A 55875-nucleotide genomic window follows, 5' to 3' on the forward strand; every position below is an offset into this window, starting at 1 on the left:
CTTCTTCTTCTTCCGTTAGCATTGTCCTTTTTCGAGCGGCTGCTTTCAGCAGTCAGCATTCTTATCCTTGTTCTGCTCGGTGTCAAACCGCATGGGCCAAAAACAGAAGTCAGGACCAGGCTGTGGATTGCGGATTCCCAACACTCTGGCGCTGATGCTGCTGATGCTAAGCGAAAAGTTTATGAACCAAATTGTTTTCACCTGCTGTCCCAAATTTATAACACCTCTCGCCTGGCCTTTATTTTTATTTGTATAATCCTTTCGCTTATGGCATGCCCAGCCAAGCCAAGCTATCCCAGGCCAACCCAAGCCAAACCACGCCCACCTCCCTTCACTTCACCGACACCAGCAACTCTTGCACATGACAGAAACCAGGCATTGGTATTTGCGAGCCCCCACTTCGGATTAGTGAAAAGACAAAAACTCAAGCCAACGAATTCTCGGCTGAACCTATGCAAAAATAAACCCAGCACAGTGGTCGAAAAGCTATTTCGGGTACATTTTTATGGCCACTTCTTGTACTTTGCATAATGTTTGTTCGGCCAATTTTTACAGCCAGTCCAGGGTTTCCGGCCATAATGACCACAACACTTGTTGACCCTCCCACAACTGCCCGGCCAGTCCTTCCACCTCCTCTATGCCTGCCATCGGGTATCGCTCTTGAAACGCACGTTTCTGATGAGTCGGGAACATTTTTCAATGGTCTCATTAAACGACCAGAAATTATATTATATTAAATTTGCCAAAAATTCAGCTGCATAAAAAAAGTTGTAAATATTTTTATGCCTGCATTAATATGCAACCGTCAACCACTGTGGCCCCAGGTGGGGGCGTTGCTTGGTCGCTGTTGAGGGGTGGTGGCAATGGTGGTGGTGGTGGTGGTGGTGCGCTATGTGGCTGTCGCTGCTAATACCACCGCTAATAAAATCTTACTGCCGCAGCGTCGCAGAGCCATGAAGCACAGCTGTGTGCAGTCATTTTTACTGCTGCAGTAGGAGAAATGGCAATGCCAAAGGCAAAAGACGATGAAAACGACGGGCCGGCCAAACAGAAAAAGAGCCAAAGAGCCAAAAGATCCACACAGCCAAAAGGCCAAAAAGGAATCGCGCGAAGCTACTCTACCATCGCTTCAGTTCCTGTTGTTGTTCGGAACTAACTGGAAGATTGCGATGAATGGAACAGAAACTCTATTAAAAATGATATTTTATGCTTATAGTTCGATTTATGATTGGCTCGCACTAGCTTCCAGGGACATTCAAGTATTGTGACTACTTGATAAAGATGTGACCTTTATCCTAGTCAATATTTGATGATCTCTACAAAGGGATCTTTAGATATTGTAGGATCTAGTTTTAGTACGATTTATAGCTAAATTATAGCGACATCAAAAATCGCTATAAATTGAAGAAACTTCTATCCCACTGCAAGAAATTCGTACTCAATAATTCTCGATAATTTGAATTTCATTGCTAATGGTAAAAAAAACTGATTCCTTGCCTTTTGGAAGCATCGGTTTTTTACTGTATAATAATTAATTCTGTCTTTAGTCAAAACAAAATTGTAAAATATTTAATATCTACCTACCTATCTAACTAATCTTTCAAATATTTATTCTTATGATTCATTTATCTACTTTTAGTTAAAAGATATAAAAAAAATCTCTGACTATCAATCTATTTTATCTATACAACCAAATATATGTGTATTAGTATTATAGTATTATTTTGGCTACTCTTAAGAACCTAGACCAATGACTTCCCATTTTTATAGAATTTCTACACATTTCTAAATTATATTACCAATTGCCTTAAATCATTCAAAATTTAGTACTCTTCTAGACAAATTTCGATTACTTACATATTCCACCTTCAAGTAGTAAGTCTTCCAAATAATTTGAGAACCTTCAAGTTGTTAGCGTCTCAGCAATAGGTGCGTGGGTTTGTGCATACGTAAATATATATAGATATATACCCGAGGCAAGGAATTAGCCGATTATGACCATCTGGATAATAACATTTTGAGCACACCCAGAACATGTCCTTTTCACTGCGTGTCCTCGTCGTTGTCGTTGTCGTTCTTTGTTGATCTACCGTTTCATTTAAATACAAATTAAAAGATGACAACGTTGTCTTTGTAGCTTCTGTTGTTGCTGCCGTTGTTGTTGTTGTTGTTGTTATCGTCGTTGTTGTGGCTGCGGTTGCCGTTTAACGTTTACATCTAATGAAACTTTATGACGACCACTTGGCCGGAGGGGCACAGGTCATTGAGCAATGCAAGCGACTTGAGCCACACCTTTAAGTGGCTGCCAGGCTGCCGGGCTGCCTGGCAGCCGGCTGTCCCGCTCTAGCTGCTTGCCTTCCAAACCTGTCCCGCGGTTTTCACTAATTTGCCGGCCAATTTACATAAAGGCCGCGCTGCCAAAGTTGTTAGCCAACGTAATTTCTCCATATACATAATTCCAACTGAGAGAAAGAAAAAAAACTAAAAATGGAAAAAAAGTAGAGAAAATATGATGAACAAAACATGTAAGAGAGTGCTCCAAGTTAAAAGTGAACGACTAGCATGTTACCCTGCTATAAAGTTCTATATTTATCCAATCTACTTTTTCCATAAGCTGCTAACCATAAAGATATCTGCTAAAACTGAATCGAGTTTCGTTATCAATACCATTTTCATTATGGTTTGTCTGCAGCTGTATTCTATTCATTCCGCAAATGAAACGACATATATATTTGTTTTAATTATACCATCTCTGAAATACAAATCCTGCGAGTCCGTCCACAAGAAAAGTTTAGAGCAGGAAAGAAATATAAAAATGCAGGGAATTTTAGCAGCCACATAGCTGGATTAAATTAGAGGTGATATCTGGGATAAAAACGGGTTTGGGGATGGGGAGTTTTCACTAATGACAGGCAGCTGCATTTTAGTGCTTACTCTGCTGGCTCGTACTGTCTGAAGATGTCCATGAAGAGGCGCCATACTCGATGCCCTGACAGCTGTAGAATTTTGCATTTCGAGTTTTGAGCTGTCGTAATTTGAAGAATTATTTATGCAGAAAATGCAAACAAAATCTGAATAATTACCAACAATAGCCAAAACTAACTGACTGACAGCCAACAAAAGCCATTGCAATAGACAAAAGAGCGAGCGAATGAGTGAGGATGAGAGCGAGCGAGAGAGAGAGAGAGAGAAAGAGGGAGAAAGAGAATGGAACAGGTAGTCTAAATGGAATCGCAGCTATTCGCATGTCAGAGCACTCACACATACATATAAGGTAAAAATAATATTTTACGAATATGAATACAATTCTGGCATTTAACAAACAATTGTTCTCTACTCTGATATGTCAGAAAGCAAAAGATGATGGAGCAACTGCCTGACAGCACAAAATAAACATGGGGGCATGGCTATAAACAAAATTGAAAATTTGTATTTCATATTAAAATTTAAAATTTCTACAAAATTATCTGCAAAAGAGCGAAATATTAAGTGTAAGCTATGTACAGTCAGTATTTTATTTACTAGAGATTAGAATTAATAATTAAGATAAAAAATAAAGATAGAAACCTAAAAATGTATTGCTATACATAATTTATAAACTAATTTAAAGTAATAATCAAAACCAAATTCTTGAATTGCTCTTGTATTTATTTGAAAGTCTACTTCAATTGAAATGGTTATGAGTGCTAAGCCAAGTTGTTTTCCTTCGTTTGTGTCTTACTTAGAATATTATCCACCACAAAGGACTCGGTCTTAATCCACGAACCACAAAAGACCTAAGGACCTAACTGAAAGTGCATTAGGAGCCACACAATAAAGTTACTGAAAATAATGCTTTGAATCTAAAATGTGATATTGTTTGATTGCGCTTAAACGTGGCATGGCTTACAGGCTTAAGGATCTGAAGCTCTAATCCCAGACAGAAACCATTCGTACGCAGCGTTTCGCTTGTTGGCCATTAAACACGTCAATAATCTTGCTTGCTCGCTCGCTTTGGGAACGGAAAGTTGTCATCAACTTCAACCGTGGGCCCCAGCTAACAATTAACAATTAAAACCCCAAAGAGCACAACTCAATTTTAGACAACACCAACCATCGCACACACACACAAACACACAAACAGAGAGAGATAGAGAAAGACAATTTCATGTATATGTATATGTATATAGGGAAGATAGCTGATGTCGATAGCAACCGCAACAAGGACAAAACAAGAAGAAACAGACCAAGGAGCAACAACAATGGCCACTGCGAAAACTCTGATGCGAGGCGAAGTTCTGCGCACTTACAACTAAAAACTTGTTACGTATTTAATTGCAATTAAAAAGTTGTTTGTAGTTGCGAATGTTGCGTTTTGTGTGCTCGATGCCATTGCTGTTGCTTTCATTGTTGTTGCTATTACAATACTCTGTATACATTGATGAGTGGATAAACAGGGCTTTTGCAAGTGAATAAAGGAGTACCAAGTAATGGAAGATAATTAAATAGAATAATAAGAATTCAATATATTCTTGAGATATATTATTAAGATTTAGAATAGTAAAAGAGTAGCAGGTAATAGATACAGAGGGTATCTCATAGCCGCAACTAAATTACTTTTATTTTTCCTAACTGTTGTTGTTGTTGCTGACAGACGCCAGGGCAATGGCTATGAGAGCGCTGCCAAATTGTCCTCACAGTGAGAGAAAGAACCACAAAGATGAAGTCATTACAAGCTGAACCGAAATTGGCGCAGAGCAGCCAAATGGTTTTTGCTTAATGAGTTTGATGGTGCATGGCCAGAGGATATGGGGTAAGACACTTAGAGCTAAAGCGCCACAGAACAGAGCATTAGTTCGATATAGCTGCGACTCAGATTTTCGGGCGATAATACTCATTAGAGTTTGGCGAATTCGGCTTAGGCACACCACCCAGCAAAACTTTGGCCATAACAATTGGCCATGAACACAATTGGCCAACATCGAGAGCGGGGTCACAGTAAAGTCTTTCTAATAAATCGAATAAACTTATACAAATATGTATTTGAGAAGAACTAATTTGAAGTCTTTAACTGAATTACAAATTTTTCATATTGAAATTATCGTATCATGTGTCGAAGCGCAAATCATGCAAGCATGAGACCCGTGTTGGCTCACCTTCTGACTGAGCCAGCCAGCCCCCTTGCCTACAAGCGAACATACCGACGAAAGAGAGTGCAGACGGAGCAGAGCAAGAATCAGTCAAAAAGCCAACGGAACTTAATACTGGTTCATGACTCACGCGAACGTCACTAATTCGTACACACATCAACATACAATACATACATATGTACGTATGTATAAATATACATATGTGCTGTGTACATTCGTTCATTTAACTTGCAGTGGGCAACATGATTTTATGAATATATTACCTCTTAAATAGGTATATATTAAATATTCAATTATTAAGAACATTTTGATATTTATACCAATTATTTGAATTTAATTTGAAAAGAAAATAAGTTATGCGCGCCATCTACGATCAATTCGAAGCAGCCAAATGAAGAGTGAGCAGCAAAGGAGAACAATCGCTTGTCTGCTCGCACTGCAGTGCAATAGTGTAGATATTAATGGTAGACTTGCATAGCTGTGGAGAGTATAAAAGTTGTAAGCATTCCTCATTATCGCTGTTCTCTTTTATGCGTGCGAGTGAGTCGGCAGGGCAGCGTCTGCATAAAGCGCTTGGAGAGTTGAACAAAACTCAATTATTCAGAGTCGCCATTTACACTCTAGCTTTCAATGCAGGTTTATGCATTATGTATGCATGTGAGTGCGAATGGGTTGGCTGCTAATATTTTTGATCTCACTTCGACATGTACATGTGTGGGAAAAAGAAGTGTAGCTTACATAAAGAGTAGACAATTGTTGAGAGCGTGAGCGAGAAAGGTAGCTCACGTACACTTGATAATTGCAATGGATGTGTTTTGGTGTTAAATAAAAAATGTAATATCTTCTTTAAGACACCTCACAAATTAATAATTTAAAAGTGTCTTGCAAATATATTCATTGCAATCAATTGAAATTTCATGACACTATACATGTTTACGTATAGTCGCAAAAAAAGAAAAAAAAATCAATTGAATTAGTTAAAAGATACTTTTGAGAGTTACCTGACAAGAGCAGAGCAAACGAAATTCCGTCAGCCATGGTGGAGCAGACACTATTGAGGGAAATTGGGGGTTCGTTATAAAAGAATCACCTGCAGCTGGTAGCGGGTAAAGTGTGACCTGTGTGACTCTCGACTGACGCCTTGGCAATTGTTGTTGTTTTCCTTTCGCTGGTTTCTGCATGTTGTTGTTATTGTTGTCGTCTTGGCAGCTTGGATTCCCCAAAGTGCAGACTGCACTTGGCTTTGCTCCCCAATGCGCTGGGGTAGCCGCCGGCAATTGAGTTTAGTGGATACGTGTTTGTATGGAGAAGGGGAGCTAGAAATATATACCGAGAGAGAATAACAGAAAGAGAGAGAGTAGGAGACAGAGAGCTGAATGAGGGACCGGAGAAAGCTGTGGATTGCAGCACTAGTGACGCGTGTAAGCGGTAAATGAATTTATTTGGCTCATTTAGTTGCAGTTAATTTATTTTTATATTTATTGAGTTTATTTTGCAATCGACCCTTCACATTGTAGCTGCAAAACAAGGGAAACAGTACTTGAATATATGTATGTATGTATATATGCTTAAATACTTGTATCGAAATACATATTTATATATGTAAGATAATATCATGGCAAATGAGAGGAAGCTTGTTCATTTGTAAAGTTTTTCGAATTACAGATTTACAAATGTTTGATCTGGATTTATGGAATTAAAGAAACTGTTTAACGAACCAAATCTAATGAGAGCTTTAAATATACAAAGCAGGATATAAGTTGGCTAGAATAGTATAGTAGGTAAAAGTATTTAAAAATATATAAGAAAAGCAAATTTACCTGCTTATATATTTCAAGTTGTCATTTCAATTTGTTACTTTTTCATATTCTCACTGTCCGTTCACATATCCTCCACCTTAGCGTATTCTAAAATCCACAACAGTGCACCTAATCATAGAGAAGGTCACCATAATTTCCACAGCTTGAGTAAAATGTCTAATAGCTGGCTTTGGCTTCCTTCCACCCAGTCCAAATTGCAGTCCTTTCGCCACTTGCAGCCTTTCCTGCAGTTAATGTCGCGTGCCATTGACTTGACTTGAGTTGAGTTGAATCGCCTGGTTTGAACACTTTTCGGCATTTTGATGGTTGCCCAACACGACACTTGGCCATGCATTCAAATTTGTTCAAATTCATTTCAATTACCGTCAATTTTCAATAATTTTGCTCAAATTATATTCTATTAGGCTAAAACATAATTAGACACAGCACGCGGCGCTTGGCTGAAAGTTGGCAAGGCCAAGAAATGCGAAACTTCTGATATGAAGTTAAAGAGAATTATTAGTTATGATAGCAGATGGTGACGAAGATCGAGATTTGATATAAAATACGATTGTCATATTTAAAACTAAAAAAAACTAATAGTTCCCTTAAGGCCCTGCTATATTCTTTGAATTATTTTCAACTATATCAAAATAGTTAATTAACATCGATATGCTAAGAATGATATATCTTTGAATAATAATTAAATAATTATTTTTAAAGCATTCATGTTTGCTTGAAGCTCTTCCACAGCTCTCACACGAACCCCTTTCACAGTTAATTTTCCCCTTTATTTTTGGCTCATCTATAGCATATGTGAAAGGGGTTTGTGGAATGAAAGGAATTCAGCTAGAAAATCCAGCTACATTTAATTTTAAACTTTTCATGTGGCAACTTTTTGACTAGCTGCCTGGTTGCCTGCCTGGCTGGCTGGTTGCCTGGCTGGCTCCCAGGTTGCGTGTGGGTTGTACGTTGGGGTTATTTAGAAGGTGGCTGGCAAATGCATTAGCTAGTGCTGTATTTTATGTGGATACAGGTGAAAGCGCGAGCCAAGCGGCAAGGGTTAAGAGTTCGCCTGTGGATGTGCGGGAAGTTATTAGGGGCTGGGGGCGGGCGATGTGTGGCAGTTCGTTTTGCTGCCATCCGGCTGTGCTCTTATGAATTCACATGCTTAAGCCGCAAACTTATGTGCGCGCACAGCTTGAAATCCACGCGCACGTAAACTAAACTTCAACTAAACCAAAACTCACATTCCTGCCTCGTATCTATTGCCCTGAACTTTGTTTTCCACCATACGTGGCCCCCTTTCCACACCCATTCCCATTCCCGTTCCCACTCCCATTCCCATTTCCATTCTCATCCTTCCATTCTTGTCCTTGTTGTCGCCGCTGCCACAGCTGCATCTCGGATTTGGCATCTTACCAAGGCTTACGGCCCAGCTAGTCAACTAGTCAGCTAGTCTAAGCACTCGCTAGCCGGCCAAGTCGTGTGCCAAGTCAATGAGCAATTGACTGCCATCGCGCAGACATTTCGCATTGCGATAAACCCGACTAACTCATATTCATATCTCAGCTGCTCTGCTCTGCTCACAGTGTGAGCGCAAAGTTTTTGCACTGCATTTCACTCACCGGGCGGCAAAAGTGCTTTCAACTACACTTTCGACAAATATGCGTGTGTAAAAAATTGAATTTACTTTTGATAAATGGGTAACGGGTTACATTTTGCACGCATCATAGGAAGTTTATGGAAAAAAAAAATTTAAAAGTAATGCAAAAATTCAATAAATTCAAGCAACATTAAAGAGAAATTATTGAGTGATGAGCTACTAGCGGATTGTATCTGTATCTGTATCTGTATCTGTATCTGTATCTGTATCTGTATCTGTATCTGTATCTGTATCTGTATCTGTATCTGTATCTGTATCTGTATCTGTATCTGTATCTGTATCTGTATCTGTATCTGTATCTGTATCTGTATCTGTATCTGTATCTGTATCTGTATCTGTATCTGTATCTGTATCTGTATCTGTATCTGTATCTGTATCTGTATCTGTATCTGTATCTGTATCTGTATCTGTATCTGTATCTGTATCTGTATCTGTATCTGTATCTGTATCTGTATCTGTATCTGTATCTGTATCTGTATCTGTATCTGTATCTGTATCTGTATCTGTATCTGTATCTGTATCTGTATCTGTATCTGTATCTGTATCTGTATCTGTATCTGTATCTGTATCTGTATCTGTATCTGTATCTGTATCTGTATCTGTATCTGTATCTGTATCTGTATCTGTATCTGTATCTGTATCTGTATCTGTATCTGTATCTGTATCTGTATCTGTATCTGTATCTGTATCTGTATCTGTATCTGTATCTGTATCTGTATCTGTATCTGTATCTGTATCTGTATCTGTATCTGTATCTGTATCTGTATCTGTATCTGTATCTGTATCTGTATCTGTATCTGTATCTGTATCTGTATCTGTATCTGTATCTGTATCTGTATCTGTATCTGTATCTGTATCTGTATCTGTATCTGTATCTGTATCTGTATCTCTATTCTGTATTCTCTATTCTCTATTCTCTATCTCTATTCTGTATTCTCTATCTCTATTCTGGGTTCTCTATTCCCTAGCAAAAGTAACTGAAATCATATAAAATTGAATGTACTGCCTCTTATGAAATTTTATAATTCTTTCGAAGATCCACATTGCAATTGTAATACAGTGCGATATAAAATAAATAAATGGTTTTGGATGTTGTTGATGAGGTCCTAAGTCTTGGAGCCCTAATCTGAAAGCTGTTGCACCTCATCGCTCTCCGCCAGGTCGCTCTCCGAGAATCGCTGAGAATTGTAATTCGAGATCAGATCGTGTGCATGCTTCACTAGAATTGCCAGCTCGCAAATTATTGGCTCCCCGTTGAACAGAAATTTGGTTATACACTTGCTCTTTTCGAGGGACGTTTCATCCCTGACAGCCTCCTCAAAGTGCATTTTGTAATTGTTGAAGAACTCAAACATGACTTCGTGCTGCATTAGAATCTCCGATATTTGAAGGCGTGCTCCAGGCTCGCCATTGATTTCGCCGTCTGCGTCGCTCAAGGACAGATTGCTATCGAATTTGCGGAACGAGCTGGTGGCATCTGAGTTCTGGCTTGACTTGAACCCAGCGAAGTTGCCGCGCTCATCATTGACCTCTGTCTCGAATTCATCCGACTCGGTGTCTGTCTCGGTGCCTGTCTCGGTGCCAGACTCCTGCCCCGGCTTGCTGTCCTCGTTGGCTGAGCTTGTTTCGTCATTCTTGCTTGGCTGCTCGCTGTCCGTTTCCACCAAATCATCGTCCTTGGCCACCAATTCCTTGACACGATCCGCATAGCGTAGGGTGTTCAGTGTGTTCTCCACCGAACTGAGGCCCGGCGATATCATGGCTATCATGCACGTCTTGTTCTGCTCGCCCCCAATAAAGGAGTCGCGCAACACCTGCGTCAGCTTGGAGCCCCGGAAGGGCAGATGACTCGAATGGCGACTCAAGGCGCGAATGCACTCCTTCAGCGCCAGCAGAGACTTGTTGATTTCGGCGCCCTCGCGACGGGTCTGCAGATTGGCCGACTGTGTGTCGGCGCCGCGCTCATTGCCAGCCAGATCCACAAAGGAGCACTTGCCGCACGGCTCCGTATCGTCGGGCAACACCAAACCCATCTGGAAGACGGCATGCGAGCGTGACGACTTGATGTTCACCGACGTCTGGCCAGAGGTGCGCTCCCGATTGCCCTGCTCGATGATTGCCAGCACATCCTCCACCTTCTGCACTGGCATTCGGGTCAGGCCAACGATCACCACCTGCTGGCGACCGTCCTCGAGCACGCGCAACATCGGCTTCTCCGGCAGCAGCAAATCGAAGACCTGTTTAAAAAGATCTCAATTAGAGCTCAGTTGATCAGAAGAGTCTCCATTATCCATTGTGTAAATGAGAATCCTGCAAGGTGATCAAAACTTCCTCTACTTATCCATCGGCTATCGATTATATAAATGAGAATCTAGCTAGATAATCTAAACTTCCTATCCTTATTGATTCGACTATCGACTATATAAATGAGAATCTAGCAGAGTGATCGAAACTTCCTCTACTTATCAATCGACTATCGATTATATAAATGAGAATCCTCTACTTATCGATAGACTATCGATTATATACATGAGAATCCTCTACTTATTGATCGACTATCGATTATATAAATGAGCAATGTGTTCGAAACTTCCTCTGATTATCCTTCGACTATCGATTATATAAATGAAAATATAGTAAGGTGATCGTAATTTCCCCTACTATCGATCGACTCTTGACTATCGACTATACTTGCAGACTGTACTCTTACCTTGCTGCCGTAGATCTCAAAGTAGCTGCACGTAACACTGGCGCCCATTTCGCGATATTTGGGCTTTTCCAGCTCAGCGAACACATCCTGAGCGGCCAGAGCATAAATGCCGGTGGTGCAGTCCTGCACCTTGCCGCAGAATTCGCCGCCCATAGTGTGGGTCTTGCCGCTGCCCGTCTGGCCGTAGGCAAAGCACGTGGCATTGCCGCCCTCGAACATGGTGCGGATCAGGGGGCGAGCGGTGTGCTCGTAGACCAGCGCATTGCTGCACTGCTCGTCGAAGGTGTAGTCGAAGCGGAACTTGTGGTGCTCCAGGAACTTGGTCAGATCCACCTTGTTGCGCAGCTCGTGCACGATAAGCGAACTGCGACTGGGCACTGATATGATGTCCACGGCCTTCGACTGCAGCTCGCGCCGGCTCATCGGGCGCTTGCGCACGCACACGGTTATCTGCTGGGTGCGGGCGCCACGCGAGCTCAGGCAGCGCAGCGGATTCATGTGGAGCTGCCCACGATAATTGCGCACCATTAGCGCCACCTCCCAGTTGGGATTGCCCGGATCTTTGCTCATCAGGACACTCTGCTCCCGTCGCTGCTCGGCCTGCCAGGCACGGCGACGCTCCCGCTGCTCCTTCAGGCGCTCCACCTCGCGCACAACGCTCGAGCGCTTAATGCTGGCCGTGCTCGATGCGCCTCTGACACCCTGCGGCTCCACACTGACAGGATTGGCATGATGTACAGCACGAATAGCCGGTGACTTGACGGGCTTGACGGGCTTCGCAGGCTTCGCGGTCTTGATGGAAGCCGGCACATTGACGGTGCTATCGCAACGACTGCGCATACGCTTCTTGTAGGGACTGCTGCTCGCGGACTTCTTCCGGTACATGCTGTAGCCGGAGAGATTGTGCGGCTTCGATTCGGCCTTGGGTGGCTCCATTTTGTCGGGCGGCGACTGCTGCTTCTGCCTGAACTTCGCCAGAAACGGATTTAGCTCCAGTATGGTGCCCCAGGGTATTTCCTTGCCTTTCACCTTGCTGCCCTGTGTCCACTCAACGGTCACCACCTGTCGGTCGGGACTCTTCAATCCGACCGATGCAGCCTGGATGCATCCGTCGGATCGCCTGATGTTGATCTTATCGCCAATCGCTAGCACTTCCATATAGCAGCAATTTACTTACGTTTGTGAAAAAAATGTATAAGCAAATATTTCTGCAATCGCAAACCGAAAACGGAAATTAGAAAATTATATAAAAACAGTAAGTGGAAAATGCTCACCCGGTTGGGCCTGTTAACGGAGTATTGTGCTCAGATAATATGTTCGAAATGATATCGTTGCGTATGTCAATGAATGCAATGATATATTGATCAGATTCGAATAATGGCTGCACAATGGATGTACCCAAACTCCCAAAAAAAAAAAAAATATAAATATGTCTGTGACAAAATATCTGCTTTATTTCGATTCTAGCTTGCAACTGGATTGGATCAGAGTGTTGATTGTGTCTATGAGACCGTTTTCATAGCAGTTCCAAAAAGTTTGATTTATTTCTTGTTTACAAAATGCCTGAATCTCAAGTGTTGTATAAAATGTAGTACGTAAAATGATTTCAAATGATTAAAACGATTTTTAATTTTCACAGCCTACTAAAAAATAGAAAATCCAATAATATGGGCACACCTGATGCAAGCGAATGTTTTTCATAGCTTGCTTATATTAAAAATATGTGTATTCTATTTTTGGATCAAAGATTAGACGCCCAGTAATATATCAAAATTGTTTCCAACTGAAATCCCGTTGACGTCTGTAATTACTGTTCAGGGTAAGATACTTAGGTGGCTAAAGAGTACTTTGCTAAAAGTATTCCAGAAAGAGCACTATTTCTTGAAGACTTCTCAAGAAATAATACACTCTATTGCGTTGAATAAAAGTTTTCATGCTCAACAAACCACACACACCGACACACACTCTCACACACACACATGAACACCCACATTGAAGCTCATAGACACCTTGAGCTGGCATCATTATTTTTGGACTTTAGTCTAAGAAAGGCTCTTGGTAAAAGTTGGCGTCAAGTCGAGTGGCAACAAATACAACTGTTAGATGACATCGCCTAACCCAAAGTTCCCGTGAGTTGAAGCCAAGCAATTTTCCGGTGCTTACCAAATGCAGATGCAAATGCAGATGCGGATGCGGATGCAGATGCAGATGCAGATGCAGATCTGATAAGGAGCACTGCGCTGGGAGAAGCCTTAGGCAAAACTCTGAAAAGTTTAGTTTTAATTAAAGGAAATTTGCGTGCGTGGCACTTGATTTGTAGTGTTTCCGTGTGCTCAGAGTGGGGGCTAACTGTGGGGGGGTTGGGTGAGGCAGCCCTCATAAAAATATAAATATAATTGAAATTCTAAATTGCGATTGCCACAAGCGTCTGCTGCTGCTGCTGCTGCTTCGGCAACTGCTGCTAATGCGGGCTGCAGGGCGTGGCAGCCAGCATCTATAGTTTTTCTTTCGGCTTTTCCCATTTTTCGCTTTCGTTTTTTTGCTCGTGCTGCTCCTCGTAATTAGAAGCAAATGCAAATTTACACGTCGAGTGTGTCGGCGATGACGGAAGTCATTGAAAGCGCCGATGCGTTGCACAGGCATTGTGGCGGGCAGCGAGCAGGCGGGGCAGAGGGGATGTGTAGCTGAAGCTGCTCCAGCTGCCTGTCGGGACTCTGGCAGGAAGCTCGCAGCCGGCAACTTCTATGCCATGTGCGTGTGGATACACATAATGAGAAAAGTTTCGGAGGTGTCTGAGCGGTAGCAGGATGTGTGTGTGTGTGTTGATAGGATAGCTTGCCTAACCACTTGCCAGGTAAAACAGCATCCGCTCCTAAAGGCTCAGCATTTGCACAGCCGAAGCTGCTTTATTAACTGATTTCGGAATGCAATTGAATTATACGTATTATATATAGTTGAGTCTACTCTTTGTTTATGATGTTTTGCGAAATTGATTCAGTTAGGCTATGGGAAAACTTGGAGGATATTTATTGTTAAATATTATAATAAATTACTGTTTAGGAAATTGATCTAGTTTTACTATGGATATCCTTAGAAAATAGAATTTATAAAATATATATATAAATAGAATACAAAATATATTTCTTCTATCTAACTTTGTTTAATTAATTAGATATTCGACATGTGAAATTTTCAAATATTTTAAATTAGTTAATTCTAATTCATTGAATTTTAAAATTAAGTTTTTATATTGTAATTGCAGCTCTATTATTATTTTATATGTATATATATATATATATTTTTTTTTTTTTTAATATTTATCTTCATTTAGATTAAGCTCACCCCAAAAATTGTCTTCAATACGTTCCCTATTGATAAGTATAAGTATATAATTTATTCATGCACATATATGTGTTAGAATAGCTTTTTATTTTTATATGCTTGCCTAACACTATGCTCTCTAGTTAATTTTTATTTTATTTCCTGTGCTTCATTCACGCCAAATTAATTACCACAAAGCCATTTATCAACACTAGCGAGATAAACGGCAGATAAAGTCCGCGTCGTCTGCGGATTGGTGACAAATCGTGGCGCTTGTTGTGTGGCCATGGTCCATGGGACGTGGTGGGGAATGGGGAATGGGGGAATGGGCGCGAAGACCCAAAAAGTTAATTTAGTGTATTAAAAGTAGCCACAGCAATAAGTTGTAATGGGCATTGTGATAGACATCAGTGTGACCAGGCGGCAGCGGGACGCGGGTGTTTTAGGGCTTGGAGAGCTTTCAAGTGGAAAATGTGCCAAAATGAAAATGGTTAGGAAGTGGTGAATGAAAATGGAGTTGTCATTTCAATTCGAGTGCGAGTTCGACGGAAACTTGGGTTTTAACTGATGGGCAACAAGTGTAAGTAAATGGGACTGAAAAAGTAATTAAAATTAGTCGCCTGTCTTTTGAGCAATAGACTTCACTACTGGGGAATCGGATAACGGATGTGCTTGAACAAAAGTTTCATATTTGCCCAGCGCAGTGCCGGCGCTCGTCTTGTTAACGCGGCCTATAACGGTAATACACTTGAGCGATTCGCAATGATTAGAAAGCCACACGCAAATCTATCTCTCTGGCAACCCGCACACCCCCTCTTTACCCGGCTCTCCATCACCATCTCCATCTCCCTCTCGCCAGCAGTCGCCCCATTGATGTCGCTGGCATTTAGATGAATTTTCTTTCGCAACGCGTCGCTAAAAACAACCGCAAGTAAATGAGTTCTGATATTGACATGAATTATTCGCCTCAGTGACCTTACAAATACGGGGCGCAAGTCTCTGCCTATATATGTCTAAGGAGTGTCCTTATTACAGGGATAAACTTAAGTGCGTATGCGTTTCGATGTCTGTGCATCTGTATGTGCGTGCGTGCGTGTGTGTGTGAGTGGGTGTGTGTGTGTGTGTGTGTGTGTGTGTGTGTGTGTGTGTGTGTGTGTGTGTGTGTGTGAGTGGGTGTGCGAATTATATGCTTGTTAAATTAAGTTCTCAATTTTAATGGGCACTTTTGCTTGTTTGGGCTTATTTGATGCCGCCTTGAGCAATCAGATCAAAAATCGCAATTATAATTTAGCGAATTTCAATTACTTAAGGCTTAAAGCTACTGTTTAATAGTATTTGTTAATACTTGCCTTGCCTCTAAAATCAAATCTATAGCTTACTTTGTAATGAACTTAATTAAGTCTTTCTGTTCTTTTTTATACTTATATGAACAATAAGTTAGCCCTCTGTCGGCAACCAGCTAAAACTGCAGGAAATCTTAAACAGCTTGTATAAGAGTGGTAGCCATCTATCAGCAGAAAGCGACAGCTGTCAAGCAGTTTAAAACCTGCCGTGCGAGGCAACAAGCAGTTCGAATACGGACTGCGCTGAGCTTCGAAATAAGTTGGATTGTGGATGAAAGTAGGCTAAAAGAGGCTCAAATGTACTAATCTAAATTCTGGAAAAATTAAAGAAAACAATAACAACTATGAATTATTTGCATAGTTTTTGCTCATTATAATAATAAAATAAAAATTTCAACAAAATATGTAGACAATACCAACAAGTAGCCTAAGTATATCCTCCTAGAATTTCTTTTCCGTGTTTCCTCTTTGTGTATCCTCCAGGAATTTCTGCTAAGTGTTTCTTCTAAGGACATGCTATAATAATATCCTATAATTAATTTTAAGCATTACATCAAAGAATTTCCTCTAAGTATTTTCCCTAATAATTTCTTCCAGATATTTCTTCCAAGTATTTCTTCGAAGTATTTCTTCCAAGTAATTCCTTCCAGTATTTTCTCCAAGTCCCTAATGTTTCGCTAAGCAATGATTAAATATTTACACACACTTCACTTCACTTAACACTTGCACGACTGACCCCCACCGGGCCTGGGCGACTGAGGAAATGCTGCAGGTGCTGCCCTTTATATAGGGCGACTTTCAATCAATCACTAAATCGTGCTCAAGTAGAGGTCGTTACAGTCGAGCATTAATTGACCAATGGGAACAATCTCTGCTGCTGCAAGCATTCTAGCTTCGCTCTCCCTAAATATAAATACGAAATAAATACTGCTGCATACATTTAGACAACTTAAATGATCTTCTGTAGCTCTTCGTCCCTTGTCCCTTGCTTTTGATAGGCAGTCAGACAGAGAGTCAAACGGAGAGACAGAATGTGAGATAGACAGCGAGACGGACAGAGGACATCTGTCTTAAACTCTATAGCGCATTTATAATATTAATAATTAGTAGGTGGCATAGACAACAGTTTCTTCTGCTATATAAATCTCTCTAGAGTTTCTGCATATTCCGCCTCAATTTCTGGCTTTCCATCCCATACTCACTTTCAATGGATTTAATATCAATAGGCTAGACCACTTTGAAAAAGGCTGGTCTAGCGTGAAATAAGCTAAACTGGCAACACTGAAACACAGTTTTTATACTGCTTAGTCATCTCGCCAATAGAGGGCTAACAAAAGATTTCAGTTATATTAAAAGCAGCTCAGAATTCGATTTTACTGAATGAGAATTGTAGCTGAATTTGTTAATAATAAGAGAATAATATAAATTGTAACATCATAATAACAATACAAATATATTAAAATATGTACTCTTTTATTTTATAAAATATTTATAAAACTTTTCTTGCAGCTTTCCTAACGCTACTCTTTTCATATGAATTGCTTTGTCTATAATATAGATAAGAGACCTTCTCCTACAGCTCTGTCGTTGCCACGCCCCAGTACTTGCGCATGCGACTCTCATGCTCCGTAAAGCCATCCTCGTCCAGCTCCTCCTCGTCCAGAATATTGTGATCCCTCTCCTGCGTCACTGGGAAGTCATATTCCAGATTGCAGGGCATACGTCGCTGCAGGGAACCGAAGTAGGCGGCATGAGGCCCGCCGCCCAGCTTCGCGTAGGCATCCCGTGACTTGCCGTCGAATAGATTGTAGCCATAGTTGGGCGACTGCTGGAAGGAGCGCATGCTGCCAAAGTACTCGGTGGGTAGCTGCTTCATGATAGGCTGATAGGCACTCAGTGGGACGTGCGCCTGGGTCAGCTGGGGCGTGCTGCTCGAGATGAACTTGTTGGCCACGTTGCGTATGAGATTCGACTTCAGATCGTTGCCATCGGCCGCTGCCAGTTTGGCTGTGGGCAGTCGCTGCTTGGAGAATGACTTCGAGATGGTGTTCAGCTCCTTGTCGAACAGCAGCTGGGTGTTCTGCTCGAGCATGTATTCCCAGCACTTGAATTGCTCCTCGGACAGAACGGACTCCGTTTCGTCGAGCATCTCCAGCTGCTGCTCCTCCTGCAGGACGCGCGCATGCGCCAATATGAACTCGTCCTTGGCCACCGTCGCATCTTTGCTCAGCAAATCCGGATTGCTCTGGCCACTGGGCGAGGAGCGGCCGGCCAGCAGCTCCTGCTCCAAGGTGCGATGCCGGCACGCATTACTCCGATCACAGCAGGTGCGCTTGCTCACGGCCAGGCTGGCCGTCTGCTGCGGCGGCACGAGAGCCGGCTTTTTGCGCACGCTCTGCTTCAGCTCACGTATCAGATGATCCACGTCGGTGCTCAGGTGACTGAAGCGCACCACAATTACGCTCAGATTCGCCGTCGCGCCAAAGCTCTGCGCTATTTCCAGCAGTCGCTTGGCCGCCAACAGAGCATTCTCCTCCTTGCGTATCTCCCGTGCCGCACGCGCAATGTCCATCACGGCCCACAGCTGCTCATTGCCCAGCACCAGGTACTCATCGTCGTTGCTCAGCGTTATCTGCATCAGATTGACAGTTTAATGAGCGCCCCAACAGGAGTTGTATATGTATTATAGCGTAAAGACTTCGAATAGGTGTAATACGAAGAGTTTACAAAATGTAAAATGTAAAAGTGAATGTGAATGTGAATCAGAATGAGCCTCAGCAAATAACTCGAAGAGTCAATGCAAGCCTTTTTGAGTTATTAGCTGAGTCTCATTAGGCGAACTTCTTTCGTATGATACGATACGACTCGTAGCTCTCCCGAAACGATGATCCTTAAAAGAGCGTCACACGAATCAACTCAAGATGCTCGAGAAGCGGAAAAGAAAACGAAAGGAACCGAAGAGGATTGCTCGGAGCGAATTCGAATGGATATGAATCTGAACATGTAAGGAAGAGGAAGAGTGTAAGAAATCAAGCGGTCAACTATGTTCCCTATTCATTTCCTTTCACCTATGCATACTGTTATTTCTCTTATATAACTATTTCTTATATACAGGGAGAAGTATTAATATTCGGATTTTTTATTCTTCAACTAACAAACGCCTATGAAACATATAAAATTAATTGAAATTAAAAAAGTGTAAATACTAGATTGAACCATAACTAACAAAGATAATACATAAACCGGAAAAAATTTGAAAAATTAAATAACCAAATATTAATGTTACTCACTGTATATAAATATATCTCTTCTTGCAAATTCTAAAAATAAACTTAAGGTATCTTTTTACTCCCACCCAGCTAGCTTACATCTCCAACTAGAACTCACCTCGAGTAGCTCGGGATCGGGCAGCGTGTGGGATGCCTGGTTGCATTTATGGCTATCGCAGTCGGCCTGCGACTCAGTGAGCCGCAGGTGGGTTGTGCGTCGCACCAGGTACGCATCAAAGTGCCCCAGATGGGCCAAGCGCAGGACATACCGCTTGGACTTGAGCGCGCGCACCTTTGAGGGCTGCCGCAGGAGGTGGAGGAGCGTGACATTGCGCAGGCATCCACCACACTGCCGTTGCGCCGTCAGCAGCGTGTACTTCATGTAGTCGTTGAGCGGGGAGTCCTTGAGGGACTGCTCCTGCTTGAGCAGGACGGGCACCAGTTGAGCCATTTGCTGTGCCTGTCGCGCATCCGTCTGCGACTCGAACATGCCAAGCAGCGCCTCCTCGCTGCCATTGAACTGGCTCGCGCGCAGCTGAGTGACGAGCAGCTTGCGTGCATCGCCTGGCGTTTCGGCAAAGCCCAAGGACCAGGGCAGGGACTTGGTCTTCTGTGCTGACGCTTTGCTATACTCCACGGGCAGGCGGCGTGTGCTGGTGGGCAAGGCGGCGCGATTGTTGCCAGAGACATCGACCAGGCTCCAGACACGTTGACTCTGCGTCTGGCAGACCTTCAGCTGCTGCTCATCCACCTGCAGCTGAAGGTTGCCCGACAAGTCCAGATATTTGAGATTGCGCGACGGCACCAGCGACAGCAGATTGATGCGATCCAAGTGATTGTGCGCCAGGTCGAGGATCTTCAGCTTGCTCAGCTTCGACAGCTGCGGCGTGCTGAGCAGCAGATTGTTGCAGCAGCGCAGCACCTTGAGCTGACTCAAGCCGGACACCTGATCCGGCAGCTGCTGCAGCATGTTGCCCGATAGCACCAACACCTCCAGCTCCGGCCAGCTGCGCACGCACTCCGCTGGCAGCACGCCCAGGCGATTGTGGGCCAGTCGCAGCACCTTCAGCCTGCCCGCGTGCAGCAGCGGCTCGAATATGCTGTCGTTCAGCTGGTTGCCCGTCAGGCAGAGCTCCTCCAGTGCCGCATTGTTGTTCTGCTCGTAGCGCGGCAGCTGCGCCAGTCGATTGCAGGCAACGTTCAGCGAGCTCAGCTGGCCATGGGTGACGGCAAAGAAGTTGTCCGGCAGCCGCTGTAGCTCGTTGCTCTGCAGCTGCAGCTGCGTCACGCTGCAGAAGGCCTCCGGCAAATAATCCAGTTGCTGCAGCGCATTGTAGGCGAGATTCAGCGAGCGCAGGCAGCTGATGCGGTAATTCCTCAGCAGTTCCCTGATGTGGCTCAAGTGATTGTGCGTGGCGCTGAGCGTCTCCAAGGCCACGCAGCCACCGATCCACTGGGGCAGCGCGCTCAGGTAGTTGTGAGAGATGTCCAGCTGCAGCAGCTTCTCTGGCACCGACTTCGATATGCAGATGCTCTGCAGACCTACAGAGGACAGAAAATCAATGAGTCATTAAATAATCCAAAGCGTTCAATGCATCTAAATTTGTTTTACCTAACTCCTTTTCAACATTTATTAGAGCTACGAATATATTGTTAAACTCCAACATTATTATTATTATTATTTTTTTTTTTTTTTGCTACCCATAATTTTTTTTTTTTAAGATTTAAGTATGGTTACAATTTACACAAAATAATTTTAATTATAAAACACAAAATGGCAACAAAAAAAAAAAAAAAAAAAAAAAAAGAAAGAAAAAAAAATTAGTAAAATCATAAAAGACGATAAAAGCTAACTAAAATTTAAATAAAAATAATAAAATAATAAGATTTACGGCATTATAAAAATTAATAAAAGTACGAAAAAAATAATTTTAGATAAGAAGAGAAATAAGAAAAATAAAATAACAACAACTTTGAGCTGAATTTCAAACGCATAAAAATCGAAATACCAAATTTTAGATATATAAATATTATTATAAATATGTATTAATAACTATGCTTCAAACACTTTCAAAATTGTAAAAAATAATAAGCAATACATGTGCCTTAAAAATAAAAATTAAAAAAAAAAAAAAATAATAATAATAATAATAATAATAATAATAATTATAATAATAAAATAAATTAAGTAAAATAAATAATATACAATCTATGACATAAGAATATATTTATTTATGTATGCCAAAAATTGTACAAGGAAAAACTAGTTTTAGCTAGACGTATTCAATATTTTACAAAAAAAAAAAAATAATAATTTAATAAGTATTTTAACCAAACTTCAAATGCATTACGCTCCCATTCAGAGCAACCCCAATACCTACAGTTATGATCCGCTATAAGGGTCTGCAGACTGGTGCCATTTATGATGAGCTCAATCAGCTTGTTGCGGCTGCACTTCAGCGTCTCCAACTGTGCCAAGGTGCTCAGATCCAAGACTTCCATTTCGTTCTCGCACACCTCCAATTGGGTCAGGTACTGCCCAGAAAAAGAGAAGATATTGTCGAATTCTGTATTATTCCAGCTATACGACTTCTAGACTCTTACGTTGTAATTGCCTATTAAAATGCTGCCGCACAGTTGGTTGCCCTTCAGGCTCAGCTTCTTCAATGGGGGACTCTCATTTGGTGCGACTTCTGCTTTTTGGCCAGAGATGGAGCCGTGCTTTATGGTCAGCTCTGAGGCGCTGTTGCTCTCGTTGTTGTTGCTGTTGTTGCTGCTGTTGCTGTTGTTGTTGCTGTTGGTCTCGTCGCCATTACTAGCCGTAACTTTTAATTTCGATTTGTTTACCTCCGTCGTTTTCTTTACGGCCTTAAGCATTGTTTTCGTTTTCGTTTACTTTATTGGTATTTTCCTTTAGTTTTTCCGTTAGCACTCGACGAGGTGGGTGGAGTTGAGGTCCGAATAGCAACAACTTACCACACTGCATGCATGAGCAAACACCAAACAAAAAAGCCAAGCCAAAACGGCCGAAAATCTGACGAAGTCTGCCCAAAACACCGCGAATATTCCAAAATATTATTATGCAAAAATTTGAAATTAATGGGGCTAGAACTAGATTTGAAGTACACCCCAATTACATTCATATAATTGACTTTAGACTTGACAATTATTTAGTCTTCTATTTGGCTTAGTCTTAGTCTCTTAGCTCTTCTTCTGGCGGCACAACAATCCACACCGGATCCAGGTCTATGCACAACTGAAGACGACTTGCCGTTACGACAAGCCAAAACTGTAACGCTTGAGAGAACGCCACGGTTGCCTCTACCCCTCTCGACCGACACCCCGCCCGCTCTCATCCTCCCTTCGGCCACTGCTCCATTCTCATATATGTCTTTTCCATGGGTTCGTTGCAATACGATGATACGATGTCTGAGCAACATTTTGGATTGTGCTTGTGCCATACGAGAGCTCTGGCGCAACAATTATTTCGTATATCCGTACAAACAGTGAACTCGCGATAGAATGAACTCAGCCTATGTTAATATGGGTGTTCCGATATATGTATGTCTTAATGAAATTAAGCTAATATTAAAAAAATATTTGTAACCATCATATCTACTTAATAAATATAACTAATACAGAAATATGTAAAAAAAAAAAAAAAAAAAAAAAAAACAATAAAATAGCAATACCATTATCCCTAGAGATCACATTTAGGTTCAGGATACACAAATAAAATACCTATCATAAAAATCATAAAATATTATTTCTATACTTTTTTACTAAACTAAAACAAATATTACAAAACAAAAAAAACAAAACCTATTCAAATCATATATATAATATTATATGCATTATATATTTATGAATATTTCAAAATCTAGTATTATATTTACAGCGAGTATTTGATGTCTGATTTGCAAACGGCATATAGATAATCCCACATTAAACGCAATAATTGAATTTCATTTTAGGCAATGTTCACTGTACTTAAAGAGTGGACGCCTGCTCAGTTCGACAAGTATGTATATTTAACGTGCACTCTAAATGGAGTTTAGTTTATGCTAAGCTCAAACAAGAGAGTGGGAGGGAGACAGACAGAGAGCGGCCCTCAAGATCCATACTCACCATGCACTGTTTGCCCCAAAGTATCCACATACATACAGCTATACCTACGCATATATCTATGTATGCACATAAGCTGGGTGTTCGTTTACATAGAGCGCCATTCGGAATTGACACACAATTTAATAACAATGAATGGAGCGAATGTTTTATAGATAGACTACGTATAGTATCTATATCTGCATATTCAAGGTATCTTAGAGTCGAGTGAGAATGGAAGATGCGAATGGAGTGGGGAAAGAAATAAATACATTTGTTTTGTAGCTTTGTGTTTTTTTACACGAATTTAAGAAACAATTTGTTTTTTTATTTTTCACTGAAATATAATAATCGTTTGTCATGCACTTACGCATTAGCAGAAACTCTTTTAATAATATATTTCATTTCATTTCAATATTTTGTTTTGTTTTGTTGCTTGATTTGTATTTTTGTTTATAATTTTGTATTTTGTTTTTTTTTTTTTTTTTTTTTTTTTGCATTTTCTTAATCCCGTTTTTGTAAGATCTTTTTTTTTTTTTTTGCTTCCATAAAAAAGGTAACAAAGTTTTTACATAACGTAACCAAAACAAGAAAAAAACGCAGGCAATCATGTTCTAATTGTGGGCGTGATCTTAGCCATTACATAAATCTCAACTTGGCCATATGCTATATATATATATATATATATAATATGTATATATATATATATATATATATATATATATTATGTATATGGTTTTTACTTATGGTCAAGAAAGATGTTAAATATATTTATAAAAAAAAATCTTTATATATAAAATAAAGTAACGCGTTTTATACATAAAATACGCCATATTCAAGTAGATGTAGGGTGTGTATGTGTGTGTGTATTGGTATATAGTCATATATATTCATATAAATATATATATATATATATATTCTATATAATACAATGTAAAAACCAATGCTGAAATCTGTTTAAACAAGGGAGCAGCAAATAAAATAAATAATTACTAGTATGAATAAATTTAGTTATAATTAGATTAATAGTTAACGTTAACTAAGCACACTAACTCTCTCGCTTGCACCCTCTCTCAAGTGTGCGTGTGCGAGTGGGAGTATGTCTGTATGTGTGTATACATATATGGTGTATGTGTGTGTGTGTGTGTGTGTGCTGCACTACGCTCATTTTATTTATACACATTTTATAAGGTATTCGCTAACATTTTGTTGTAATGCTACATTTTTGTTTTACACGCTTTTATCTTTTATCTTTCTGCTTAAGTTTGCATTCATTCATTCTTATCTCTGCTTTTGCGCTTACAAATTATATAGTTTATTTATCGCAATTACCAATGGATATTTCTTATGTCACAAACGAACACACACAGAGCGTGAAGTCCCTCTCCTAGCTCCTACTCCTAGCTCCTACTCCTACCTCCTACCTCCTACCTCTTACTCCTTCTCCATGCAAATATCAATTCAATTATATTTTTGATAATTACTACGTTTAACAGCTGCTTTAACTAATTTATGTTTTTTTCTTTTTGTATTTTATTTTCATTGATTTTAGAGTAATGTAAATTGTTTGTTGTCTATTGCTCGTCATTGTATTGTTATTGTTTCTTGCCTATTTGTTTTGCGTATAGCTTAATTGGTAGAAATATTCGTATAGTACGCGCAATTATACAATAGATATAGTATCATTTATATTTATATATATAGAATATATATGTATGTATATATAACTACAATTACTATCTGCATAATTTCCCTGTGGTGTGCAAGGTTGTTAATTGTTTATATTATTTTTCTTTTTTTTTTTTTTTTTGCTTTTCGTTTTTGTTTTATGTTTTTTTTTTTTTTGTTGTTGTTGTTTAATTTTAGGCGACTTGTTCTGGCTAACGAAATTTGCAAAAATGACTTAAACAACTAAGAGACGTGGCTAAAGGCATGAAATTTGATTTCCGCACTTTTACAAACGTTATAAATGTTCAATTGTGTAAGTAGTTAAGAATTACTATAAGTATATTAATTAATTAGATGTTTTAATTATTTATACATATATATATAAATATATATGTATAATTTATCTGTGTGTGTGTGTGTGTGTATTATACATGGCTTATTTGCCCATGCTGGTCAATGCTGCTCCCGCTGTCGCCGTTGGCGTCGTCGCTGGCACATTCTTCAGCATGCTGCCGACATCCTTGTGATCGCTGAGGTTGCCGCCATCGATGCTGCTGCTCGAGTTATTTGTCGTACTGAAGTCCAGCTTGTAGGTGGCACTGCGCGTCACATCCTCCATGGACGCCTCCTGGCAGTCACGCCCGATGTGCGTCTGGGAGCCACAGTTGTAGCAGGAGATGATCTTCGGTGTCACCGCGCTGCTCGCTCCAGTTATGGGGCAAACGCCTAACGTCGTATACGGCGTGGGCGCAACTGGCGTCGCTAGCAATTGCTGCGGCTGCGGCTGTGTGGCGGGCGTTTGCGTTTGCACTGTGACTACATTGGTGCTGGCAACGGGCGCCGTATTGCGGACCAATTGGGCCGCCGTCACAGCTGTGGGCGCACCAGCTGGCGGTGCTGTAACGGGCACTGGATACGTCAAGCCGGGATGATAGCCCGGAAAGATGATGTCCCCGTTAGGCTGGTAATGAAGGCGTATGGAATTGTGCAGCGCAAGTGGCGGCGGCTGCGGATGATGCGGTTTTATCAAAGCCGGCTGCGGTCCACGTCCGCTTGCCGCATGATATGGATATGTTGGTGCATTATACGCTGTCGCTGTTGGCGGTGGTTGTGGTTGCTGTTGTTGTTGCTGCGGCTGCTGTTGTTGCTGCTGCTGCTGCTGCTGTTGTGACTGTTGCTGCGTCTGCAACAGCACAGGTGTTGGTGGCGAACTAACAGCAGAGGGACTCATGAGCAGCGGCTGCTGCTGCTGTTGCTCGCTGGGATTGCTCGGCGTATAGATTTGCTGATAGCTCTTCTCCACACCATTGCGCCCGTTGAGGCGATGCTGTAGGCTAGACTGCTTATTGCTAATATGATGCGGCTTTTGCTGCTGCTGCTGCTGATAACCAATGCCCACTGAATGGTTGGGCAGCGTGGGCGTGGGCGTTTCCGGTGGCGTTGTCTCGCCGCAAGAACCATTCGAGCAACCCGATTCGCTGCTCGTAGTTGCCGCACTTTTACTCGAACTCATTCTCGTCGAGCCGCTGCCATCTTCGTTTATATGCATATTATGCATCGTGTGGACCAGTGTGTTCGCCTTGATGAAGCTGTTCATCTGATAGTGCTGCTGCGCCTGCTGCTGCTGTGAATCTTGACTTACCGGCGACTGTTGCTGCTGCTGCTGTTGTTGTTGCTGTTGCTGCTGCTGCTGGTGAGGTGGTATATATGTATTCGCATTCATACGCTGATGCGAGACACGCGGATAGCTTGCGTTGCGTATAATACTAGACAAGTTGCCGCCGCCTTCGCTGATACCCTGGAATCATATAGGCACAAAAATATTATATTATTAAGTATTCTTTGATTATTTGTTAATAACAATTAGCACACATAGTTCTTCAATTGATTAAAAAATAATAAAACTAACATGCGAATAGTTGTATTGAAATCAAGTAATCGTATATAAACAAATAAAGTTAAAGGAAAAATCTTAGAGAATTAGTAAATATCTATTCAAATCTTTTAGCTATTCTACTACCTTAGACCAAGCTCAATTCTGGGCTGATAAAATAATGAATGAAAATTATTATATCAAATATCTATATATCTGTGCCTAGATACCCATATAGAATTGAAAGAATAATATTCAAGAATTAGTAACTTGATCAACAATTTTTAGCTATCCTACCAATTTCATTTTTGGGCAAGCTAAACATTAAATACAAATATTGTGATAAAATATCTTTTCATCTGAACAGGAACAGGAACAGCCATTAAATCTCACTCATCATCTCTAGATATACTACCTTACACCAAGATGTATTCTGGGCGAAAAGAAACATCTACAACTAGGTCAGCACTGAACAGGCTAAAATTAAATTGTTGACCTAAGCATTAACCTATTCATGGAATAATCATTGGGCATCGCTAAATTGCCGTTCGAATTCCTATTATTCTACCTTAAGCCAAGATCCATTCTGGGCAACAATCATCTACACACAAACATAGCAACGACAATACATTTGATACTCAGCCAGCGCTGATCAGGAATACATATTTCTCCATTGATTCGCTGTTATTGATTGCATGATTCATAGTACCCACCTCATCAAAATGCTTAGCGTCGCCGCTGCCAACGGACGTGGACGTTGGCGGTGGCGTTGTCTCCACAGAGGGTCGACGCGAATGTTTGACGCTGTTCGGCAAGCGCAGCGGCAAGCTGCGCATTTGTTGTTGTGGCTGTTGCTGCTGCTGCTGCAGCAGTGGGGCACTGCTGCCACGCTCGCGCTGTGGGCTGGTGGTGCGACTGGTCGACGGCGATGACTGCTGGCTGCTTAGCATGGGCGAGCTGGCTTGCGGCGGCACCTGATGATCCAGGCTCTGTGGCTGTGGAGGCGGCACGGCGTACACTGTACATGGCACTGAGTTGCGCATGGACCAGCCGCCAGCCGCCGCCGCCGCCGCCGCTGCCGCAGCAATGGCATTCGAGTCCGTTGGAATGGTGATGTTGGATTGCATCAAATGTTGTATGCTGTCCACTTCTGTGCCGGGTATCATCTGCAAAGGATCAAGGAAAAGGCATTTTAAATGGAGTAGAAGGCAATTCATATAGATAATATAACAGACTACCATGGAATCTCTTTCGGTCTGGCATAACCTTATGGACAATTGATTTGTTACCTTGGTCCAAGGCTGTGGATACAGCAGAGGCGTTGGTTGCTGTGGCTGCATCATTGGCACCACTGGATGATGGAAAGGCGGTGGCGGCTGTGGCTGTGACTGTTGCTGTTGATGCAGCAAGTGTTGTGTATGTGACGGCTGTTGCTGTTGCTGCTGTGACGACTGCTGCTGCTGCTGTTGGGTCATAATTTGTGACGTTTCATCCGCCATACGTCTGATTTCCTTAATCTTGGCCAGAATTTCGCCGCATTTGGTGTTCTGGTGGTAAGAGAAGACAGGATGCTTGGCAGCCATTGTGTAGACGAGCAACAGCTCCAGGATCGTATCCTGATCGTTAATGCTGGCAAAATCGCGTTCGCCCCAACATTCGAGGGTGCGAAATATTTCTGTCACACAATTGCGATTACAGGCACGTATTAGCGCTAAATATAGCGCCATCTTGCGGCGGATCTTTTTGTCTGTTGGCTCGCCCTTTTGGCAGTTGTGCATATCGGCGGCCAGATCCTGTGGATTATTGGCGCGCAACTCCATGCCACGCAATTCCGGTGAATCCCGGCGACCCAGCTCCTCCAAAAATGTGCCCAGAAACCGCAACTCGAACGGCAAACAGGCCTCGAACAATGAACACATGGTATCAATGCGATTATAGCTCTCCAGAGTCTTAAACCACTGCAGGACGTCTTTTGGACAAATCATTTCCAATTTTGTTGTGGCACGCACGCATCTACTACGAAGTCTAGCCTGGAGTGTTTATACGTAGGGGTGTGTGTGTGTGTGTGTGTGTGTGAACTTGTGTCTGTGTATATGTGTATGTGTGTTTTAGTGTATCTGTGTGTATGTATGTGTATAGTGGCTGCTGCTCTAGTTACGTGTGGTGGGTGCAAAAACCACAACAACAACAATAATAATAACAACAACAATAATGTCGATTGTCGATTTGTATAGAGCAGCAGCTGCTGCTGTTGCTCCTCCACTCGCTTCTGCGTTTGCTCGTTGGTTGGCGGCAGCTAATTAACTTTTACGCACGTTTTTTTTTTCACTCTGTTGTTTTGGCGTTTATTTGTTTCCTTTGCTTTTTCGCGATTGATGCTTCACAAAGACGACAACGACTGCTGCTGCTGCCCACTACTAGTTTGTCGCATACATTTGCGGGCGCTAGTCCACCAATGTGGCCAGAGAGACTCCACAATTTACTCGCTGCTACTGGACGACGAGTCGCTGCCACAGAATGCTGTGGCTGCTGATTACTTGCATGTAGTATTTCTACAATAAACGCGCACATGCACTTTTCAATATCAATCTGAACACAATTTGCAAGTTCATAGTTTGCTTCTACGTTTTTTGTTACTTTTTACATTTGCGAACTTTACATTTTTCGCTGCGTGGTGTTTTCACAAAAATTTTCTGCTTTCTGCTCCAAGAATAATGCAACTAGATAGGGTTGTTGATATTGCAAAGATGTATCGATGCTTCAAAGTGCTCGATATATTTCGCATTTGCAGCTTGCCTTTATATCGATAGTGCAGTACCGCCAGCTATTATTGTGAATAGTTTTGATATATTTAAATATAATTAAAGTATCATTATAATGATAATACAATATAAATGTCATAAATGATTGCTAAGAATAAATATTTCAATTATTTTAAGTATAAAATAAAATACTACATATTTTTCGCTAGGATAGTTTTACAACTCTTTCATCGCTTACTTAACGACGGTTTAAATTTGATATTACGATATTTAAGGGACAAACCGGAAAAATATTTAAATGATATATGGAAACTAATACAGACGCTGGGTTTACAAATTTCGGAAATTAATTTTATTATGATAATCGTTCACACATTTATGAAAAATTAATGTATATCTTTATGAAAGTAAGAGCTTAGAAACCGTCTTCATCATCTTCGGCCATCTCTTTGGCCAGCTCCAGGTCCTGTTGTTCCCGCTCACGTCGCTCCTCGGCACTCTCCAAATCCTTGCCATAAGATTTGGGGGGATAACGCATTGCCTTAACGCTCTGATTGTGCAGATTCAAGCAGAACGAAATGCGTTCATGGAAGGCCAACTGGGGCTCGCGTGTGCTATATATGTCGGTGCTCTCCTTGCTGCGCATATAATTTTGTTCGGGATCCAAGGTAGCTTCAATAACACCATCACGTATAGCCTTGGACACGATAAATTCGGCATCCTCTGCCGAGTCAAGCATCAAACGCTTGGCTATATCTTTCGGCGAAATGCGCGAGTAGGAGAGTCCAATGGAGCGAATGGCCGTCTTGATTACGTTGTGGCGCAGACGAATGATTAACGTAAATGTATGATCCATTTGGAATTTGGGCCCAAACTGTGAGACCACATCCCCAAAGCGCTTCAGATTACCCAGCCGCACAGCCTGTGTGAGCGAGAAATATGGTCCAAGAGATTGGCGCAATCCAGCCTGGCGAAACACCACGCGTTCTGGTATGTTGCCCAGCAACAGTTCCACAACAATGATCAACTTCTGTACTGTCTGGCGGAATCCAATGGCGGCATGCTGTGGTGATTTGCGCAATGCCTGCACCAAATGCTTGTGAGCATCACTGTATTCAAGCTTTGCGGCCTTGATGCGACCCAAATAATAGAGGAAGCGTGCCCATTCATTGTTGCTGGCCGACTCGGGATACACCGACTTCTTGACGAGCTTGTCGGCTTGATCGTACAGTGCATAATGTAAATAGTTACGCAGCAGGCAATTGAGCAGTACGGCCTGTCCCTCGAAATCATTGCGCAGCGTCGCAGTGCGCAGGCGGGCATGCAAAAAGGAACGAATCCCCTCCAATCCATTGTTCAGCTCCGCCACGCGTGAGTAGTAGAAATATGACTTGGCACCAATAAGATCCAATGTGCGACGATTTTGTATCGAGATTTTAGACATTAACGCATCAGCACAAACGCCAGCTCGCTTCAAATCTCCAGCATCTATCAATTTCACCAGCAACAGTAGATAATAGTACGCATCTACCTCAGCAATGGGAGCCTTTGTTGCCACCTGCTTTTTGGGCACATCAGGCAATTCTGTGGCATCTTTTTCGAGTGCAGGCGTGAGTGCCAAGGCAGCCTCGCGGTCAGCACCAACGGGATAAATGCTCTGAGCCAGGTTCCGGAATACGACGCCGTTTAATTTGCGCCGAGTAATGGGCAAATTGCGTAGCACGCGAAGAATGAAACTAAATTGGGAGGATTTTTATATATCATATTTGATTTATGCAGGCAAATTTAGCTACTTTGACTTTTCACTTACCGTGCTTCCTTGGAGGCCACGGACTTTTCAATTTGGCGTATTTGTTCCCGAAGTTCTTGTACGGCAGCGAGATCTTGATTTTTCTTCTCGTCTGCCAATGTTTCAGCCGTAGCATCCACCTCCATCTCGATGTCTTGAGAGACAGTATCAACAGCGACTGTTGCCATTTTTAAAGCACTTGCAATTTACGTATAATTACTGTTTGTTTTAATATTAATATTTTTCCTGAACTCGGCATACAAAATTGCCAAGTAATGCCAGACTCTAGTGGTGGGCGATAGTTTTGACAAGCACTTTACATGTTACTCTGACGCTACAATTATCGATACTGATTGTGATGTGGCTGCCTCAAAATTTTTTAGTTAATATTATTTTTTTTTCGATTTTCATAAAAAATTGCTTTAAAAAACGTAAGGTTAATATGCATTTCTATCAATGCATATAATATCGGAAGTAATTTTTGTTGTATACATTTTTTAAATTACAGTTGCACAAGTAGCTGTTTACACTGTTATTAACATTTTAGCATAATGTTAAGTTAACAGCACAACGAGTAAGTCTAATCAGAACCACTTTCATCAGCTGTTCTATATCACACGTTATGAGATAGCATAACAATCAACATTTAATGACTTAAAATAAACCATAGTCTTAATTAATACCTAGTGGTCAGAAAGATGTTACGTTGCAGACATGTTATACGTCAGATTCAGGTTCCACTATTACGTGCGCACTCCACTGGCTCGAATCCGCCCGGCAGTGATGACCCAAACGACCTGCACCCCATACGTCGCACATTTCGCCTTCTAGGCAAGGATATGCGAAAGATTAAAGAGTTCTTTGTGCCCAAAGAAGATCAATTTGATAGTGAGAACAAACCCCAGCCTATAGCTACAAGCAGTAAATTCAACTTTAGCGGTGAGAAGGGCAGCATCGATGAATTCCCAACACATTGCGACGTCCTCATCATTGGAGGTGGAGGAATGGGCAGCTCTATTGCCTATTGGCTCAAGCAGAAGGCGCGCGACGGTCTCAATGTAGTTGTAGTAGAAAAGGATATCAAGGTATGTGTCGACTGGTGATAAAAATGCATTCAGAGAGCATTTCAGCTTCGCTCTAATTTCAGCACGAGAGATCCGCAACTCGTGTGTCCATCAATGGCCTGTCCCACCATTTCGCATTGCCAGAAACAATACAAATGTCTTTGTTTGCTGCCGATTTTCTACGCGAAGCGCCGGAACACTTTGGCACCGATATACCCATTAAATATATGCCATATGGACATCTGGTGCTTGCCGGTGAGGCGGATGCGGAGATGCTGAAGCAGACATCACAACTGCAAAACGATCTCGGCGCGCGCAATGAGTTGCTTACAGCAGATCGCTTGGCATCCAAGTTTCCTTGGCTAAACACCAAGGGCATCGCGCTAGGCTGCTACGGGCAGGAACGTGAAGGTTGGTTTGATCCCTGGGCGCTCCTAGCCAATTACAAACGGGCTGCCCACGGCTATGGCGCGCATTTCGTCCATGGCGAAGCTGTCGCCTTCGAGTTTGTAAGCCAAGCCGATATTATAGTATCTAACGCCGAGAAGAGTGGCTATCAGAGCCTGGACAAGGTGATCATCCAGCAACCAGGTGGGGCGAAGCGCGCCATTAAGTTCGCTCTGTGTGTCATCGCCGCGGGCATAAACAGTGGGGATGTGGCACGTCTAGCACGAATTGGCCTTGGCGAGGGAGTGCTGCATCTGCCCTTGCCCATAGATGCGCGCAAGCGTTATATGTACAAGATAAAGACCCAAGACCAGAGTGCTCCCGGCATGGCCATGCCCATGGTTGTGGACGCAACGGCAGGCACCTATATCCGTCGAGTGGGCTTAGGCGGCGACTACGTGTGCGGGCACAATGCGTTACCTGGCGAAAAAGTGAGTGCCGATAATTTAGATGTGGATCCGACGTACTTCAATGAGAGGATTCTCCCCGCGCTGATCGAGCGTGTACCCGCCTTTGCTAACGCCAAGGTAGTCAATAGCATGGCCGGCCTTTACGATTATAACGTGTACGATGATAATGGCATCTTGGGACCGCATCCCTACTATCATAATCTATACATTGCCAGCGGCTTCAGTGGGCAGGGCATACAGCAGACACCAGCACTGGGTCGAGCCATCTCTGAGCTCATTATGGACGGCCAGTTCCGTACATTGGACTTGTCACGTTTGGGATTTGATCGACTTATTGTTGACAAACCCATGTACGAGTTTCATGCTTTAAATTAAAATTTAATTTATTGTATGTGGTTTTTTAAACAGAAATCCAATCCAAAATTTAGCTAGGAAGAAATCAATAATAAAAGAATAGAACTATTTAAATTGACCTGGCGCCGGGCCAAAGAGGCCACCGCCTTGCTTGCTAGCAGCTCGCGACGGAGCAAAGCCCAACAGTTTTTGAATATTTTGACGAATGGACATGGTGCAGAGTATATAGAGGAAGATGAACGAACAGTCGGTGTAGTCATCACCCGACAGATTACGATGGCTCAGGCCCTGAATCCAGGAGATGGGTGTAAACGGCAATTGGGCCACAACCCGACCATCGAATATGCTATTGAACATGCTCAACAAGGCGGTGAATGCAAATCCAGTTGCAAACATGGACTTCATTTTCACCAACGACAAGTCGCGATTGTTATTCTTCAACTTCTCTTCGTAACGTTCAAGTTTCTTTTTTACCGATTTATCCAAAGAATCGCCGTGTGTCTCCTTACGCCGTTCCACTAAATGTAAATCACGTGACATGTAATTAGCCTACAACCTTTACAGCAAACTGCACTAGTCTACTCACACTTCTTGCTCTGTTTGTCCACTTCTGTCTTTAGCCGCTGGTACTTCTCGGTGCGGTAGACCAGCACCCATGTAAGTCCTATAAATGAATACGTGTATGATGCTTTATTATTAAAACTACATGCACGTACCGCTGTAATTTTTTTTATTACATACCTTCGCCCAAAAATGCCGTACATATTGATATAAATACAATTAAAAAAGTGTCCGACCACATTTTTTCTCCCAATGTAAAATTTTAATAAATTAATTCGATAGCGATTACAAGTATTACTTTGACCGACTTTATACTAATCGAAATATTGCAGTACAAAGTATCGATACTTGTTTGCTTATAGGTATCGACTACTTTGGGAGCGAGTTTTAAAATGTTGAACTTAGTTTTATTTGCATTTAATAAAGAAATAATTATTTGCCGAACGTTTAATTCTCATTTTTATTTCTTATTATACAGACTGATCAAAGTTAAATACCTATGTTTAATTAATCGTTAAGAAATCTCCAGTATTGATTAGGAAACCTTAACTACAATTTTAAAGACAGCTATGAAAAGTAGCAAAACTATACATTTAGATTCAGATTTAGATTTATACTCCAACAATATCATTATAATGTATACAATGTGTCAAAATAAAGAGATAGATGTTACGTTTTTGGCATTGTCAAAAGCTTGCCTTCTGTGATTTTGTTATATTTAGGTTCTTTTAAAATTTCAATTAATACAATTCAGTTAATTAATTTGCATTTTGCTGTTTAAGTATGTATGTATATATTTAATTATTAATGTATAAGAGGCGAATTCAAACACTTGCGGCTACAGTTTTAGGACTTCGAGACAGAGACATATCCAATGTGTGCCACGATTCTCGCCGTTCTATTGACTGACTGTCGCCTGATGTGCTGGTTGTTGTAGTTGAAGTTCTTGTTGCTGTTGCACTGTAAAAAGCTACATTTGGGAAAGAAATCAATCATGTTATGTAGATATATATATATATATGTAAGTATATATAGGAGGAAAAAGAAAGAAATTTAAATCTCATTAAGTTTCTGCGTTGAGTGATTGGGATGGAAAATATTCAACTTGGAGTGAAGTTTGACTTCAAATTGAATATAATTGAACTCAAAAAGAAAAAGATTCAAAATTCCAGGAAAAAGCACTTCAAACTATCGTTGCTGTCTATGCTTCCTTTTTTCAAATTTTTATGTTTTTGTTTTTGTTTTTGTTTTTTTTGTTTTGTTATAGTTTTTAGTTAATTGTTGCTTTAAAATTGTTGTCGAGTTGACTTTTTTGTTTTATTTCGGTTCTTCATTTAGTTACTGTCTAGTAACGCCGTCGCTCCCGCTCGCGACTGCGCGAACGCCGACGCTCGGTTGATCGATTGCGTCGAGTATCTCGCTGACGATCGCGATCCTTTTCACGTTCGCGCTCCTTGAGGCGCTCTTCACGTTCCTTGATACGCTGCTTGTGCTCCTCAATACGCTTCTGACGGAACGCCTCCTTTTCGGCAATCTGGTTTATATAAATAAAAACGGGATATTAAGCATACGTTGAATCGTTTCCATTTTCTGCTACTCACAGCTTCCGGTGTCAGAGGCAGCCAATATATACAAGGCGTCGCCTTTGTTTTGCGAAACAAATCATCCAATAGTCTGATGGGTGGTTCATTCTCCTTCTTTCTGGACTTTAACGCTGTGTATGTGTAAGAGCACAATTATTAGTATACATTAATCTGCCTAGTGTTAAGCTGCTGGTTACCTGGTGATCCGCTCCTGCTTCGTCCATGTACACGTTGTTCGCTGCGTTCGCGATCACGTTCGCGTCCTCCACGTTCGCGCTCTCGTGATCGTTTTCGATCCTGCCCACCGCGCTCTAGCTCATCACCCACTTTACCACGGTCGGAATCACGTAATCGGGCGTCAACGCGCTCTTTACTGCTGCGGCGCCTGTCGTTGCTTGACTTATCACGCTCATTTGGCTCCTTCTTGCCCACATCCCATTCACGCACCGGACGTGCTGGCTGTTGGCAAAGAGTTTTCGTTTAATTATGTTTCAATAAAGGTTCCCAGAGTCAAGCATACCTTTTTATCGCTTGCATCCAAGCGTGACCAAGTATTGCCCGCGTTCTGATTATCTCTAGTATTGTCTTGCGGATATTTGGGTGCCTCGTTCTTTGTCGATTGTATAGCCCGATCCATATCTGTGCGACTGCCAAAGTCAACATTCAAGCATTTGGGATTTGAGACTGGCCAACGTACACCATGCAAAGCATGACGAGTTTCAATAGCTTCGCTGTAATGTGAATAAAATTTATTAGAATTTTTATATTATACGGAATTCCAAGAAATTGACTTACTCCTCTGTTTCATATGCAACATAGCACTTCGATTTGATGCGATCGATCCAGAAACCATCTTCCTCGACGATCTTGCCCGTTCTCGCCAACAGACCCTTCAGCTGCAGCACCGTAAATGGCCGCACCAAATTGGTAATGAAGAGCACATGGCTGGCACGATTGCGGGCCGGGCTAGGTGAGCGGGCGACAGCACTTGTTTTTGACACGGCGGGCTCGATTGCTGTTTTACTTACAGCTGGCACCGTTGTTGGCACCGATTCCTTCTCATGGTTCGCTTTTGGTTGCGGTTTCTGTTTCTGCTGATGTTGTTCCTCATCTGTTGCATTGCCCTCATCGCGATCTTTTATGACACGCAGTTCGGGGGTCAACGATCGTTCATCTGTTTCATGATCGCTGGTAACGAGCCCCTCCTCTTCAGATGATGACTCCAATTGCACATCACTGAGCGGCACTGGATTCACCACATCTGCTATAATGTTCTTGAGTGAATCGGTTGATATAGCCAACACGGGTGGTGCACGTTCGGCCACTTTTTTGCTCAGCCATTTGCGTTTCCGTACGGAACGCTGTTGTGTAACATTTTCCTGCTTATCGCTGTTTGTATGTTCCTTGTTAGTTTGCTTTTCTACTGATTGCCCGCCGGATTCCTTGTGATTCTCCTTCGGCTCATCAGTTTTAACCGGTGTTTTGTTGTCATCTCGTTTGGGCTGATCCCCCTGGTCTGGGTCCGGTCTATCAGAATTCCTCTCCTCCATGTCCTCTGTTTGAATGTCTAATACATCGCTTGTGGTTTTTAGATGTACTTCATCCTTACTTGCTGTTAAGCTTAAAGAAGACGCAACTTTTACCTCTTCCTCCGCGGTACGCTCACTTCTGTTGTCCTTCTCCTTTCCCGTTTCCTTCGTTCCGTCAACGTCCGCTTCACCATCATTGTGTTCCTTCACGCACTTCTCCTGCGACTTCTCTTCGGCATCTACCTGTATGTTCGCCTTTCTCTTGGCATCCGCTGAATCTGTTTCGGATTTGCTTCTTTCTTCAATCTGCTGCTGTTCCTGTTCGGCTTGCGGTTCATCGGGCTTGTTGTCCATTTCCTTTTCGACCGATACCTTGATATCGATATCGGAATTCTTTTTGGTGGAACTCGCTTCCGACTCCGTCTCCGCCTTTACTACCACTATCGCATCTGAACCATTTTCTACTTCCTCAGGTATGGTTTCCACCTTACGCTCACTACTTTTCTCCCGCTGACTGCTAGCGCTTTGGCGCTTTTTAGGTGTCGTGCGTGTGGAGCGGCTTTTGCGCACTGGCGATGCTACGGCATGTTCTTCACTTGACGCTCGCTGTTCCCTGCGCTCCTCATTGATTTCTTCAGTTATTGGAGGCGCTTTAGTTTCTTCTATTTTTTCTACAAGCGTCTCATCCTCGGTTTTTTCATTTTCCGATATTTTACGTGATCGGCGACTGCGACGTGCCGGCAAAGGTGCAGGCGATTGAGATTTTTTTCGTTCGCTACGACGTCTCATAGCTGTAACTAAAAAAATACTGCTCTTGCCGTACACTTATGCCTCTGATGATAATACACTTAAATAAAATGCTGTTGCACTTATTTTTTAAAGTCAGCAGTAAACAATTAAATAGCACGCACAATTGATTGCTTAATTTGCGGCGTGCCCGTTTTTGATTACTCGTAAAAGAAAATTTTGTTGCCAGCGAAAAGCGTCAATCCGCCATCAATAGGTAGGGTTGCTTTTTTCAGTTGCAATCAATGCTTCTAAACTATCGCATGTTCTTACTATCGATACTTTTTTTTTTTTTTGTACGGTAAATGAAATGGTGTACTTTATCTGGATATACTGTTACTATGATGATAAAATTAACAGTGTATTTTGATTAATTCTGTCAAGTTAAAAAATCTACACTTTCTTGAATTTCATAAATATTTTAATTCATTAATTCAGGTTCAGAGATTACAATTAAATGATAATTAGTCCTTTAGATGTGTCGTATTCAATCATTAAAGTAAAAATATGAATTGAAACTTAAAAAAATGAATGTAAAATTTGTGTTTTACCTACTATGTTCTTAATTTTTAATATTGTATTTTTCAAATGCGTTAGATACTAATAAAACAGTAACTGCCCGTTCTTTACAACACTGTTTTGACTTATATTTCGTAATTGGGCTAAACAACGCAACCGACCGACCGAGTAAACGGATTGGTCATAAAAATTACAAGTTAATTATAGAATGCATTGCATTACAAAATGATAGTGAAGAATTTTGGTAAACTAGCACAGGTGTTGTGCCGCACGCGTTTCATGCGAACCATGGTTGTCAGTCCACATGACTACACAATCAGAGCGCATATCGGCTACAAATCCCTAGCGCAAGAATCGCGTACATTGGGTTCTGTTTACATGGATCAGCAACAAGAGAGGCAACGACATCAAGAGCAGTCTGAACAAAACTCCAAATATCCTCACACCGGACTTGTATTCGCGGCCATGTTTAGCTTTAATCTGTTTGGCGACGGCGAAAAAGAGGAGGAGACGCCTGAAACGAAGCTAGTGAATACCATAAAACGTTCAATACTATGCATACAGAAGGAACAGTATGACAAGGCCGAACAGATGCTACATCTGGCGCTTCGCATGGCCCAAGATATGCGATCAACAAACGGTATTACCTATGTGTACGATGTAATGGCCAATCTGGCCATGGAACGGGAGCAGTTCAAAAAAGCCGAAACCCTCTTTGTGGATGTAATGAGACGCCTAATGGCCGATGGCCATACGGAAGATAGTCCTAAAATATTGCACATCAGTTCCAAAATAGCGCATATGTCACAGCTACAGGGCGATCTAGTGAAGAGCTTTCAGGGCTTCCAATGGACGCTGCAACGGCTGGCCAAACTAGTGAAGGAAATGCCTGAGAATAGTGATGTACTGGAGCTATATGGTTTGACAAAGAACTGGTATTGAAGGTTGTTCCATGCTTCCTCTAAAATCGAAACCAAATATTCATCTGAATAGGATTTGACTAACAAAGCAGTTGTTTACGAATACGCAGGTTTGGTCAACTTCTGATGAAACAGGGCAAATATGAGGAGGCCAAGAACCTGTTCACAGAGGCTCTGAACATTCTCGTTGACGTCTACGGATACCTGAACGATGCCTCAGTCACTATTTTAAATAATATTAGCGTAGCTTATGTAAATGTAAGTCGCATTTAAAATATGTTTCAAAAAATGTCTCAGCATAAATATTTTATTTGGTAGCTTGAAAAGTATGCTGAAGCCAAGGAAACACTTTTACGCGCACTGAACATAGCCAAGGAGCTGAAGGATACCGCCCAGGAAGGCATCATTCAGGCTAATTTGGGCTTGGTTTATCTACGCGAAGGCCTGCTTGCTGAAGCCGAAGACTTTTGTAAGCTTGCCTGGAAGATTGGCAAGAGCAACTCGAATGCCGACGCCCTGGAACAAGCCGAGTATTGCCTGAATGAAATAAAATCATACATGAAGGGATAAACAGCTGCTGACTAAAAAAAAAAAAAAAAAAACAATTTTAACTTTGTTAATCAATTTGTTGAATTTAGATAGAAGATTAAATCTAAAGACACATTATATCGCTATTTCATTCCATTTCTATGAATTCATAGTTACATTTTCCTTTTTTGTTTTACATATTTGTTTCTTTCAAAGTGTATTTTACATGCCCACATATTTGTTATCAGGAAGTACATTCGGGCCATATTTAAGAATCTAAACGACTCCATTCATTATTCAAACTTGGCTATAACAATCATCAGGGCAACGCCTGTAAGAAGAGCCACAATTTCCTTTAAGGATTGCTTCAGCTTCGTCGACTCCTCCAACAGCTCGGGCAACACACTCACAGTGGCTATATAAATGAAGCCACCCGCTGTGAAGGGCAGCACCCAGGGCGCTGAGCTGTCATCACTGCTCCCCGCTCCAAGTAGAGCCAAAGCTGTGCCCGCTAAAGCGCCCAGCGCCGTGACCAGCTGCAACAGCATAGCCTTACGACGCGAGCAGCCCGACTTGATGAGTATGGCAAAGTCTCCGATTTCGTGTGGCACCTCGTGCAGCAGTATGGTGATGGTGGTGACTATGCCAATGCTATTGCCTGCCAGATAGGAGGCACCAATAGCCAAGCCATCGGTGAAATTGTGCGCAAAGTCTGCAGCTAAATTCAAATATCCAGATATTTCCACTTCACCCTCGTCATCTGCCTTTTTTGCCTCTGGTTTGGCCTCCGGTTTGGCATCCGATTTGGCCACCGTTTTGGCTGATTTTGACGCGGCCTTTTTCTTATTATCGGCGGCTTCTTTCTCCTTGACCACTGGTTTCGGCTTTGGTGCGCCATGACTGTGTCCATGTCCTCCTGATCCTGGGCCTTTCAGTATGCGCACAATTTTCTCCACGGAAAGAAAAGCAATAATGCCTCCTAGTACCCAGAGGCCGACACTCATATCATGCACATGACCATGTCCATCCTCGCCATCCTCATGATGATGATGATCGTGGGAATGACCATGCCCATGACCATGGTCGTGCTCACCATGGCTGTGTGGATGGGTTGCATGTGGTATCAAGTGTAGGAATGCATCGCCCAGCAAACCACCCGACGCGAACGCAAGCAAAACCTTAAGACGCGGCTTCATAGCCTCGCTATTATCGAGCGGTATAATGTAGAGCAGCACAAAGGGGGCAGCACTGATAAGCAGCGTAGAGCCTATGGAGTGCAGCCAAATGCTCTTTATATCTATTAGAAAAAAAATCCATTACAATAACTATGTATGTTTATCAGCTAGAGGCGGCGAATGCTCACCTAGTGATGCAGGCTTTGTGTGCTCGTGGTGACCATGGTCATGATGATGGTCATGATCATGGTGGTCATGATCGTGGTGATCATGATCGTGATGGTCATGATCGTGGTGGTGATGTTCGTGTTTTACTGGCGGTGCCTTTTTGGCATCAAAATTTTCATTTGCTTCGCGCGAGTATTTAAAACTGGGATTATGTTGACTCTGGCATATTGCCGGAAAGGATAGCAGTATTGCTACTAGTAAAATACCTAGCGCTACTTTCTTATAGAATTGCAACTTTGTTGGCTGATAATCAGCCAATTGTTTTGACATAGCCGTATTTCTCTATACACACGCGTCGGCACGTTTCAGCTTTTTATTAGTAGGTTGTGACGTGTGTATTTTTCTTTTGCGTTCTGTTGGAGTTCGACTATTAACCAAAACGATATATACTCATTATTGCGTGTTATCGATGCTGAGCTCAATTTGTATCGAAATGGTACAGTATTTTATTCGGTATTATTTCGCGTGTAACTAGATGGAATAAATATACGTAAAACACCGTTACGTTTTGTATTTTCTTTTTTATTATTATTTAACTGACTTGGCTATAGTATTTATTTAAAAAGTCCAATCCGAATACTTTTCAGATATGGTTTACTATGATTGATTTGTTATACAAATTTTCGACTTACCCCGGCAGTTTAATTTTAAGCTGTTTTTATATTCATAACGTTATCGACGCTCTATTTTCTTAATAAAATTAAGTTTCCATTAGCAATAAATGTTGTTCGTTAATCGTTCAATTGCAATTAAAATGCTTATATTATTAATCATTTAATCATATTTAGTTGGGTTTTCGTTGTCGTTAAACGAGGCTAATAGACTGTAGACATGTGTATGTGCATGTGCGTGTGTCGACATGTTTGTGTGTGCGTGCAAAATAATTGTTGTTGTTGTTTATGGTGGTGGTGTTTAATAAATAATAAAGTTGGATAGTAAATTCATGCATGAAGTTCTCTGGAACGATTGATGGTATCAGCTGGTGTTGTTGTCACGCAACATAAATCCTTGATAATAATTAACTTGTTAACATTTTTATGTTATATATGTATGTATGTATGTATATATACAAGCCACTTTGGTTGCGTATTGCTACAGTGCACTGAGTAAGTGCTCAGTACAGATTGATCTTCTTCAGTATTGTCTTGCGGCACATGTGGCAGGTGCGTAATGTTTCAGCACAATGGGAGCAGGCGCCATGACCGCAAAGGAAGGCCACATCTCGTTTCCGTTCCATACAGATTCCACAAAAATGCGATTCCTCGAATTCCAACACTTTGTTTTCCAGATAACGCAACAGATCGCCGGATGGCAAACGCGCCTGATCGCTGGGCGACGCCGTCAATGTCGATTGATGGCCAACTACTTGACGGCCGTTGGCATCGATGCGTCGCTCAATGGCAACGCCACAGCGCAAACATTTCTTCATGCGTATGCTGCATTCCTCGCAAGCGATCTGATGCAGGCAGGGCTCTACAAAAAGATATCAATGGTTATTAGAGGATAACTAGAGTCAAATGACATTTGAACATACCAAAGCGCACCAGATGTAGCGGCTCATTGCAGACTATGCACTCCTGCTGGTTGGAAATTATTACCGGCAAAGCTGCTGCTGCTGCTGCTGTGGCACCTGCCAGCGAGGCCTTTAGAGATCCGCTTGACTCGCTGCTCGTTGCTGCTGATGTTTCCGATGATCCCGATGGTACCGGTGGCTTTGGCGCTTTCTTACGAGGCGCCACTTGAGGCGATGTACCAGTGCTGGCTGCATCCGAGTTCAGTTTCTTATTGCCCGGCGAAGGCTGTAGACCAGCTGTTGAGGTGGCCGCCTCACTGGGCTTGGGCGGCGGTGGCGGTAAAGCTAATGAGCCAGCACTAACCGTCGCACCTGCATCCTCGCCAGCAACGTTACGTGGACTTTCATCGGCGGCTCCAATATCCAGGGCTTGCATATTCCGCTGCAGTGGCATTGGCGCTATCGTTGGATCCTCCGTTTGTTGGCCAAAGATTAGCTGTCGTATATTGCGATCAGTAATCCACTCAAATATGCTAGCATTGGCATTGTTTAGCTCCACACGACAGCCATGGCGCGACAGATAGATCAGCACACTGTACATCAGGCGATCCACGGTGCGAACACTCGTTTGGGCGAGGCTGACGAAGAACTTGTAGATTTCGGGCGCCTCTTCGGGCGAGGGATTAGCGGCCTGCTGTAAATTAGTCCTCTTAATGACACACAAATGCATGGCATTGTCGCCATCCTCGTCCTTGGCATTGATATCGCACGACAGCTTCACCAGACGCTCAATAACACTCGCATGTCCCTGGGAAACGGCCAACAGGAATGGCGTTTGTCGTCGATTGTTGCGTATATCTAGTTCAGCTTGTCCCTCGGTGACCAATGTCTCCACCACTTTCGCGTGTCCGTTTAGAGCGGCCAGATGCAGTGCTGCAAAGCCATCATCCTTGCGCACGTTGACTAATTGGCGCGACAACTGAAGAATGCGACGAGCAGCCACCACGTTGCCCTTGAGCGCCGCATGGTGCAGCACATTGAAGCCACGATGGTTTTTCACAGTAAAATCTAAATTTGGTGCATTGCACAGCAGTTCAACGACCTCCGTGTTCTCCTTTCCAATGGCATCGTGGAGTGCTGTATCACCGTACGAATCCTGGATATTAACATTCGCATTGTGCTTCAACAGCTCCCGCACGCAATGGGGCGTTTTCTTATGCGCGCAAATGTGCAGAGCCGAACAGTGGCTGGAATTGAGGAAATTCACCTCGGCGCCATGCTCGAGCAGTACGCGCATCGTCTCCGGCTGATTGCCAAAGGCGGCATAGTGAAGGGCCGAATCGCCTTCCTTGTCCACTACATTCACATTGGCGCCCTTGGAGATGAGGTATTTCACCAGCTCGACGTAGCCCTGGTGGGAGGCTACCTGTATGCAGGCCTTGCCGCCACTCATCACATCCACCTGACTAGGATTGACATCCAGATATTGTTTCACAAAATCCAAATGACCCTGGGCCGCTTCACGGACCAGCTTGTCGGGCACCGAACTGCCAGAGAGACCCGATAGCGGTGTCATTACATGATCCGTACGCCGATTACTCAGATCCATCATACTATTTGAACGTTCTGCTGCCGTTGCCAAAGGAGAACGCTCCAGTTTAACACATTTCGGATTTAGAGTCCATTCGAAGCCATCGTCCAGCTGCTGGATGCGCAGATCACCATCGGAATATACTTTAAGCACTTTACACAGCTTGCCCAGAGCCTAATGCAAAGCAAGACGATTTAGTAATCCATTATTATGATTCAGATCTAATTCAATATCTTACACAGCGCATGAGATCTATCCATTCGCCGTGTCCTTTCTGCAGTTGCTGCACTTTAGATTCATCGTTTATGATTGTCACCAGATCGCCCACGCGAAACGAAACAACTTTGACGAGTGCGGCGGGGTGAAAGGTCCAGCGATTGGGACAGTTCTCATATTGGACTCTGCAAGTATATTATATATTTAATGACCAAAATTGTTAAGTGTTTGTCGTGCCCACCTTATATCTCCCTTTTCGGTGATGCGATGCACAGTGCCCAATTTGGCGAGATGGTCGACCATACGCGGATTCCAGCCACCGTGTCCCTGTTGCAGCTTTATCAGTGCCTCCCCCTCGAGGCACACTTTGACGCGATCGCCCACAGAGAAGCTTGGCTTCACCATGGACACGATGGGCTGCTGCTCCTCGGGTTGACCCAGCACAGGCATATGATCCTTGTAGTAGTAACCACCGCACGTTGCTGCTATGTACTTCAGATCCACGTTTCCTTTATGACCCAGTCGATAGACGTTCGTTGAACCCGTTACCCACGATACGTTGGCTACACTGCGACACGACTCGTTGTCCCAGCCACGTATTTCCATAACCCGACCCGTTTTACCCTCACCGCCGTCCTGATCGTTCCACTCCCAGTCAGGGCCGCGCACAACCTTCGCGCCCACAAATATGCCACGCAGCTGTATGCGCTCTGAGCCCTTCCTTGCCGGCACACGTACACCCAGTGAGTTGGGCGTTGTGTATCGTACGAATGTATGCTCCAAGTCGTGAATATTACCACCGTAGCAGAAGGCACACAAATGATAATCCGTGCACTGAGCGCACTTAAACACAATGCCAGCTATGCCCGCCTTGGAGCAGCCATCACAAACGACATTTGAATGACGAACACCTTAAATGAGCAGGCACATCATTCAGAAATAATTGAACAAAGAAACAAAGAAGCGATTCACTTACCAACTTGGGCATTATCCACAATGATTAAATCGTATTGATTTTGATAGCCCACTCTGTAGTTGGTGCGATGTCCGGAATCCCAATTGACCACAACCGTGTTCTCTGGCGAATGTGTCGATCCACAGCGTCCGATTTCGCAGACGGTACCAACGTGACCTTCTCCGTTGTCTGTTGGTTGGAAAATAAAATACAATTGAAGTACATCTCTGTAACGGAGCTCCGTTTTCTTGGTTATTCTATACACAGCAGTTCTCCCCAGTTTCCGACAGCTCGCTAGAGCTATTTATAAGACGCCGCACACCCCAAAATGTAAACGAAGTACCAAGGAAATGTTTCATCCGGCAGGCAGACTATGGCTCTTTGGTTCTTTGTCTCTTGCCAAACATCTGCCCCAGCAAACATGGCGAGTTATATAGGAATTTCAGTTGGATACACATATACGGCGCAAGCAGCTGCACTCTAAATTTAAACATCTCATCGTTCAACTTCCACACAAGACCCCCAATTCTCTTTGATTTATTTTTGACGTGCACTTTAAGTTGGGGCAGGACTGTAAAACGCTTAACACTGACAATGTTAACGCTAGGCTGTTAATGTATATTCCAGCTATTTATATACTATAAACAATTGAAGAACTATTCGCAGATTCTGTTTCTCCAACTTCATTTATTCTGCTGCCCTCTTTTCTATGATACAAACGCTTTATTTTAGGAGATAGCTTATATGATATCAATCGTAATATCAAAGGGCATTCGTAGGATATTAACATAGCAACGAAATATTAGTTATAAACAATCTAGCATAAGGATGTTAGTTAACAGCTGATAGTTTACTGTAGTAGGATTAATAGAAATTAAATAGCTATATGAAGAAAGGAAGTTGATATTCCTTTTCGAATTAAAGACTTATGCTATTTATATCAATCTGTTCTCCCTTTCAGCAATAAGCATACATATATTCCTGGCAACGCCTTTAGTGTTCCACGTTTAAAAATAAAACATATACAAATGGCACGCGCCTTGGCAGCAGGCAGCGAAGGCAGCCGTTCGACTTCTTTTATGACAGCGAAGTAAAAACAATGTGGCAAGAGGCACATGTGTGTGCATATTACCCCGCACCCTTGTATTCCCTCCTCCATTGAACGATTTCTATATTATGTGCGTTTAAAATGCAGAGACAGAGATTTGGGAAACATTCCGCTCTGAGTGTGGCTAAAAATAGCGTCCCGTCCTCTTTGCACTCATTGGCAGCTATCAAAGTGCGGATCGTTTAGTGTGTGTAAGTGTGTATACACACACACAGGTATATAATTGTACTTATAAACAAATGGTTTTAGCTAGTCAATGCCTGAAATGGGTAAACAAAAATAAGTAACGTCCTACCTTGGTTCGACCAAATCCAATTTGGGCCGCGTACAACACGTACGCCGGGCGGAATGGAGGCGCGCATTCCAGTAATTAATTGTTGCGTCTCGGCCGCCTGTAAAAAGTACATAATATATAAAGATGTGCAGATAGGTACGTATTAATTAAATCATTGATAAAATATTGCGGGCGAGTTGAGCAGGGAGCAGCGAATATATTTGGGTCAAACGACAAAATCAGCGCATGTCTAACTGGAAATTGTACATATGTAAATATATATGTATATGTATGTATTTCGATGACGCGGGGCACTTTTTTTTTTTTTTTTTTTTTCAAAGAAAGAAATGCAATGCGGTTAACGCGCGTTGCATACAAATTGAACGAATTACCTACATAAATACTATTGGTTAATACTTGAGTAATTGAGTATTTTAAAAGTATTTTAAAGCAACAGAATATTGCAAGTTTTGGTTGACAACTTACTCAAGAAGCCCGTTGACATTACTACTACTATGATAAATTACAGTTGAAGTAATTTTTAAAGGCTTATCAATATAAAATCAAATTATGCACCATATTAACCCGCCTGACATTACTACTACTATGATAAATTACAATTGAAGTAATTTTTAAAGGCTTATCATTGTAAAATCAAATTATGCACCATAATAACCCGCCAACCACATTTGAATACTTTTTAATCAAATAAATTCTAAGCAATATGTGTATCGGGCGTGCCTTTGGGTATTTTGGCATTTCATTAGTAGTCGCTGAATGACGAACTCTTAAAGTGCAGAAATGAATTTTTTATAATAGGGGTAGAAATTGTGAATCACAATTGATAAAGATTTGAATATTATGAGCAGAAACTGATGTCCTCAATTTCTCTGCAGCTGCAGGAGTCGTCCATAAACTGAATGACGCATGAGATAAGACATATGGATACATATACCCTATATATTAGCATATCTACACTCACATTCATGCACATAGATAGATATAGGCATGTATTTGTTGAGGAAATGTACAAATTCCATTTCAGTGATTACACATAGTTTCCACAAGTCAACAACACGCGATAAATAATTATTTCAAAATTATAACAATTTGATTGTTATTTGTTGTGATGGGGACACACACAACTTACCAATGCAATTTTTCGCTTCCGTCCGAATGTACAACTGTGTGTATGTGTGTGTGTTTAAATGCGTGCTGGATGGCAGTATTATAATATCGCTTTAACACTCTATTTTCAGTAATCGTTTTGCACTAAATTTCTTCTTTATGTCATTCAATGCATTTCTGTGTGCGTAAGCTTTTCGCGACTCTTACTATTATTAATTACTTTTTGTATTTGTTTTATAATACACACAAATTCGTATCATGCACAATTTGTCACACAATTAGCATAATGTGCTACTTTGTATATGATTTTGTTAACTATATAATTTAGTACAACCCGTTATCTATATGCTGCAACGTAGCAAGCATGTTAATTTAATTTTATTAACCAAAATTGTACCTTAAAATTAGTTTTACTTTAATTTTATGAATGTAAAACAGTGTGGCTGCAAATTGCAAACGAGTTAAAGTGTAGGTGTTGCAAAAAATATATAGTGAAAAAATACTAAATATTGATGCTCCACACTTAACGCACGACTCCACACTGAACGAATGTGTAACCCCTGACAACATATGTAAACACAAAACAGATGTGTAACACATGCATAAACGGTCACACTGTTAGCCAACAGCAAGACGCACATTTTTGTTTATAATTCTTATTTTTATTTATATTATAAAGTTGTATGCAACATTATTACAAAACTATCATTAGAACCATGGCAAGCAAAAAGGCGACACTGTCAAGTAAACTGGCTAAGCAGGTCAAGCCAGAAAAACCAACTGTGAAGACCGGGTTGTGGGTAAGTACGCAACATTATTTTTTAATTTGAATGTTTTCATAAAATTGCGAGCATTTAGGATATTGAAGAATTACCCAGCGTTGCTGCTGCACGTTACTTTTCACCTGTTCAGACTCGCAAACAACGACAAGTGAATTCGCTGCCAGAATCAAATTTGCCCGCCAAAAAATCGCGCCTTGCTGTAATTTCAAAAACCTCCAAAATCCAAATGGGCAAAGCAACAATTATAAAATGTGAGGTGGTGCCGGAATGTGACAAGGTACCAGAAATTAAAGCAGAATCAGCCACCACAGTAAAAATCGAACCAGACTTCCCCAACATCAATTGGCTGCAGCATTTGGAAAATATTCGCTTGATGCGCAGCGAAAAACCCGCGCCGGTTGATACAATGGGTTGCCATAAATGTGCCGATGCGAATGCGAATGAAAAGGTTTGAAGGAGTTTGTCACATAACTTAACTATACTGTTGCTTAACTGAAGCCCTAATTTATAGACGCAACGTTTCCATATATTGGTGGGTCTCATTCTATCCAGCCAGACGAAAGATGAAACCACCTTTGAGGCAATGAACCGCCTGAAGGCGCAAACTCTAACTCCTGCTCGCCTGAAGGATCTACCTGTCGAGGAATTGGAGCGTTTACTTCATCCGGTTAGCTTCTATAAAGTATGTATACATTTTTGAATCTGGAATAAAATACATACTGACTTATATAAGCTCTTTGTTTTTCTAGAACAAAGCCAAATACCTAAAGCAAACCTCAGAAATACTCGTCGACAAATACAACGAAGATATTCCGAACAATATCAAGGAGCTATTGAAGCTACCTGGAGTAGGTCCCAAAATGGCGCATATTTGCATGGCGACGGCTTGGCAAGAAATTACAGGCATTGGCGTCGACACGCACGTGCATCGCATTGCCAATCGTTTGGCATGGCTAAAGAAGCCCACCAAGGAGCCGGAGCAAACGCGCATTCAGCTTGAGAGCTGGCTGCCTCGTCCACTCTGGGCAGAGGTGAATCATTTGCTTGTGGGCTTTGGCCAAACAATTTGTACGCCTGTCAAGCCCAATTGCTCTGAGTGCCTCAACAAGGATATCTGCCCAGCTGCTTTGTTACCCAAGAAGAAATAAGAAAGCTCAAATAGAAGATAAACATATTTTAAAGTCTTTAAGTGAAAAGCGAAGCTTATTAATATAGAATTTGCATTAAGCTCAATTTGTATGGTAGAGTCAAATATAAAAATATAAAAGATAAGATTAGAGATCAGTACTTAAAAATATAAGCAATTGTTCCTATAAACTATGAAGGCCCGCTAGAAGGCAGTGTAAATTAAAATTAAGATTAAAATTGAAAAAAAAAATAATGATAATTTTGCCAAACTTTTCAATTTTTTTGTAACCCTAGTTGTCTTCAAAATAAATAAATAAATTCCACATATTATATTGATTTTATTAAATGCAAAGGCTTTAAGCAAAAACCTCCAGAGATTTTTAATTTTATTATTATTATTTAAATTAATTAAAATTATATACAAATATAATCTTGATCTTGAACATCTAGTGTCCGACTTTGATATTCTTTAGCTATATGGAAATATTAATTCATATTTCAGAGCTTGACTAGCCCACTTGGGCAATGCTCATAGACTAGCCTCGGCCATTCTCTGTAAGTTACTTACCCACGTAGACAACTCAACCTGGACCACATATCAGCTGTATATTCTCTAATATATACATATCATCCCAGCAAGCTTTCATAACGGATGGCTAGAAAAGTTGACTCGTAATTCAACATCTGTAGCGCATTCGAATTCCCAAAGTTCGATTATAGCTGATCCTTGGGTCCTGTTGCCGACCTCATTTATTGTAAATTGACCTCATGGCGAGAAAGTATTATTCAATAAATTGCTGTTCATTTCAACTTGGTCGCATGAATTATGTGCACAAACAGCCGCAGTCATGGCCAAAACATCAGCAGCAGCACCACCAGCAACAAGGAGCCGTAGCACGTGACACCTTAAGGCTGGTGGGCCGGGGGCTGTTGGCTGGTGGACTCACTGTACTCGTCCTGCCCGCAAAGTCATCAAGTTATGGCTGGCGTGCACTCATCATCAGCTTCGTTGCGTGCGCGCTTTCCTGGGCAAGGGCACGGGATGTGGAAGTTTAAGGGGATTGGACATGGGTTTGGGTTCGTTTTTAGGGGGATTTTGAGTGTCGAGACAATCTGTGGCCTAGCATGGCTTATAAATGATGCACAGGCTGGGTTCAGACGTGCGTCCACAGCCAGAGCTGCAGACATCAGCATGCTAACTCGGCCCAGCCCCAGCCACAGCCGCAGCCTCACTCCTCGCACACACAGACATAACTTTTAAGTTCGAGACTTCAACGCCCCGTTTGTCAGGCTGTAATTCAACGCTGTTTACGTGCTCTCCTCCTCCCCACACAACTGCCTTCAATTCACATCCGGCGTGTGCTGCCGGCGCCATCGCCTCTGTGTGTATGTGTGCGTGTGGGTGTGACGGGTTTGCTATACTACTTAAGCGTGCGACAACAACAACAAGGAAACGTCCATCTGTCGGAGTCATGCGAAAATGTTTGTCTGCCTGCGTCTGTGTGGGTGTTGAGTGTGCGTGTGACTTGTGTAAGCATAACAGACACACACAAACAAGCACACACACACACACTCGTAGACATACACAGCTGCATTGGGATAAGCAAACGCCCTGCCGTTAGCCAAGTCGCAGTCGCACAGTCAAGTGGAACTCCAAATGCGTCAAGTGAGCGCAGCGCGATATGCGTCCTGCTCCTTACACCCGCATCCTTGCCGCCTCATTCCTCTTTCCCTCTCACTCCTCACTCCCTCTCAGTCGGCTGGCACTTGTCGCCCTTATCGCGCACCCACACTCGAAACAGTGGCAAAGTTTGCTGCAGACATCCTGTGGCGAATTATGGTGCTTTTTTGATTTAAGCCCAGTGCGGTCCTGACTTACTGTATGGCTATATATGTACCTCTCTGCATCTTCTTCAAAGCAGTCTGGTTCAGATTCACTTTACTAGTGGTCCGAGTTAGTCGGGTTAGTTCTAACTACTGTATATTTATCGGTTCATTGTTTGAACAGGTTTATTTATCTATTCTAGCGCTAAACGATTGACTAGTCAAAGTTATTACGACTATTTAACGATAAGTATAAGCAAGTATTCTATTATCCTTTTCAGCGCGAGGAATTCTACATTTTCTAAATAAATTAAAGCACTATCCATAGAACACATAGGCTAGACATGTGGAACAAACTTTTTCAACACCGAAAAAACTGTCTAAAAATCCGTAGGTTCGATCAACTTCGTATTTGCTCGGCTCTTCACTTTGAGGTTCGGTCTATGGTTAGTGATTCAAGGCAATATTTAAACAGTTAGTACTTTTTTTTTATTTTTTACATATTGGCTTTTTTGGTACATGAATATCGCATTAAAAGTACTTTCAAAATCAATTCACAGCATTAAATATACTCAAATTTGGTCACATTAAGCGAACTTGAACTAATTCAAATTTATTCACATTTTAGAATGAGAAATCAGGCTATTTTGATGATCACGTTGCAGTTCCAGTGGCTTTAGGGTTTTAGCGCTTATGAGTTACATAAAGTTATATATCATCAGCTCAGGAACTGCAAATAAAAATCATAAAACTAGTGCAATTAAGCACATATTTTAGTTCTCTGATCCGATCTGCATACATAACCGCACTCATTCTCTCTCCTCTCTGTCTTTCATTCCCTCGCTCTCTTTTGAATTGTGTGTGCAACTTTTATGCAAAAATAAAAAAATCGTTATAGGGCTGCCTAGACACAGATGTTACCCACGCGGCGCCGTCAGCGTTGAATTCAACTTAGTCAGCCGCAAAACAAAAACAGGAAAAGAGAGTGGAGGCGGTGGGTGGTCGGAGAAGGGATAAAGGCGTCGCAGGGTGCGATGACGGCAACTGTATGTAAGAAAAACTAAAACGGGTCGCTTAAAAATGGCGCAGTTTGTGTCGGTGCGGGCAGCATAAACAAAATGACATAAACAGGCAACGTGCGTGGGCGGGCGGGGCGTGGTGGGACGGGTCGTTTGGGGTGCTAGGTGTCGAGTCCTTGCACGAGCGTGCAAATCCCAAGCACAGGGCACAAAACAACAAAAGTAAACTTGTGAAAAAAAAAAGAAATGAAACGTACAAATAAAATCCACATCCACACGACGCAAATTGTATTTTTTTTCCTTTTTTTTTTTGTTTTGTGCTGTGTCCATGTCCGTACAATGTCCTGCGTCCGTTCCAATTGCTGGCAACAACTGGCGGTCGCTGCCGTCACGCATCAAGCATTCATGCCAGGCAACAACTACAACAACAACAACCAGCCACACACACACACACACACACACACTCATACAAAAAGCTTACACGCCTCCGCACGCGTCACACGAAAGCACGAAACCAATTTGAGCGCCCACATTCTCTCTCACCCAATTAGTCGCACAGACACACACACAAGCACACGCACGGTCGACCTCACAGACACACAAACACATGCACATTGCCCACTCTGCTTCTGCTTTATGCCATCCACATCAGCCATCGTTGGCGTTCGCTTCGTGTCGTTATCCTCGCGCGCACGCTGCTGCACACTTTTTGTTGTTGTTGCTGTTATTGTTGCTGTTGTTGCCCTTTTGCCATCATCAACGCCATCAGTAGCGTAAGTTGTGCTGCCAGCAGCGCGAGCTTAGGGGAGGGCGCACAGCCGCAAAAACGGCACCAACAACTACTTCAGTGTTCATGTATATGTGTCTGTGAACTTCTGTGTGTGTGTATTTGGCAACGTCGTCGACCAACAAGCGACACGATAATCTCGCACGTCGCATTTTTAGTTGCCGCACCCACCGCACCCGATGCCAACACACAGTTATGGTCCTGGCAGAAAGCCAAATGTGGCAAGTAGCTGCTGCCAGCGTTGAGGGGGGAGCAGTCAGGCTGGGGGTTATGGGGCTGAGCTGCCAGTATGCCAGTGAGTGAGCCAGACGTTGGGCGGTGGCGGCAGCGCTACCGACAAATGCTTTCGAATTGCCATGACAATCAAAATGCTTACAGGTACAGTGTGACCAGATTGTAGTAAAATCAGCAATATTTGCCTCAATTAGTAGTATATGCGACACATAAACTAATTAACGCCTAATTACTTATATGTATAAGCCATATACATACATATACTTTGCTTCAATTAGCGCGAAATTCATTCGTTTTCAATGCACTTTTAACCACTGTGCGAGCACAAGCACAAGTGCGACAATATCAACAAGCGTAGCTGCCGCCAGAGCTTGAGCCTGACGACGCCCATCAGACACACTTCAGCTCTAGCTGTCATTTCGTTTGCTTGTGTATGTGTGTCTGTTTATTATCGCCAGTGCGACATCCCCTACCACAGCAGCAACACCCCCGCCGACCTCTGGCTGCTGCCCCATCGACATTGTCAAGCTCGAGCCCTCGAGCAAACAGAACTTTGTCGTTCTCAGTGTATAATGGGTCGCTTTATATAAAGAACACACTAAAATATATAGATTTTCTGCTAGTATTTTTGCTGCTTGGCATTATAATAGCATGTTGTGAGCGAACAGTTTTCTGTTAACTGACAGCTGCTTAGCGCATGTAGATGAAATGAAACTTAAATGAATGATTTTAAATAGGAGGAATGTTATATACAAAATCTTGAAATACATTTGATTAAAATTTGTGAATTTGTTTATAAATAATAGTATATATGTATCTCATAAAAATGCTATTTCAATCAATTTCTGTTTGTTTCCCACACGTGCCTTGAATTCTACAATAAATAATACATATTGGCGCCACTGTACTTGCCAACTCAAAAGCTGCCGCCGCCAAAGACAAATAAAAAAAAACACACAACAAGCAAGAAAGTACAAAAAAATTCTGTGGCACGAGGCACGGAAGCATGTTGGCTGACGCTGGCGGCAGTTGCGACGCATAACGACGTCGATGACTGCCCTTCTCAGCGAGCGTGTAGTCATCGTCCTTCTGTATCCTTACCGTGCCACACCACACAATCCCACACCACACCACAGTGAACCACGTCGAGTCGCGTCGCGTCGCGCTGCCATTTTTTTACCCTCCGCACCGCACTTTTGAAGTTTGAGCTAAGTGACATGCTGTTTATTGTTGAAGGGTGTTAGAATTGCGCTCGGCGCGTACATACCAGTTGATTTGTGGAGCGAGAAATTATCCTGCCACGGCACCAAAGAACAACGCACGCGCCCGCATCGCCTGTACACGGCAACTAAATATTTACATCTAAGCGGCGCATAGCCGATGGCCAATTAAGTCAAACAACAATCGTAAATTCCATCGATTGGATAAGGGCATTATAGCTAACTGAGCAATGATTAATTCATCTATATCCTGATGTTTGACTTTCTAAATGAATATCTATTATTTTTTTATATCATTTTATAACTCTACTATATGATGAATATAGAAATATATACTAGGGTTTTTTGATATTGTTTAAAAAGTATGGATTTTTATTCTTGCATGGATTATACAATTAACTGAAACTAAAATTAAATTGAAAAAATGTTCAATTATGTTAAATTATCTATAATAAGAACCTTAATGTGATACTAATAAATAGATCATAATAATAAAAAAAAATTCTAGATAGATATAAGATATTTCTCATATAATCTAAAATATTTTTATTTATATTAA

At 42.1% G+C, this 55875-nt stretch overlaps 11 protein-coding genes across 14 annotated transcripts; 3 read left to right on the forward strand and 8 right to left on the reverse strand.

Moving 5' to 3' along the window:
- Positions 1 to 9594: 9594 nt before the first annotated feature.
- Positions 9595 to 12956, reverse strand: LOC6576374 (kinesin-like protein Klp59C). Its single transcript, XM_002002329.4, has 3 exons — positions 12579 to 12956; positions 11305 to 12512; positions 9595 to 10831 (listed from the first exon to the last, which is right to left on the reverse strand). The coding sequence occupies exons 2-3, from the start codon at positions 12460 to 12462 to the stop codon at positions 9716 to 9718; spliced, it is 2274 nt and encodes a 757-aa protein (XP_002002365.1). The 5' UTR covers positions 12463 to 12512; positions 12579 to 12956; the 3' UTR covers positions 9595 to 9715.
- A 4468-nt stretch (positions 12957 to 17424) lies between these two features.
- LOC6576375 (protein phosphatase PHLPP-like protein) lies at positions 17425 to 22839 on the reverse strand. Of its 2 annotated transcripts, XM_002002330.4 has the most exons (4): positions 21842 to 22839; positions 21619 to 21772; positions 19356 to 20779; positions 17425 to 18600 (listed from the first exon to the last, which is right to left on the reverse strand). In XM_002002330.4, the coding sequence occupies exons 1-4, from the start codon at positions 22112 to 22114 to the stop codon at positions 17542 to 17544; spliced, it is 2910 nt and encodes a 969-aa protein (XP_002002366.1). In that variant the 5' UTR covers positions 22115 to 22839; the 3' UTR covers positions 17425 to 17541. The 2 variants fall into 2 exon arrangements, with proteins under 2 accessions (XP_002002366.1, XP_032585174.1); XM_032729283.1 differs by lacking the exons at positions 21619 to 21772; positions 21842 to 22839 and adding an exon at positions 20850 to 20918.
- Positions 22840 to 24198: 1359 nt separating this feature from the next.
- LOC26528574 (myb-like protein AA) lies at positions 24199 to 29632 on the reverse strand. Its single transcript, XM_032728596.2, has 3 exons — positions 28172 to 29632; positions 27596 to 28048; positions 24199 to 26807 (listed from the first exon to the last, which is right to left on the reverse strand). The coding sequence occupies exons 1-3, from the start codon at positions 28865 to 28867 to the stop codon at positions 25446 to 25448; spliced, it is 2511 nt and encodes an 836-aa protein (XP_032584487.1). The 5' UTR covers positions 28868 to 29632; the 3' UTR covers positions 24199 to 25445.
- Positions 29633 to 29973: 341 nt separating this feature from the next.
- LOC6576376 (probable 26S proteasome non-ATPase regulatory subunit 3) lies at positions 29974 to 31730 on the reverse strand. The gene is made up of 2 exons (XM_002002331.4): positions 31455 to 31730; positions 29974 to 31380 (listed from the first exon to the last, which is right to left on the reverse strand). The coding sequence occupies exons 1-2, from the start codon at positions 31619 to 31621 to the stop codon at positions 30060 to 30062; spliced, it is 1488 nt and encodes a 495-aa protein (XP_002002367.1). The 5' UTR covers positions 31622 to 31730; the 3' UTR covers positions 29974 to 30059.
- Positions 31731 to 31770: 40 nt separating this feature from the next.
- On the forward strand, positions 31771 to 33745 carry LOC6576377 (FAD-dependent oxidoreductase domain-containing protein 1). Its single transcript, XM_015165144.2, has 4 exons — positions 31771 to 31864; positions 31942 to 32007; positions 32121 to 32518; positions 32581 to 33745. Coding segments are annotated over exons 2-4 (1548 nt in total). The 5' UTR covers positions 31771 to 31864; positions 31942 to 32006; the 3' UTR covers positions 33730 to 33745.
- On the reverse strand, positions 33720 to 34585 carry LOC6576378 (calcium load-activated calcium channel). Its single transcript, XM_002002333.4, has 3 exons — positions 34450 to 34585; positions 34295 to 34372; positions 33720 to 34226 (listed from the first exon to the last, which is right to left on the reverse strand). The coding sequence occupies exons 1-3, from the start codon at positions 34508 to 34510 to the stop codon at positions 33814 to 33816; spliced, it is 552 nt and encodes a 183-aa protein (XP_002002369.1). The 5' UTR covers positions 34511 to 34585; the 3' UTR covers positions 33720 to 33813.
- Positions 34586 to 34938: 353 nt separating this feature from the next.
- On the reverse strand, positions 34939 to 38396 carry LOC6576379 (apoptotic chromatin condensation inducer in the nucleus). 2 transcript variants are annotated; one of them, XM_015165145.2, is made up of 6 exons: positions 37496 to 37588; positions 36648 to 37419; positions 36373 to 36583; positions 36050 to 36311; positions 35871 to 35983; positions 34939 to 35803 (listed from the first exon to the last, which is right to left on the reverse strand). In XM_015165145.2, exons 2-6 carry the CDS (start codon positions 37400 to 37402, stop codon positions 35615 to 35617), a joined length of 1530 nt encoding a protein of 509 aa, XP_015020631.1. In that variant the 5' UTR covers positions 37403 to 37419; positions 37496 to 37588; the 3' UTR covers positions 34939 to 35614. The 2 variants fall into 2 exon arrangements, with proteins under 2 accessions (XP_015020631.1, XP_002002370.2); XM_002002334.4 differs by having other exon boundaries at positions 36648 to 38396.
- A 375-nt stretch (positions 38397 to 38771) lies between these two features.
- Positions 38772 to 40272, forward strand: LOC6576380 (tetratricopeptide repeat protein 19 homolog, mitochondrial). 2 transcript variants are annotated; one of them, XM_002002335.4, is made up of 3 exons: positions 38774 to 39621; positions 39717 to 39864; positions 39925 to 40272. In XM_002002335.4, exons 1-3 carry the CDS (start codon positions 38912 to 38914, stop codon positions 40174 to 40176), a joined length of 1110 nt encoding a protein of 369 aa, XP_002002371.1. In that variant the 5' UTR covers positions 38774 to 38911; the 3' UTR covers positions 40177 to 40272. The 2 variants fall into 2 exon arrangements, with proteins under 2 accessions (XP_015020632.1, XP_002002371.1); XM_015165146.3 differs by lacking the exon at positions 39925 to 40272 and having other exon boundaries at positions 38772 to 39630; positions 39717 to 39807.
- On the reverse strand, positions 40212 to 41919 carry LOC6576381 (protein catecholamines up). The gene is made up of 2 exons (XM_032728598.2): positions 41498 to 41919; positions 40212 to 41431 (listed from the first exon to the last, which is right to left on the reverse strand). Exons 1-2 carry the CDS (start codon positions 41805 to 41807, stop codon positions 40428 to 40430), a joined length of 1314 nt encoding a protein of 437 aa, XP_032584489.1. The 5' UTR covers positions 41808 to 41919; the 3' UTR covers positions 40212 to 40427.
- Positions 41920 to 42268: 349 nt separating this feature from the next.
- LOC6576382 (E3 ubiquitin-protein ligase MIB2) lies at positions 42269 to 48783 on the reverse strand. The gene is made up of 7 exons (XM_002002337.4): positions 48345 to 48783; positions 47216 to 47312; positions 45834 to 46001; positions 45099 to 45768; positions 44880 to 45042; positions 43072 to 44815; positions 42269 to 43010 (listed from the first exon to the last, which is right to left on the reverse strand). The coding sequence occupies exons 2-7, from the start codon at positions 47280 to 47282 to the stop codon at positions 42652 to 42654; spliced, it is 3171 nt and encodes a 1056-aa protein (XP_002002373.1). The 5' UTR covers positions 47283 to 47312; positions 48345 to 48783; the 3' UTR covers positions 42269 to 42651.
- Positions 48784 to 48894: 111 nt separating this feature from the next.
- Positions 48895 to 50422, forward strand: LOC6576383 (endonuclease III-like protein 1). Its single transcript, XM_032728599.2, has 4 exons — positions 48895 to 49122; positions 49181 to 49552; positions 49616 to 49786; positions 49854 to 50422. Exons 1-4 carry the CDS (start codon positions 49006 to 49008, stop codon positions 50250 to 50252), a joined length of 1059 nt encoding a protein of 352 aa, XP_032584490.1. The 5' UTR covers positions 48895 to 49005; the 3' UTR covers positions 50253 to 50422.
- Positions 50423 to 55875: the final 5453 nt, after the last annotated feature.

Source organism: Drosophila mojavensis, unplaced genomic scaffold (genome assembly GCF_018153725.1).
Source record: "Drosophila mojavensis isolate 15081-1352.22 unplaced genomic scaffold, ASM1815372v1 contig_36, whole genome shotgun sequence".
In the NCBI taxonomy this organism is placed as follows: domain Eukaryota; kingdom Metazoa; phylum Arthropoda; class Insecta; order Diptera; family Drosophilidae; genus Drosophila; species Drosophila mojavensis.

Excerpts from the sequence above, each read along its gene's own strand:
- LOC6576374 (XM_002002329.4), bottom strand. The coding sequence starts at position 12,462 with ATGGAAGTGCTAGCGATTGGCGATAAGATCAACATCAGGCGATCCGAC. Across the intron at positions 10,832-11,304 it reads TTGAGATCTACGGCAGCAAG|GTCTTCGATTTGCTGCTGCC; the intron begins GTAAGAGTACAG and ends CTTTTTAAACAG.
- LOC6576375 (XM_002002330.4), bottom strand. The coding sequence starts at position 22,114 with ATGCTTAAGGCCGTAAAGAAAACGACGGAGGTAAACAAATCGAAATTA. Across the intron at positions 21,773-21,841 it reads TTTTAATAGGCAATTACAAC|TACCTGACCCAATTGGAGGT; the intron begins GTAAGAGTCTAG and ends TTTTCTGGGCAG. Across the intron at positions 20,780-21,618 it reads CCTTATAGCGGATCATAACT|GTCTGCAGAGCATCTGCATA; the intron begins GTAGGTATTGGG and ends TGTCCTCTGTAG.
- LOC26528574 (XM_032728596.2), bottom strand. The coding sequence starts at position 28,867 with ATGATTTGTCCAAAAGACGTCCTGCAGTGGTTTAAGACTCTGGAGAGC. Across the intron at positions 28,049-28,171 it reads ATCCACAGCCTTGGACCAAG|ATGATACCCGGCACAGAAGT; the intron begins GTAACAAATCAA and ends GATCCTTTGCAG. Across the intron at positions 26,808-27,595 it reads ACGCTAAGCATTTTGATGAG|GGTATCAGCGAAGGCGGCGG; the intron begins GTGGGTACTATG and ends ATATGATTCCAG.
- LOC6576376 (XM_002002331.4), bottom strand. The coding sequence starts at position 31,621 with ATGGCAACAGTCGCTGTTGATACTGTCTCTCAAGACATCGAGATGGAG. Across the intron at positions 31,381-31,454 it reads GTGGCCTCCAAGGAAGCACG|TTTCATTCTTCGCGTGCTAC; the intron begins GTAAGTGAAAAG and ends CTCCCAATTTAG.
- LOC6576377 (XM_015165144.2), top strand. Across the intron at positions 32,519-32,580 it reads TAGTAGAAAAGGATATCAAG|CACGAGAGATCCGCAACTCG; the intron begins GTATGTGTCGAC and ends CTCTAATTTCAG.
- LOC6576378 (XM_002002333.4), bottom strand. The coding sequence starts at position 34,510 with ATGTGGTCGGACACTTTTTTAATTGTATTTATATCAATATGTACGGCA. Across the intron at positions 34,373-34,449 it reads TACGGCATTTTTGGGCGAAG|GACTTACATGGGTGCTGGTC; the intron begins GTATGTAATAAA and ends ATTCATTTATAG. Across the intron at positions 34,227-34,294 it reads GGACAAACAGAGCAAGAAGT|TGGAACGGCGTAAGGAGACA; the intron begins GTGAGTAGACTA and ends ATTTACATTTAG.
- LOC6576379 (XM_002002334.4), bottom strand. The coding sequence starts at position 38,170 with ATGAGACGTCGTAGCGAACGAAAAAAATCTCAATCGCCTGCACCTTTG. Across the intron at positions 36,584-36,647 it reads GTTGCATATGAAACAGAGGA|CGAAGCTATTGAAACTCGTC; the intron begins GTAAGTCAATTT and ends TTCACATTACAG. Across the intron at positions 35,804-35,870 it reads TGCCTCTGACACCGGAAGCT|ATTGCCGAAAAGGAGGCGTT; the intron begins GTGAGTAGCAGA and ends TATATAAACCAG.
- LOC6576380 (XM_002002335.4), top strand. The coding sequence starts at position 38,912 with ATGATAGTGAAGAATTTTGGTAAACTAGCACAGGTGTTGTGCCGCACG. Across the intron at positions 39,622-39,716 it reads TATGGTTTGACAAAGAACTG|GTTTGGTCAACTTCTGATGA; the intron begins GTATTGAAGGTT and ends ACGAATACGCAG. Across the intron at positions 39,865-39,924 it reads TTAGCGTAGCTTATGTAAAT|CTTGAAAAGTATGCTGAAGC; the intron begins GTAAGTCGCATT and ends TTTATTTGGTAG.
- LOC6576381 (XM_032728598.2), bottom strand. The coding sequence starts at position 41,807 with ATGTCAAAACAATTGGCTGATTATCAGCCAACAAAGTTGCAATTCTAT. Across the intron at positions 41,432-41,497 it reads CACAAAGCCTGCATCACTAG|ATATAAAGAGCATTTGGCTG; the intron begins GTGAGCATTCGC and ends TTTTTCTAATAG.
- LOC6576382 (XM_002002337.4), bottom strand. The coding sequence starts at position 47,282 with ATGCGCGCCTCCATTCCGCCCGGCGTACGTGTTGTACGCGGCCCAAAT. Across the intron at positions 46,002-47,215 it reads TTGGATTTGGTCGAACCAAG|ACAACGGAGAAGGTCACGTT; the intron begins GTAGGACGTTAC and ends TCCAACCAACAG. Across the intron at positions 44,816-44,879 it reads GGATAGATCTCATGCGCTGT|GCTCTGGGCAAGCTGTGTAA; the intron begins GTAAGATATTGA and ends GCTTTGCATTAG.
- LOC6576383 (XM_032728599.2), top strand. The coding sequence starts at position 49,006 with ATGCAACATTATTACAAAACTATCATTAGAACCATGGCAAGCAAAAAG. Across the intron at positions 49,123-49,180 it reads CTGTGAAGACCGGGTTGTGG|GATATTGAAGAATTACCCAG; the intron begins GTAAGTACGCAA and ends GCGAGCATTTAG. Across the intron at positions 49,553-49,615 it reads ATGCGAATGCGAATGAAAAG|ACGCAACGTTTCCATATATT; the intron begins GTTTGAAGGAGT and ends CCTAATTTATAG.